The 72,089-nt window shown below is 39.9% G+C and overlaps 1 protein-coding gene across 1 annotated transcript; it reads right to left on the reverse strand.

Moving 5' to 3' along the window:
* Positions 1–4,046: 4,046 nt before the first annotated feature.
* Positions 4,047–35,508, reverse strand: ELOVL2 (ELOVL fatty acid elongase 2). The gene is made up of 8 exons (XM_021697232.1): positions 35,422–35,508; positions 25,474–25,537; positions 20,396–20,583; positions 16,365–16,442; positions 12,296–12,467; positions 7,295–7,419; positions 6,677–6,811; positions 4,047–5,121 (listed from the first exon to the last, which is right to left on the reverse strand). The coding sequence occupies exons 1-8, from the start codon at positions 35,506–35,508 to the stop codon at positions 4,996–4,998; spliced, it is 975 nt and encodes a 324-aa protein (XP_021552907.1). The 3' UTR covers positions 4,047–4,995.
* Positions 35,509–72,089: the final 36,581 nt, after the last annotated feature.

The following is a 72,089-nucleotide window of genomic DNA, read 5'->3' on the forward strand; positions in this document are numbered from 1 at the left end:
TAGTTTTCTGTTTTCTCAGTAAGCTATTTTTTAATACTTCTATTATTTTATAACTAAACATTTCTCCATCTATTTTACCAGACTCTGAACTCTAAGGGCAGATATATCACCGGGGTCACTTCTGTATCTCTAGTGTAATACACAGCACTGGGCAAGGTAGATTTGTGAACAATATTAAGTGAACATTACTATTTCCAGAGTTTATCCAAATCCCATAGGACTAAACTAGCTTTTATGAAGGCTAGGGGCACCTGGGTGACTTAGTCGGTTAAGCCCAGCATCTGCCTTTGGCTCAGGTCATGATGTGATGACAGGTTCCCTGTTTGGCGGGGAGTCTGCTTCTTCCTCTCCCTCCCCCTCCACCCTGCCCCGTTCATGTGTGCACATGCGCGTGCGCTCTCTCAAAATCTTGGGAAAAAAAAAAAGAAAGCGGCTAGTTCTACGTGGGCTAGCTCAGGTAGAGTGCTCAAATCTTTGAGAAATTTGCAACTTCTAATACTTGTTACTAAGGGATGTGAAGTTCATTTCCCTCTTAATATAGGACATGAACCCAGGCAACATTGCAAAATTTTTCCTTCTGTTCAATGCTCAGGAGTCACAGACCCAAATGCCTTCAGGGGTCAGCTAGGTGTGTTGGCTGAAGGCAGATGGGTGAGTCCTAAGTGTGGCTGGCAAATACGAGAGCACAGGTCTGCTCCCCAGGCTCCAGGCTGTGGTGTGTGCCAACGGGAAAGGCAGGCAGGTGCCAGGAGCTTGGAGCGAGCTTGGCCTCAGGCAGGCTGCCAAACGTGACCTGGCCTCAGACGCCTTCACAATGGGCTCCCGGTGAGTGGCTCCTAAGATCCATAATGACTGTACTTACAAACCGCTTGTCCTCATGCTGTTATTCCAGTGTTGCCTCCACAGAGTTTCTTAAAACGGAAAAAGGACCTACACTCTTCCGTGACTGAGAGTCATGTTCTACTGAAGGTCAAGGGATATTTTAGGTGACTGCAGTCGCAAGAGAGTGCTGATTTCTTTGTGTGCCTTGGAATAGAACTCTTCCTTACATATGTGAATGTAATTGATTTTGAAAAAAGCCCACTGTAATAAAAACACACACTGAAGTTTTCTTAATATAAAGAAACTAAGAAACGTATCTGGGTGAATGCTTACCATGTATAAGCAGCTGTTTTACTTTGCAACAAATTCTTAGGCCTTGCTCTAGAGACAAAAGGATTTCTTTTATTTTTAAGCATGAACTGAATCCACCCACTGTTTAAAATGAAATCCCAGTGGGTTAAGAGGAGGCTTTTGAAAATGTCCTCTTGTCCCTGCCCCCATTCAGGTAGCTAAATTGAAATCCCTCCTTTCTGTGCCACCTCTCCATCCCGTTTCCCCTCCTGCCCCATCCCTGTTACTATCTAGGGATTTAAGCAATTTCATAAGTGGACTTTGAGTGCATCTTTTGGACTTGGCTTGTTCCAACATCACCGTTCAGAACGCTACACGGACACAACAGAACCAATCAGTGATCCTGCTGGACGACCTTGACTTCCGTCTCTGTGGGGCTTCATCAGGGTCAAGTCTCCGCTCACCTCCCACTCCTGAGCTGGCGCAGCCTCCTCTCTGCCTGTCTGGGCGCTCCGCGCGGGGGAGAGTCTGCGGCTCCAGAGCATGGGAAGAGGTTTCTGCCTCACACTGTCCCCTCAACCAGGCCAGTGCTCCTCCTTGGGTTATTCTATAGAGCAAATCTGCTTGTTATAACCGCTATATCCTCTGTTCATCTAACTAGTCTTAAATTTTTCTTGTAATAACCATTTTCTGAAATATTTTAACTTGGTATATGAATATTATGTAAAGCGAATACTGTTACATAAAAGGCCATGCATTGCTTGTTGAAATGAAGAATTAAACGTTTAAAATTAAGTGCTAAAATATCCCTTTATTTAAAAAAATTCCTGAGTAATCATTTGGAATACCACGCAGGCACACATTTTAATGTCTTTGAACCAAATAAGAACAATCTCAACATGCTGTGCTTTAGTGTAAAAATCAATTTATTATACAACAATCATACAGAATGCTTATCGGTCTACAAAGAAAAATGGCTTCTCCTGCATCCCTGTCCACCCCAATCATGATATTATGTTCTCAAGTATTTTCAAAGGAAAACCAAAAAGTGATATCCACATTTTCTAAATACAGAAGTCCCCAGAAACATCATAAAATGATATGGAAGAATCAGCATGGTCTCTTACAAAGTGCTGTTCTGCCCATCACAGTAAGTATCACTTTGCCTTACAAATAAAAATAAGTACCTCTCTGATGGGGATAGGGAGGACCTTCTCTCTCAATATGCCTGAAGGTGTCAATATATCATTTTGATGGGTTGAAAATGTCACTTCATTTCCATTTAGCATTCTATTTTGTTTAAAAAAAACTGGAATTTTTAACATGTGCTTATAGTATTACATATTTTCATTCTTATGAGTAAAAGGAAATTTGGGAACAAAAAGTTTTCATTTTTCTAACGTATATAGGCTGGCTTTTTTTTTTTTTTTTAGTTTTAGGAAAATCACATTAAATGTAGACATTTTGCTTTTTAAAGTTCCAATACTTAATAACAGGTTAAAATATTTACCTGATTCAGCTTTTGCGGCTAAGATTTCATAGCTCTGTGTATTTGTATCAGCCCTTGAATGGTTTAAGGCTAGAAGTGTTTGATTAGAATTAAAGACCCAATGGGAAACAGCGTCCTGAAACCTCTACATTGAGCTGGAAAAGTGCAAACTACCCTGGTTTTTCCCTTTGATCTGAGAGGCTTCCACCTGCCTTGTACTTACAGCTGGTGGGCTCACTCATTCTGCTGAAGGATGGTTTCCCTCATTGCTCTGCCAATACCAAGTCCAGGAAAGCACCAAAGTTGCAGGTAAACGCCGGGGAGGGGGGGCGGGGGGGAGACTTTCTGGCCTTCCTGACATTTGAGGACCAGCTGCAAACAATGAAGGCCCAGTGAGATCCGGCTTCTCCCGGAGTCTCATTTTTTCCCGGAATGCACTTTGAGAACAGATTTTTTAGCCCTCACTTGGGACCTAAAACTGAGCTAGAGTCCAGTTGCTCTGAGGGGCTTTAGTCCAACCCATGTTTGTTACAGAGGAGTAATCAGAGGTATACTTGGGGCTAGCCCTTATTTTAAAATGAATTTCTGGGAGAGAACGATACTCATAACAATACTGTTAGGATGGGATGGAAGAAGCGGGGATGAAGCACCCTAGAAAAATCAGTTTTAGAAAACTTTTTAGAAAAATAAATCCAAGAGTAAGTGGGTGTCAAAAATGTGTGTTCAATAAAAATGGACCAAGTGCCCACCTGTGACATGTACATATACGCACAGCGCATCTACCACAACAAACAGCTAAGACCCGTCATCTTCCACACAGTGGGCCAGGTCCTGAGAGGGTAGCGGACGTGAGCGAGAAGTGAGAAAATCACAGTCCACGTTCAATGTCGTACCAGAGTCTGTGCTCTTTTTTAAACGGAGAAGAATTTTAACACTAGAAAGCAAGGGGGTAAGGAGGACAGAAAGGCATCCTGGACAGAGCGGATGGGATCCAGGCAGTGGTAAGCACGCCCTTCTGGTGCTTGTGCCTGGGACCTCAACGGGACACCCTATGAGCTATTTTAAAGAGAAGGTAGGAAAGAGTGTCAAAGGCGGCAAGTCTTGTCTTAGGGCATAAATCTTCCTCACATCTTTAAAAAATATTGTTTCCATTCTTGGTGCAAGTGAATAGTAAAGGTCCAATACGCAGGGAGAAAAAAGAATATTCACTACTGCTTTCGTCTGCTTTTGTGCTTGTTCTCAGTGAGAGCGTGTTACCTGGGCAGGGAAGGGATGTGCTGAGTTTGCCAAATTGGCACTTTTCACGGAGGCTCATTACCACCCCCTGGCTCAGCGTTGGAATCTTTCCATCATCCTCCTCTTCCCATTTTCAAAAACTTAACCTGCAAAGAGTGACAGCAGGTATTTGCGGGTAGTATTCACAAGCGGGCTCACAAGAAATAGTGGAAAAACTCAATGTCTGTTTTGCCCCAACTGCTCTGATTTAGAAATATTCCAGTGGCTTATCCTTCTAGGGAGAAGGGAAGATTCCTTGATCAGAAAGGAAACGGGCGGCCAGATTTAGATCCTGCTTTCAAAACTGAGCAAGGTGTGTGTTTACAACCTAAAGTAGGGGAATTTAACATAGGAGGTAGACATGAACATATGAATAGTCATGGAAACCAAATTAAAACTGAGGAACAACTCCTATCTGAAGCCCCTGAGCTATGAGGATTTGGCAGAAGATGTTTTTTCTTCTTAGAAAAAGTAATCGTCAAAATAAAATACAAATTTCATTACCATATCACGAAGTTGAGACTTAGTGTAGGAATTTGACAGACTGCACCTTAAAAGAAAAAAGTTGTGCTAGATTTTCCTGTCTTCCATGTATAATCCATTTTAATTATTTTCTGGGGTTGAGTCCTAATGGGACAAATGGACTAATGACTTTATTGCTTAATAAGCACTAAGCAATTATTGCTTAATATAGATTAAGACCCTGTGGTTAGAAGGTAATTACCATTTTGTTTTAAACATTTCAATCTGAATAAAACTTTTTATTTGAAGACTGGCTTCGGAAAACAAGGCTCCATGTTTCCTGGCTTTGTATGTGTATAAGGCGTTATGGAAACAGTTTCTGGTGAGGGGTTCAGTTTGTGGGGAGGAGGAGAGAGAAGCTACACCAGGTCTGAGGTCTACAGAGCTCGGTGTCTGAGGTGACACGGTGTGCTGACGGGAGCATTCAGTTAACAGATTAAGCTAATAGCAATATATTAATACATTCCGGGTACAAATGATTTATAAACTCAAAAGAAATTAGTTTATGCTAAAACATGTAACTTTCAATTCAGTCTTTGCTTTAAAACAAGCGAATCTGTTAGGCTATTATATATGCTTTGTCTGTTACTCGACGTTTATTGTGCTTTCCTGTTGATGACCCCATTAGTCACGGTGAAGTAGGCTTTGGAAAAACCGTTCTTAACTTCTTTCCCTGCAGGTGGCTCTTCCATATTTTTCTTCACTGGCTTTTTCTGGTATGTCTGTTGGATGTGTATATTTCAAAGAGGGGGGAAAAAAGGATTCTTGAATAAGACTTTCTCTCTGACATGGCATATAATCTAAAACAGTTCATGATTTTATTGCATATTGGACAAGTAAGAATTTTTGTAACAGGACAATTTTTAAGCTAATGGTTAAAAATAAAGGGGTAAAACCCAAGACAAATATGAATTCCAATGAAAGGTTATTTCTTTCACCTTATCAACATTGGTTAGGATTTACGTATTACGGGATGGGCATCCAAATTATTCTGCATGTTGCTTCCTTGTAGTTCCTAAAAATGAGATCCTTTTCCGATTCAAGTTGAAAAGGTGCTGTTATTTTAAAAGTACCAGTACCTTGGATTCTGGCTTGATTTGGGTTTTGGCATATCCTTCCTAATTCTGACAAAATATCCGATTTCATCTCATTTTTTTTTTAAAGCAATGGTACTAACAAGGGTCAAGACTGAAATTATATACTCAACTCTAAAGGAGTAAGATTCCATTTGCCAACAAGTAGGGTTGAAGTTCTGGGCGCCCAGCACCCATCCTGCTGGGCCGCATGCTCCTGTCCTCAAGGTCCGACCCCAAGCACACTTGGACTCCCTGAGCTTTCCTGGAACAGTCTGTTTCGGTTTGTTTTTGTTTGGGTGGCTTTGTTTGGTTCTATCAATGGTTATTTCTCTAGAAATTCTCAGAGGAAACTTATCTCTTATAGAAGACAAAGGCTAGCCAGTCCAATTTCAGAAACACAGGGGCTTAAAAGCTTGTCAGAGGTTCAGGTTCCCACAGCTGGGCTCTGTATGAAGCCCCTGTGGGTTAACTTTCAGCAAACACAAACTAAAAAAGAAAGCACTTGTTGTCTGAAGAAAGAAATACACACTTGATTACAATTTCAAAAGTGCTGTTTTGAATATAAATGTATGTTCTCATTGCTTTTTCATGAAGTTTAATTTCTGTCCCCCACCCACACAGGAGAGTAATTTAAAATCTATAATCACCTGAGGCTTGTGCCCTGCTACGGCTTTCATCAGTTTTTGTCTTAACAGAGTTGCTCTGAAATTGTGTTTTGAAGCTCTGTTCCATTTAAATTGTTGATTAAAAGAAAATGACACTTAGTGAAGAAAAAGCCAATGTGACCTTTCCACGATAGCTGGCCTTAAAAGATTTTTTTCCAAATAGTGAGTTTATAGTATCACAGTGCTGATATAGAAACAATTTTTTAACACTAAATTCATTTAGCTTCTGTTTTTCACCATTCAAACAGATTTCCTGCATTCATATATAAGACTTGGGTAGCATGGTGCAAATACATCAACCAAATGTGTGACCTGACTGAACTCTAATAAAATGCCCACTAGGCTCGAACAGGGGTTATCCTTCAAGGGGAGGATGCGGGGTGTGGAGTTAGGAATGCACATTTCTCTGTTTCCTTTGGGTGCCTCTATTAGGCACAAGTCTGTGCTACGTTATTTAATTGGCAAAATTAAACCTCTAGGTGAGGCAAAAGCCCAGTCTACTATGTTTTGCTGCTGAAGACTTACAGGTCACTTACCTGCACGTAAAAATTTAAGAAGAGGATGACTAACGTCAGCATGTAGTAAGACTGGAAGATGAGACAGCCCAGGGGGAAGCCACAGGGTCTCACCACTGCACTCATGGTGTGCGTGATGGTGAGCACGAACTGTACCTGGGGGAAGGGGGTGGGGAGGCAGCAGGTGAGGCAACCAGGCGAGCCAAAGAAAATCCATTTTGAAATGTTATACACTGAGAACTCAACTTCTGGTACTCCCTAAGATTCGGAAACAAATGCTGAAGCAGCCCACTATCCTATCCAGACATTTTATTTGAAATGACACTAGTAGGTATATACAATTGCCCACTAGTTTTCTCAGGGAAGAGTAGCAGTTGAAATTCTTTAGATAAAAATGAATCTGTTAAAATTAATGTCTGGGTTAAAGCATCTACATTTCAAAGCAAGGAATAAGCTAACTGTATCCACAGAGGGCATTTTAACACACCAGGTTTAATGCTTAAAAGGCAATTTTAGAGAAAAATAGGCAGCATCCTCACACAGAGAAGCCTCTGTGGAGGATGACAGATTCCTTTCCTCCATCCCTCAGAATATTTAGATGCTTCACATGGAGAACAGCGGAAAGAAGGGATAACATACCAGTTGAGCCTGTGTGAGATATTTCTTCCACCAAAGATACTTGTGCATAGATGGAAAAACAGAAAGGCCATAGTAGGAGTACATAAGAATGTGGATAAAACTGTTCAGTGTGGGTCCAAAGAAACCTGTGAAAGTACAGTATAAAAATTACTGTTCATTCTTTATCCAGTGAGACTGGTTCTTCCTGTACACCATCACTGAAGATGAATAGCAACTCCGGTGCTAGCAGATACCAGAATTTCACATGGACAGACTCCCTTTCACTTCTGTGCTCTTACTCCAGGATTCAGCAGAAGTCCCCGAGACAAGACAAAACTGGGATGGTTTTTCAGTCAGAGTGTCAACCAAACAGGTAATTCCTGATCTGCAAAGGTTTTACTGTCTCTACACCATCATTATTATCCACTAATCTGGGAAAAAATGAAATGTTTGCTTAAAACTGGTGGCAGAACTCCTTTGAAAGAGAAGTGTCTCCGCTTTTGCTAAACCTTGGATGAACCATTTTGATTGTGGAAAGAAAGCCACCAGTACGAGGCTGAACAAAGCGTTCAAAGGTTGAGGACAGTATGTTGCTCTTTATATTTATAAATTCAACCTGAAAGGGACCTAGGAAGCAGGAGATGCTGGGGGAAGGCGAGAGAAGGTCCCGCAGGAGAGAAGGCTGGGACAGAAGAGGGACCTGCCACTGAGATTTCCCAGTGGCTGGGTCATCTCATGGACTTCTAGGACAAGGAATGTCTAAAATCTAATTTGAGGACCTGTGCTGTGCCCCTCCCTGCCCCTCCCTTCCTGAAGTCCCTGTAGCTGCCATCAACGGGGGTGAATGATGTTTTGGGAAACTAAAGGCAAAAACTAAGTTCTATGTTGGCTCAACTAAGAAGCAAAAGGATTTAGCTGCAAGAGGTGAGATGTCAGAGGCAGGTTCTTTGTTGGGAACTGGGATACTCACTGTCATGAGGAGTAAATCAATACATACATGCAAAGTGCTTACAATGGTGTCTGGCAAAGTGAATACCACTTACGTGCTACCTTGGGATCCAGATGGAGCTAAGTCCTGTGGTGAAGAGGCTGTGGAGCTAGAGGACCCCTACTAGCTAGGTCCCCTTGGATACATCAGTTTTACTTGGTAAATTTTGATTTTGCCATCTGGAAAATGGGCATGATGGGATTGACTGAATACTACTATATAAACTGAAAAGTACTGGACCTATGCTGGTTAATCAATTTAAATTCTCTAGCCTGGTTTTCCAATTCTAGATCAGAGGTCTGGTTAGATAAATGCAAATCAACGAATAAGAAATGAAAACAACACTCGCATCCAGTAAGTCCTCCGCAAACACAGGCTGGAATAACTTGTTACAGGGCTTGGGTTTACACGAAAACACAGAGTTTCAGAGTACCAGCTAGCATAAGGTCAGTGGTATTTCTTTACTCACCTGAGTTTTCATTACCATGAATGAATGGAAAAGGAGTGGTTGATTATAATTTTATAATATTTTAGGTTCACTAGAAATTGTCACACACAGCACCTTATCAACAGGAATCCGATGTCTTTACACAGCGATTATGTGAGACTGTCGTTCAGATGCTTAGTGATTTGTAATGAGATAGCTGATAAGCACAAAAAATACTTAACCTTGATAATTCTTCAATATTGATTATGGGCTTTATATTGATTAAGCATAAGTCTATCATTGTCTTAATAACAAAACTCCAACTAGATTCGGTCCAGGAGAGGTATAAAAGACCCATCTCTTTCTGACTCCTGCACCCCCAGCAATTTCCTTCTTCACACTCTGGTTTCAATTTGCATCTTCATAGTCACTGATATTTCTTAAAACATCAAGAATGTTTGGGATAGATCTCTAAGGTCCCCAAATCATCTTTCTTTCTTTTTTTGGGGGGGGGTTTCCTTTTTTTAAATTTTAAGTTCAATTAATTAACAATATAGTGTATTATTAGTTTCAGAGGTAGAGTTCAGTGATTCATCAGTTGCATATAACACCCAGTGCTCATTCCATCATGTGCCCTCCTTCATGCCCACCACCTCCCCTCCGACAAGCCTCAGTTTCTTTCCTATGCTTAAGAAGTCTCTTATGGTTTGTCTCCCTCTCTGGTTTCATCTTGTTTTATTCTTCTCAGGTTTGTTTTTTTACTAACCAGAATCATGCTGTATGTATTGTTCTTTGATGTGCTTGTTGGAGATGTTCTCAGCCTAGCACACTCCTTGTATCTATTCTATATTCCACAGAAATAGTTAGATGTTTGGGTTGCTTCCTTCTGCTGTTATAATTATGCCCACTTTTGTGCACAAACTTGAGCACAGGGGCTGGGATTTGAGGGGAAGAGTGTCAATTTGAGCCCCTGGCAATCTGAGGTGAAGGCATGTTGACTTGGCATTTAGCAGGTGGCAGGCTGTGCGTGCTGACTCGGGCAGGAGGGCGGCTGGACTGTGAATTTGGGACCCACAGGCTGATGGCATCGTGTGTGACAGGGACGTGGCTGGTTTTGCTTTTAATTTTTGTTTTTCTGGGAAACTCGATCTCTCCCTCTATTCTAAATGAAAGCCTTGCTGGATAGAGTATTCTTGGCTGTAGATTTTTTCCTTTTAGCAGTTGGAATTTATCATGCCACTTTCTTCTGGCCTGCATAATTTCTGCTGAAACCCACTGATAGGCATATGGGGTTTCCCTTGTATGTACATGCTTTCCTTTCTCTTGCTGCTTTTAAAATTCTCTCTTTATCACTACTTTTGGCCATCTTATTTACTTTGTGTCTTGGTGCAGACCTCTTTGGCCTGGTTGTGTTGGAGGCGCTCTGTGCCTCCTGGATCTGGGTTTCTCTTTCCTTCCCCAGATTGAGGAAGTTTTCAGCTATTATTTCTTCAGACAAATCTTCTGCGCCCTTTTCTCGCTCTTCTCCTTCTGGGATCCCTATCACGCAACTGTTATGCAGACAGTGTTGCTGAGTTCCCTGGGTCTATTTTCATTTTGCTTTTTCCCCCCTCTCATCTGCTCAGCTTGATTGCTTTCCATGACTGTCCTCCAGGTGGCTGATCCTTTCTTCTACTTCCTCTTGCTTGCTATTTATTCCAGATGGTCTATTTTTATTTCCATTTAGTGAGTCCAATAGCTCTAATTGGTTCTTTTTTATGTCTTCTATCTCTTGGTGGAGGGTCTCATGGAGGTCCTGCAGTCCTTCCTCAATTCTAGCAAGTATCTTTATGAGCATTACTTTAAATTCACTATCAGACATATTACTTACCTCCGTTTCGTTTAGGTCTCCTACTCTGATTTTGTCCTGTTCTTTGATTTGGGACATATCCCTCTGTCTCCTCATTCTGCCTCTTGCGTGGTCTGTTTCTCTGTGTTAGGAAAGTCAGCTCCGTCTCCTGCACTTGAAAGTAGTGGCTTTGTGAAGAAGAGGTCCTGCAGTGCAACGTCTGTTCCCCAGAACCTGGTGCTCAGGGGGGTCTCCTATGTGTGTTGCTCCAGGGGTGTCCTCCCATTGTGGCTGGGATGTGTTTGCCTTCAGTCCTGTTGTCTGCAATGGCTCCCTGCCTGTTGTGGGCAGGGTCTGGTGCCCGTGGTGTTAGTGGGCTGCTCTGGGGCTGCCTTGGGCTGGAGTTGAGTCAGAGCAGGCGTTTGCCGGAGATGGAGTAGCACCAAACTGCAGGCCCTGTCCCTGTGTCATCCCCGGAGAAGCTTCTGTTGGTGGATGGGGGCCTGCAGTCCGGCCCCCTGCTGGGGTCACAGTCAGATGGGTGTGTGGTTATAGGACTCACTCTGGAGTGGTGCTGACCCTTGTCTGGGCCGCGCACACACCACCAGGCTTGTGGCACCGCTTTGACGGGATCTTGCCAAGAGCGATCGGAGGGGGTGGATCTGCTTCACTGTGGCCTCTTGTCTATGCCGGGCTGCGGAGAGTCTGTTCTGCCAGTTTTCAGGCTGCTTTCTGAGTTATTTATGCCGACGTGGGTGCTCTCTAGGCGGCCACGTGGCAAGAGGTGAGCCCAGGGACGTCCTACTCCGCCATCTTCCCAGCAGCCCTCCCCAAATCATTTTCACTGAAGTTTTACCTGTTCTGAGTTTTCACGGACCATTTTTAGATCTTGGGATATAAGACAATCAGAAAGTACTGCTGTCCCTACTGCGGGGCGTAATGGACCTGTTAGTAAACTATGAAATCCCTGTCACGAGAGTCATCATCAGCTTTTTGAAAAAGTGCAACAGAATTAACAACAACAAAACCCAAAGTGCATCCCCCAGAGCTGGGGGAAAGAGTTCCTGAAATTCTTGTTTCATACAAAGTATATACATGTAAAGAGGCTGGGATATAACGTGTACTGTAGTTCTCAGTTAAGAAAAATATTGAAAGCCACACAGAGCTGCGACCTTAATTTTTCAGAATGGGAAAAAAGTCCTAGGAGTTGAAGGGACCCCAAGCTGTAGCGTGGCCAGGTGGTGACTGTGGAAGGTGCCACATTTATTTCTGCAGGAGTCTTTCAGCCCCCGGGGTTGGAGGACAATTTCTCCAGCTGGCGTACGTGCTTCTGGCCCTCAGACCTTTGGTGCATAGAAAAAAAATGTGTTTAAAATTTAAGGTAGGGCGCCTGGGTGGCTCAGTTGGTTAAGCGACTGCCTTTGGCTCAGGTCATGATCCTGGAGTCCCGGGATCAAGTCCCACATCGGGCTCCCAGCTCAGCAGGGAGTCTGCTTCTCCCTCTGACCCTCCCCCCTCATGTGCTCTCTCTCTCTCTCTCAAATAAATAAAAAAATCTTAAAAAAAAAAAAAATTTAAGGTAATACTCAGATTTTGCCAGAATCAAAGACCAGAAATAACCAGCCACTGGCAAATAGGTGCTTCCTTGTATAACAACGCAGGCCACCCCGTGGCCTCCCTTTTCTCTCTCCTGATACATGCAATATTCAATACAAGACACTCACTAGAGGTCTTAGAAGGCCCAATTACAGAGAACTGAAAAATAACGAAATCACTTACTTTGCCCACAAGGTATCCAGTTCAAAACACACCACCAGATGTTAAACATGGAGGCATGATGGTATACGTGAAGAAAAGTAATCTGACTGGTTTTTTTCCGCAAAACAAAGAAAATTGTGTCCAGGAACTCTACGGATTTGGAGAAGTAGTACCACCATAACACCTTAGCTACCTGTAAGAATGTGGAAACAGGAAAGAGAAAAGGTGAGCAATGAAAATGCCCCTCCTGCTGCCCTCCCTACCTCTCGGCAACCTGGGGGACACTGGGTTTCACTAGTGTGCACTTCTCTCTCGGGAAATCACACAAGCACCTTCCTGGCATCTCTGCCTCCAGTTTCTCCCTATTCCCAGCAATCCACCCCACTCTAGCAAAAACAAGTTACGCCTCCAACATGCAGATCTGATCAAGGTACTCCTGTGCACCTGCAGAGCACAGGCTCTTTCCCAGCTTGCCCTGGCTGCCACTTCCTGCACCGCTCTCGGAGTGCCCCACCCCTCCTCTGTGAGCACCCCACTGTGCACTGTCCAGGTGCTCTGCATACTCTCCCTGCCACGCTTGCTGTTGTCTCTGCTCTGGGCTTCCTAGCCCCCTCCTCCCCACATGCACCCCCCTCTCCTTGCTTTTCTCAGGCCTCATCAGCGGCTGCTTCCTTTGCATTCCCCGATGACTCTGCCTCTGTGCTCAGGAAGCAGGCCAGGGTAGTGAGGGTTAGGCGGCCGAAGGCCCATCACACAGGGCAGGGACCGGCCCATCTTTGCTCCGTGCTGAGCACTCAGCAGATCACTACTGTTCCTTAACGTTAGGTTTTCACTTTTTCCCCTCTTCCTCTAACCTACATATGTTTTTGTCTCTTAACTGGTACAGGGCCCAGGAGCCGTCTGTACGTAGACTACTTCTTCCGCATCTCCTCCTCAGATTTAAAGTCAAGATGCCTCCAGGGTTGTATGAAATGCTGAATCACTACGCTGTACACCTGAAACTAATATTACACCGTATGTTAACTAATGAATTTAAATAAATGCTCTTCCTCCTCACTGAAGTGGTGGGTCAGGATTCCCCCTTCCCTCCTGAGCCCCTTACGAAGTCTCAGCTACAGGGGGAATACTTGAACTGCGCTGTGGTTTTAGTGCTAACATTGAAACATATGAGGAGAGTGTAATGTAACAGAAACTTTGAAGTTAGAACATCATGCTCTATTGTCTGCTTCCCAAGAACACAATAAGGTGTGGTGGCTTCCACCCTAATGTTTAAGGATATAATTAAACTTCACAGACCTTAAGCCAAATATAAATGTAAAACAACAACCCTTAGAGAATTGTATGGTATCCCAAAATGTGCTGGCCTGTGATAGAAATAAAATGGGTGCAAAAAAAATGGGTGCAGAGAAATCTATATACCTTATTTTGTATTATAGCTTTGAAGATGTTTTTTAAAAAGAGGATTCAAACATGTACATCTTAATATTAAAGATTTTAAAGAAAAGGTTTCTATTATCTAATAAGCAGGATTTTTGATATGGAAATTGTTAAACATCCATAAATGTAAGGAGAGTAAGTATAAATTATAGAACCTGTGTTTCTATCACTAAGCTTCAAAGTTTTCAATATGATTCAATTTGTTGAATCAATTCTATTTCTAAACATTTTTAGGGGGGTGTAGCATATTATAAGCAAATGCAAGCTATCATTTTATTTATAAAAACAGATACTTTTTTTTCTTTCAACATAACCACCATGTCATCAGCTAATAAAATTAATGGCTCCTTAATATCTACTAATAGCCTCCTCTGTGTTCAAATCTGTCTCAAAAATGTTTTTTTATAATTGATGTAAATCCAGATGCAAACAAGGTCCAGCTTGCACTGATGTGATATGGTTCTCCGGTCTCCTGATCAGTAACAGTCCCCTTTCCTTTTTCCAGGTCTTTTCCTCACAAAAACTAGATCAGCTGTTAGAATTCCTACTACTATGGATTCCTAGTGTTATTTAACTTGTTTCTCTATCCCCCACATTTTCTATAACTAGCAATTAGAGGCTTGATAGACTGAGATTTAGGGGTTTGGGCAGGAGTACTTCTCTGGTGGTTCTGTGTGCTTCCTGATGCATCATACCGGGAGGCACAGAATTTCAGGGTGTCTCACCGACATTCATGGACAGAGTTCAGACATTAACAGCCTAGTCCAATCATTATGAAGTTTCTTTCTTTCCTTCCTTTCCTTTTCTTTATGTATTTGAGAGCAGGTGCCCCACTGAGCAGGGCGCCTGATGCAGGGCTGGACCCCAGGACCTTGGGATCATGACCTAAGCCAAAGGCAGACACTTAACCGACTGAGCCACCCAGGTGCCCCCATTATGAAGTTTTTCCATTCACCTTTTTTTTACCCAACAGTTTTATCACTTATGGATGACTGCTGAACAGATCCATCATTTCACTAGGACTTGCAAGAGGGCGATTTTCTAATTCTCTTGTTATGCATTTTTCTCTAGAGAAAGAGCTCTTCTCTATTTGGAAATTCACATTTGAAAAGCAAAGATAAATGTTTCTTTCCCTTTAACTTTTCTTCCCCAGAATGAGTTGGTGTTCTAGCAACCTTCAGACGTCAACAATGTGTTTTTTGGTATCATTTTAAGCTCATGGTTTTTAAATAAATGTAATATGTTTCATCAGTAATCTTTTGAATTGTCCCATCTTGAGCACTGGGAGTCCCCTTCAAGGTGGCTCCTAGATCTTTTCGTAATGACCAGAGTAGTCCTGGACAGCTTGCTTGCTTTCTGTCACAAGATGTCCTGGATTCTGCTTATGCACTTTTCCCACCCCAAACCAGGAACTGGCCAATTCTCTAAGAACCCTAATCCCTTCTGGTGGAAAATTATATTTAGAAAGCGCAATCTGGGTATTCATTGCTCACTGCACTGGGTTGTCAGAGACTAACTAGGCCTTTTCTGGAGATAAGAGCTAAAAAACACATTTGTTTTTAGAATAATGTTAATTCTGATATTTCCTATTTGAATCTATGATTAATGTTAGAAAAGATACTAATCAAAAAGTTAAACTATGTTTAAAATACTAGTTGTAATGATATTAACATTATGTACTTACTTTATTCTACAGTGTACCTATAACAATCTCCAAAAAGCAATACTAATATTTTTATTAATAGAAACCAAAAAAATTACAGAATACTGTTAAGATATATCCCGCTAGGGAATTTCAGTCAAAACACTGTGTTTTTAAGTCCCTTGAAATAATTCTATAGGTGGTTATGTCACCAACTTAATATATGGGTGTATTTATTTATTTTAGTTTCCAAGTTTTGGGAGGAAGGCTACCTTTCTTTTTAAACTTAATTTTGTTTCAGATTATGTAAAATGCTTAATGGTTTCGGGCGCCTGGGTGGCTCAGTTGGTTAAGCGACTGCCTTCGGCTCAGGTCATGATCCTGGAGTCCCTGGATCGAGTCCCGCATCGGGCTCCCTGCTCAGCAGGGAGTCTGCTTCTCCCTCTGACCCTCCCCCCTCTCATGTGCTCTCTCTCATTCTCTCTCTCTCAAATAAATAAATAAAAAATCTTTAAAAAAAAAATGCTTAATGGTTTCAAAATCAAATATGACACAAGGTACATTCAGAGAAGCCCAGCTTCCATCCCTATCCCCCTCTGCCTAGTTCCTTCACCCAAAAGGAGACCACTTTGTTAGGTTTTGGTTTATTCTGCCACTGTTTCTTTTCAAAAACACACACACACACATTCCTATCACTTCTTGTACTATACTATAAACAGTCTGCAAGTTGGTTTTTTAGAGAATGTCCCCAAAATGGCTCTAACAGTATAGAGATCTTCCTCCTTCCATTTTGCAAAGGGATCCATTTCTGGATGTGCCATGGTTCATTCAGTCAGTCCCCCACTGTTGGACATTTGGAAAACATTTTTGTTACCAGGCATTTCTATTAGAACAGGAGGACTCCCTTTCTTATGTAATCCCAGCCCCATCCTCATATCTGGAAGGAGAAAACCTCCTCTCCTTTTCGAAGAGAAATGGTTGCAGAGGGTCAATCAGCTTCTCAGGACTCACCCGGACATCAGCTTCCCCGGCACTGGCGAGATCTTGACACTGTAAGTTGTAGCCTCCTTCCCAACTGGAGAGAATAAGCTGCCAAAGAAACAAAGGAGGAAAAGTTAACACTAAAATTTGGAAAGAATGGAATTTCCTATTCATGTTTCTGATTGGCGTCTCTTTAAGGTCTGAGTAGGAACAACCTTGCACTTGAATTTCTCAATCCTGTCCTCAAACTCATGTGATCAAAGGATTTCACTCTTGCTGTTGAAGAGATACCAATGGTTGTATTCCTGATTTGGTATAATTTACTTCTATCCTTTACAGTGGCCCAAAGGAACAGAATTTGGCTACTATTGAGTAACAAAATATTTCATGTAAGGAATCATCAAGTCCTATGTTTCTATAGGTGAAATGTAGAATTACGTGCAAACAACTGAGAAGAGCCTAAAAATTTTCTTTAAAGATTTATTTACTTATTGGAGAGAGAGAGAGAGAGTGGGGGAAGGGGCAGAGAGAGAGAATCTCAAGCAGGCTCTCTGCTGAGCACAGAGCCTGACATGGGACTTGATCTCATGACCCTGAGATTATGACCTGAGCCAAAATCAAGAGCCACCCAGTATTATTCAATAATTATTTAATATTACTTAATATTTAATTATTTAATACTTTGTACTGGCTTACCTTAATTGATCACCTCCATAATTTTATGAAGTACGTATTTATTACCATTTTACAGACATGAAAACTAGGGCTCAAAGGTTCTTAAGTCATTTTCTTCATTGTATTTATGCCCCTTGGTAATCAATCATTTGTGTGATTATAAATGATTAATATCTATAGCCCTCATCATGTTGAACAAACAAAAGGCTCTATAAAGGTTTGTGCCTTTTTTGCTCATCTTTGAATCCACGGTTCCTTGCCCAATGCCCAGCACATTGAAGGCACTCAATAAATATGAGAAAATGAACTTTTAAAATTCTTTGTGGAAAATTCTGCCAAAGAAGTTCTGTCTTTTCTTTCCTGCCATTACTGCAAAAACTTAAAATTCTAGAATATAAAGCATGTACATAAGGCATTTTCCCCCTTCACTGAATTTTATTTAGGGGAAATTTTTTCTTATGAGAAAATTTTTAACCTTTCCAACTTCAGTAACATGGAGCAGGTAGTTATTTACAATTGCTGAATGAAAAATATCTCTGGATATGAAAAGAAACCTATACATCTGACAAGTCTGACAAGGCCTTTGAATATTTGATATTTGTGTATATTGTGAAATGATCACCACGATTAGTTAACATATTACATAAACTAAGCAAACGCCTACTATTTATGGCTGCTTAACAGAGATGTGTAAAGGTATAGCTCTGTTGAAATACATACAGAGAGTAGGCAGGGATGGGGTGTTAAAACTGAACACTAGAAACAGCTGAACTACTAAAAAGAACCATTTAGATTGTTTAAAACTACCTGACAATTTAAAATCTAAATAGAATTAAGCAGCTGGAGCTCCTGGGTGGCTCAGTCAGTTAAGCGGCCAACTCTTGATTTCAGCTCAGGTCATGATCTCATCAGGGTGGTGGGATGGAGGCCTGCTGTCAGGCTCTGCGCTCAACAGGGAGTCTGCTTGAGATTCTCTCTCTCCAGCTGCCCCTCCCCACTGCAGGCTTTTTAAAAAAAAGAAGAAAGAAAGGGAGAAAGAGAGAATGAAAATCCTCTAGTGGCTTGCCATTTTATTCAGAATAAAAGGCAAATACTTTCCAAGACCCTCTATGAATCTTCCACCTCTCCACCTCATTCTGGATGATTCCCTCCTCTGTCCAGGGTGTTCTAGCTGCACTGCTTCTTTTTATGGTCTTTGAACACCCCGAGTTTGTTCCCGCCTCAAGGCCTTTATGTTTGCTGCTCCTTCTGCATAAACACACTCTCCCCAAATCTTCATATGCTTGATTTTCATCATTCAGTTTCTGCTCAAATATCACATGCTCAGAGAGGCCTTCCTGCCTCACCACCAGCCCACCACTCACTGTTGTACAAGGGAAAGGCTGTGCTGTAGAATCTAGAAGAGAATCTGACACAGTGTAGGAAATCCACACATATTTGTTGAAAGAACGTTAACAATTTTAGCGGTAACTTCCTGGCCTATGCAAACGTCTGAACTGGGCCTAAAAATTAGCAAGGGTAAATCAACCTATCACTCAACTAGTGGCTATTAAACATACCCCAAAATTGTCCAAGACCTTATGCCTGCCCTGGAGGAGGCTACAGTCTCAGGAGACTAGGAGGCAATCAATAGTAGCGATTTTGAACCACGAGGTACAGAAGCCTGAGAGGAGCAACAGTGGATAAGCAATAGATAAAATTCATAGCAGGGAATGGGCTCAGGGCAGATGTCCTCCCTAAAAAGGAGCAGAAACCATTTACTTGTTCAAACACTAACCTATTGTTCCTGTTCCTTTAATGGTGCACTTTAATATTTATACAGCATTTTCATATTTACTAACTCCTACTGTGTACTAGTCTGTGAGATTTTCAAGTCCAGAAGTCACGTGTTACTCACCTTCCTATGTCCTTGGCTTATTAGTACAATTCACAGCACTGAAGAGGTGCTCACAGAATGTTGGCCAAACAGAACGGATTAATCCTTACAGCTCCCCCATGAGTTAAGGAGGACAAGTACCTGATCTCCATTTTAAAGGTAAGTTGCCTAAGGGTCAGAGAGCCTAAGTAACTGCTCTCGAATCATAGCGAGAGCAACAGTGGCTCCCGAATTCGGGCCTTCTGACTCCAGCAGGTGCTAGAGCTTCCGGTGTAGTCAGACGTTCAGGCTGCCCCTTCTGACACAGGTGCTGCTTCTGGAAACAATCCCAAGGAAGAGAATCTTTCCCTTTGGTTCTTCCCAGAGAAACGAATCCTGTCAACTGCTAGATCTTGCGAGCTCACCTAGTGAAGGGAAACTTGCCTACTTGCAAAGCTAACTGGGGATTCCCCTTTCAGAGTGAGGAACATTAGGAGAATCGATGTGAGAGGATTGCAGATTGGCTTTCCTGACCCCAGAGTCCATTGCCAGTCCTCCAATCACAGGGCGGTAGGCATGGAAAGTAACAGTTAGGAACCAAACAAGGCACAGATTAAACTCTGGGGAGGATCCAGACGTTAGGCAAGGATTTATGTTCTTTTAGAATCCGAGGACCAGGAAGGCAACTACAGTTGTGCCATAAGACATTTATAACCGAGCACGAATGACTTTATCCTGTTCCCTCAGGTTTGCTCATGTTTTTGTCTTCCCTCCCCGAGGCTGCTCGCTGGAGCAGGTTTAATTTGGCACTTTTGGATTCTCCTTTGCAGTGGACTGCAACAGCCTTTGGTTCACAGGCAGGGCAACTGTTACTTTTTCTTCTACTTGCAGAATTACTTGGGTTTGGCACGTTGCAAAGGAATGGGCGATGCGTGATGTAATGGGGGCAGCCAGAGCTGGGCTGGAACGTCGGCCCGGCCTCCACGGTCGTCCTGAGAAACAGCCCCACCACCGCTTTCGCTGTCAGGGGCCCCAAAGATGTGGGCAGCGGTCTCGAAGGGACTATGTATTTGTATTTCAAACCAACTGCATTCAATATTAACTTAAAAATGTCAGTCATTCAATAGCGATCTATTCTCTGGCAAATCATGTCCCTTTTCCAAACCTCAGTATTGATCTTTAAAAGGAGAAAATCAGAACATTGGAGCTTTAAAGGCCCATTCAGATCGAAATTGTGATTTAAAATTACAGTGAAAGACTAAGGACTAAAGGGATGAGAAAAATTCAAGTGAGAAACAAAGATTTCCAAGACTTTCAGAAGAAGTAAGAGCAAACACTGGAACAGTTCTGGAGATCTAAAGAGCAGTACTGAGAGCGAGCGTGGACCGCTGTGGCAGACCAGCTCTGCTCGCCCGCGCGCCCCCTCCCCAGCCACCAGCTCTGCTCGCCGGCGCACCCCCTCCCCGGCCACCAGCTCTGCTCGCCCGCACACCGCCTCCCCAGCCACCAGCTCTGCGACGCAAACACTTACCTCGACCAGCATATATACGGAGAGAAGTGTGATTCCGAGATTGTACAAGGTGAGGACGCCCCTGAGGGAAAGAGCAGGTCTGTTCTTCATGTATTTGTTACCCAGCCATATGGAAAGCAGATACAGGACAGTAAGAAAAAAGGTGGGAAGGTAGGAGTCCAACATGAACCATCCTCTGACTCGAAAATCTGAAAAGAAACATATACAGTGAGAATCCTGAAAAGTAGCACTTCTGTTTAGTTATAAAATTTTATCACATATATTTAAAACTTTTTTGGATTTTTTGTTTTTTTTTAATGGGGGTATGCCTGACATACAACATATGAGTTTCAGGTGTATGGCATGATTCAGTATTTGCAAATACACTGCAAAACGATCACCACAGTAGGTCTAGTTAACATCCATCACCTTAGTCACAAAAATGTTTTTTCTTTGATGAGAACTTTTAAGGCCTACTGTCACGTATATTTTATTTGTACATACCCAATACAACAAGCAAGAGTCCGGCATTGACTAAGCTGGATTTGGGTTACAGTTCAGAAGAACCACCCCATGGGGGTGGGAGTAGTTAAGGAAGGTTTCGTGGAGCAAGCAGAGCTTAGGCTGAACACGGAGTGACAGGGACAAGTAATTAAGGTGGGAGGTAGTAGTTCTAGTATCTTCGTTGGAACAGTTAACGATATTTACTCTAACTCAATAAATAGGAAGTATTCCTATGTCATTTTGTGGGTGAAAACCAGCTCAGAAAGCCACAGTAACTTGCCAAGACCATACAATAGTGGACAGCAGAGTCGGGATCTGAATTCCCGTCTGATGCCCAGCCCATTACACCTGCTGCTGCCTCCTTTGGGGAAGTTTGGAGCAGGCATGGATATGGATATGTTATGGATAGTGTATACTACCTTCATAAAACCCACTCTGCGGAGCTCACAGACAACCACTATGCGGTAAACCAGGCTGAGCTTAGGGTTCAGCAGAGCCAGAGCCGTGGGACTGCCCAGCAAGCAGGGGAAGCTCAAGACAGCCAAGGCAAAGCGTTGGAGCTGATGATTCAGACGTGTGGGCAAAGAATACAACCGAGGACCTAAACCTGACCATGGACTAGAAGTATAAACAGCCAGGAGGAAGGACCAAGATACACCAAGCGTTCCTTAGTCTGGAGAGTGAAAATGTAAAAATCTAAATAAAATACACAGAATAGTTCTATAATATAATTAGTAACATCTGAAAAGAACCATAGGCACAAAATGATCTTAGTTCTCTATTCTGCTCTTTTTCGTTGTTTACATAAAGAAAATAATTTGGCCCACAATTATAAAAAAGAGAATGCTGTGGGATGCCTGGGTGGCTCAGTCAGTTAAGCGTCTGCCTTCAGCTCAGGTCATGATCCTGGGTCCTGGGATAGAGCCCCACAGCGGGCTCCCTGCTCTGCAGGGAGTCTGCTTCTTCCTCTCCCTCTGCCCCTCCCCCCTGCTTGTGCTCGTTCTCTCTCTGACAAATAAATTAGTTTAAAAAAATAGCATGCTGTTTTTAATCTCTGTAAATGGAGTTGGAAGGAACAGATTTCTCCAGCAGATCATGCCCTTTTCTTCCTGTCTCTGCTTTTCCCACATCTCTGCCCCTCTTTCTGCTCCACTCTACCTACCCTGCGCATCCCAGCTTCCCTTACTCCACCCCACCGGATAGACAGTACCAAGGAAAGTGCCTTCTCAAGCCCTCACTGTCCCATCTCCTGTTCTGGAAACCCCTCTGGTTGTGACAGAGATAAGAAGTAGGAAAGGGGCTCATCTCAGCATCCATGTGACTAACAGATTAACTTTCATAGAACTAGCTGGTAATCACTAGTCATAAAAGTCTGTGGTATGTGCCTGCCACTTCCTAAGTCCACCTCCATATCTAAATCCTAAGCAGCCTCTCAAGACCCGATAAACATCCTGCCTTTTGAAGGGAGCCGTTTCCTAGTGCTCTTTCATAACTACAGCTCCTCATCTGCATAACAATTCTCATTTTTTAATTTTTTTATTTTTTTTTAAAGATTTTATTTATTTGACAGAGAGGGACACAGCGAGAGAGGGAACACAAGCAGGGGGAGCAGGAGAGGGAGATGCAGGCTCTCCACGGAGCAGGGAGCCCGATGTGGGACTCGATCCCAGGACCCTGGGACCATGACCTGAGCCGAAGGCAGACGCCCAACGACTGAGCCACCCAGGCGCCCATTTTATTTTTTTTTAAAGATTTTATTTGTCAGAGAGAAAGGGGGGGTGTGGAGACAAGCAGGAGGAGTGGCAGGCTCAGGGAGAAGTAGGCTCCTCACAGAGCAAGGAGCCCGCAGGACTCGATACCAGGACCCTGGGATCATGACCTGAGCCGAAGGCAGACGCTTAACCGACTGAGCCACCCAGGTATCCCACAAGTCTCATTTTAGAATTATTATTATGGCTGTAACTGTTATTACAACTAACATTTACAGAGCACTAAGCCTTTTACATGCATTCATGTATTTAATTCTCAGAGCAATCTAATGATATAGATGATATTTCTAACAGTTTTACTGAGGTATAATTGATATACCTGCACATATTTAATGTGTACAATCTGATGTGTTTGGACTTAAGCAAACACCCACGATGCCATCACCACAGTCAAGGTAATAGAAACATCCACCATATAGGTGATATTATTATCCCCAGTTAAGGCCTGAGAAAAATTGAGGCACAGAGAATAAAAAAGTTAAATATTTGCCCTAAACTGCTACCCTACCTCCTGTTACAGTGTTATGGATTGAACTCTGTCCCCCAGAAGATATGTTCAAGTCCTAACTCCTGAGACCTGTGTGACTGTGACCTTATTTGGAAATAGGGTCTTTGCAGGTATGACCAAGTTCAGATGATGTCATACTAGATCAGGTGGGCTCTAGTCCAGTGACTGGTGCCCTATATAACAAGGGGAGATTTGGACATAGGGACACAGGGAGGAGAAGCCGTGTGAAGATGAAGGCAGAGACTGAGGAGAGGCATCTCCAAGCTAAGCAATGCCAAAGATTCCTGACACCACCAGAAGCTGGGAGAGAGGCAGGGAACAGACTGTACCCTAGAACCGCAGAGGGAACACAGCCCTTCCAACACCTTGATTTCAGACTTACAGCCTCCAGAACTGTGAGAGAATAATCACTGTTGCTTTAAGCCATGTAGCTTGTGGTACTTTTTTACTGTGGCCCTAGAAAACCAGTACACATGGTTTACTTTCTTGCTTTCCAGTTGTTTCAGATGGGGTGGTTTGACCGCCGCCGCCCCACAGTATATGCTCTGTGAGAGAGGGCCCAGGCCTTCTACTTCTACTCTCACTTATGCATCCACTTAGTTCTGAGTCATTAAATATAGATCAACTGGCACAATGAGTCAAGCACATATTATAAAACTAATACAGCACCTGAAAGTTGTTTTCTTTTGTCATGGTCCTGTAAATGTTCACCACATTTGTCAAGGAGAATAACTGTCCCAACCAAAAGATAGAAACAAATACTTGTAATAAGATTATCTTTGGGACGTAAGTGTTAGCTGTACATCTGTGTCAGATATCTGCCTCCAACAATATCCCTTGATGATAATATGGAATAAGTAAATACGGAAGAGACGAGGGGACACCCAGAAGTCTACAAGGTGGCCTGCCAGTCAACTTAAGCTTGTGCCACTTTTAGTAAAGGAAAACAGATTCTTGATGGCCCAGATGCTAGATTCCCTGTCATTGTGGAGGTCACCTGATCCGGTTGTCAACAGTCAATCTTACAGTCTCCTCGCTACAAAAGAACTTTCCATAAAACAGACCAGAGCTGAGTAAACTACTGCAAGCCTATCCTTCCGTGACCCCCACCCACATAATTCCAGATCATGGTGATCTTAGTAAACACAAAGCTCAGTGTCAACTCAGGTCAGAGAGACTGCTGTTTCACTCTCCAGTGGCAGTGTCAAATAGAAAGCCACAGACACCAAGAAACACCGCATGCCCAAGTTAGAGCACTGTGCCCTCTGTGGGAACCGTTCTCCTTCCCACCCACGAGAACTGTGAGGCAGAGATCAGTCATTAAAGCTTATCAGATACAGATATCCTGCCCTGCCTACCCCACAGGATTGTCACAAAGATAAAATGGGGGGGAAAAGGCTACGTGAAAATTTTTAAAAGCTCCATACAGGGGCACCTGGCTGGCTCAGTTAGTGGAGCGGGTGACTCTTGATCTCGGGGTTGTGAGTTCGATCCCCATGTTGGATGTAGGGATTACTTAAAATCTTTTTTTTTTAAAGCTCTATACAATCACAGTATCATTATATTAAAATTATACAAATAGTCATTCATTTAGGATAGCTTGTAAAGCCTATATACACACTGAAGTGGTCTAAATAATCTCTACATGACTCTATTTAAAGATTTTTGAAAGACCGGAAAACCTCCTTTCCCTCCACCCCCTACCCAACAGTGCTGGGGAAATAACCTGTAGAGAACCACAGATTTTCCAGTCTGTGAACCAGCAGGGCTCAAGTGAAACAAAGCATGTTGTTTGAGAAATACTCATTCATCTGCAAACTGTGTAGTGTGACTAAGATGTCCCCGGCGCCCTGAGAGGCGCTGGAGGGGACGGTGCCCCACTGCGAGATTGAGGTGACGGGGACGGTGGAGTGCGCAGGCGCGCAGGCGCTCCAGCCACAGCCTGGGCAGAGCGAGAGCGCACCGCTGAGACCGCAATCGCAGAGACTACTGCTGACTGCGCAGGTGCGGAAGGTGGGCGGTGAGGGGGCGGCGGAGCGAGGAGAGGAAGTCGCGGAGGGCAGGACAGCGGCAACTGCGTTGGTAGCCAGCGAGGCACCGAAGCAGAGCACCGCACCGCGCTCCGTCCCTGCTTGCGGCCCCAGGACTTTCATCCCAAGGAAGGTTGAGCAGGAGAACTGAGGCTTTCTGGATGTTCTGGGAGAAGGAGATCAAAGGTGAGGGAAGTTAAATCTCTAAATGTTGAGCACCATCCTGTTTAAAAACACCAGAAGTGACGAAACCCTCTTCCACGTGAAGTTCTCGAGTCGCTTACTTACCTCGAGGTCCAAACATATTGTCCAAAAAAGCACTGATTTCATCATCAAAGGCCTTTAGATGCTCCTGAAAAGATAAGGAAAAAATGACTGAAGTGGGTTTTTTTGGGAAACTCTCAAAACACACCACTAGCAACAGAACAGCGGCCAGAATCTCCCAGTCCTAGCTTCAGGGATTTCGGCTGTAAAGACTTTAGGAAAATGGATGAGTTAAATGCTGCCTCACCCTTCACGAGCTTGTGTGGATTTGGAAAGAAACAATTTCTTTTTCCTTTCCTTAGGCAACAGGAGTTCTGGAAAACAGGCTTGGTACATTTAAACACTGAAGGGGTTATTGACCTTAATTTCATTTCCCCCTAAAATGCTTAGAGGCATAAGCTTTCCCATAAGCAACGTCTATTGTTGCAATTAACAGAAGTTGTATGCAAACAACAGGGAGGGTCTATACCTACAGAATATAATGTAATTGTTAAATGAAAATTCAGCTGAGTTGTATTTTACAAAGCTGACTCTAAAGCTTTAAAGGGGACTTATTTTTCAAATAAGGAAATTAAGCACTATAGCTATTTTTTTCATAACCTTCATATTTTGTTTTCAAAACCTTTTCTATACATGAATATGTATTTAATATCACAGTAAACAGTGTCACTAGGGTATATCAGATTATTACTGCCATTTTAAGTGGATTCGGGTTGGGATAGGAGAATTTCTGCTAAGAATCTTATGGTTGCAGTGTTCCTAGGAAAGGGATCTTTGAAGAGGAGTTTGGGGCCAGTGGATTGGTGAGCTGAGTGTGACAGCCCCCAGGACGTTCATCTAGAACATTCTGTATAATCAACAGTGGGAGTGCAGTCAACAAAGCATCTCATTTTCAAAGAAAGTATAAGTGCCAAAGAGGAGAATTAAGTTACTGGCATCTGAAAAGAAGATCTGTACTTTTGGTGATTGGCACCTACCATTTAGACCTATTTTTTTTTTTTTCTTAAGATTTTATTTATTTGACAGAGACAGCAAGAGAGGGAACACAAGCAGGGGGAATGGGAGAGGGAGAAGCAGGCTTCCCACTGAGCAGGGAGCCCGATGTGGCGCACGATCCCAGGACCCCGGGATCATGACCTGAGCCGAAGGCAGACGCTTAATGACTGAGCCACTCAGGTGCCCCCATTTAGACCTATTTTCTTGTTTGTGACTTTGATCCTGAGAAAATTTCAAGGAAACTTAGATCTTTGGGGACTTTAGGAAGCTTGGGAGAGTGGATGAGGATTAGTGGCTGACATTTGTTAGCACCTACATCTGCTGGCCATGTATTAGGACCTTTATCATTTAGTTGTAGCTCTATAAAAAGTATCTGGGCTAAACCAAGCTTGGAAGTTTTTATACAGTGTTTTGGTTTCTATGAAGGACATCTTGGGGAGACCTCTAGACTTGAGAAAGGTCACCTATCTCACATGTCAGTGTGACAGAGTAAGATTTGTGTTGCCATTAGAAAAGAGCAGATCAATCCTGAGGCCTCTCATTCTTGAGCAAAGAATGTTAACCTCACTGATGAACCCACCCTCATAACAAATTACCAATGAAATCTTCCTTTCATTGCCACATCCACCCACACATGTTTAAACTTTTTCAGTCTGTTTGCTATGGTCCAAAATCCATTTTCTCACATCTCTAGGTCTAAGAAAACTCTAACTAAAGGTTACAAAGCTTGTATTAGTTCTATAATATTGCAGAAATTTAGTCACAGTGGAAGACCAGAAATAAAAGAGAGGGGAAGATATGGAGAGAGAGCAGAGTGGAAAAACTGAATAACAAAGGGCATTCCACACCATTACCCTGGTAACAAAACCAGAGGACACTATAAAAACAAAACAAAATAACACAACAACAACAAAAAACCCCGAGAGGCCAGTATCTCTGATGAACACAGACACAAAAATCCTCAACAGAATATTAGCAATCGATTCCAACGACACATTAAAAAGGATCAAGTGGGGTTTACTCCGGAGATGCACGGGTGGTTCAATATTTGCAAATCAATCTGATATATCACATTAACAAGAGGAAGAATAAAAACCATATGATCATCTCAATAGGTGCCAAAAAAGCATTTGACAAAATACAACATACATTGAAGAAAACTCTCAACAAAGTGGGTTCAGAGGGTCCATACCTTAACATAATAGGGGCTGTATCTGAAAAACCCCCTAGGAGCTAACATCATACTTGGCAGTGAAAAGCTGAAAGCTTTTCCTCTAAGATCAGGAACAAGACAAAGATGTGCACTCTCACCACATTTATTCAGTATGGTTCTATGAAGTTGTAGTTGCAGGAATCAGGCAAGAAAAAGAAGCAAAAGGCATCCAAATTGGTAAGGAAGAAGTAAAACTGTCACTGTTTGCGGATGACATGATGCTACAGATGGAAAATCCTAAAGACTCCACCAAAATCCATTAAAATGGATAAATAAATCCAGTAAAGTTGCAAGATACAAAATTAACATATAAAAATCTGTTGCATTTCTATACACTAATAACAGAAATCTAAAAAACAATCCCATTTACAGTTGCACCAAAAAGAATAAAATACCTAGAAATAAATTTAACCAAGGAGGTGAAAAGACCTATACTCCGAAAACTTTAAGACAACTGATGAAAGTTGGTAAGACACTGATAAACTGGTGACACAAACAAATGAAAAGATACATCATGCTCGTGGATTACGAGAATTAATATTGTTAAAATGTCTATACTACCCAGAGCAATCTATAGATCAATGCAATCACTATCAAAATACCTATAGTGTTTTTCACAGAAATAGAATAAATACTGAAATTTGTATGGAACCACAAAAGACCTCAAACAGCCAAAGTAATTTTAAGAACAAAGCTAGAGGGCGCCTGGGTGGCTCAGTTGGTTAGGCGACTGCCTTCGGCTCGGGTCATGGTCCTGGAGTCCCAGGATCAAGTTTCGCATCGGACTTCCTGACTTCCTGCTCGGCGGGGAGTCTGCTTCTCCCTCTGACCCTCGCCCCTCTCATTCTGTCATGCTCTCTCTCTCAAAAGTAAATAAAATTAAAAAAAAAAAAATAACAAAGCTAGAGGTATCACAGTTCCAGATTTCAAGACATACTACAAAGCTATAGTAATCAAAACAGTACAGTACTGGCATGAAAACAGACTCAGATCAATGGAACAGAATAGAGCCCAGAAATAAACCCAAACCTATATGGCCAATTAATCTATGACAAAAGAGGCAAGAATGTACAATGGGAAAAGACAGTCTTTTCAATAAATGCTGCTGGGAAAAATGGACAGCTATATGCAAAAGGGTAAAAGTGGACCACATCCTTACATCATACACAAAACTAAACTCAAAATGGATTAAAGACCTAAATGTGAGACCTGAAATCATAAAACTTCTAGAAGAAAACATAGGCAGTAATCTCTTGGGCATTGCCCTTAGCAATATATTTATGATCGGTTTCCTTAGGCAAGGGAAACAAAGCAAAACTAAACTACTGGGACTATACTAAAATAAAAAGATTCTGCACAGCAAAAGAAACCAACAAAACAAAAAGACAATCTACTGAATGGGAGAAGATATTTTCAAATGAAATATCTAGTAAGGAGTTAATATCCAAAATATATGAAGAATTCACACAACTCCCTACCCAAAAACAAATACTCCAATTTAAAAATGGGCAGAGGAATCAAAAGGAATGAGATCTTGCCATTTGCAACGACGTGGATGGAACTGGAGGGTATTATGCTGAGCGAAATAAGTCAAACAGAGAAAGACATGTATCATATGACCTCACTGATATGAGGAATTCTTAATCTCAGGAAACAAACTGAGGGTTGCTGGAGTGGGGGGGGGGGTGGGAGGGATGGGGTGACTGGGTGATAGACACTGGGGAGGGTCTGTGCTCTGGTAAGCGCTGTGAATTGTGCAAGACTGTTGAATCTCAGATCTGTACCTCTGAAACAAATAATGCAATATATGTTAAGAAAAAAAAAAGAAGAAGAAGGTAGCGGGAGGGGAAGAATGAAGCGGGAGAAATCGGAGGGGTAGACGAACCATGAGAGATGATGGACTCTGAAAAACAAACTGAGGGTTCTAGAGGGAAGGGGGGGTGGGAGGATGGGTTAGCCTGGTGGTGGGTATTGAGGAGGGCACATTCTGCATGGAGCACTGGGTGTTATGCACAAACAATGAATCATGGAACACTTCATCTAAAACTAACGATGTAATGTATGGGGATTAACATAAGAATAAAAAAAATAAAAAAATAAAAATAAAAATGGGCAGAGGATATCAATAGACATTTCCAAAGAAGATATACAGATGGCCAAAAGACACATGAAAAGATGTTCAACATCACTAACTGTCAGAAAACCAACTGAAAACATAAGGAGATACCACCTCACAATCGTCAGATGGCTAGTATCAAAAAGACAAGAAATAACAAGTGTTGGTAAGGATGTGGAGAAAAGGGAACCCTCATGCACTGTTCATGGGAAATTAAATTGGTTCAACGACTATGAAAAACAGTATGGAGGTTCCCCCCGAAGTTAAAACTGAAATACCATAGGATCCAGTAATCCCATTACTGGGCATTTACCCAAAGAAAACAAAAACACTAATTTGAAAAGATACATGCACCCCTATGTTTATTGCACTATTATTTACAATAGCCAAGTTATGGAAGCAACCCAACTGTTCATCAACACATGAGTGGATCAAGAAGATGGATTATTATGCAGCCATAAAACAGAGAGATCGTGTCATCTGCGACAACATGGATGGACCTAGAGGGTATTATGCTAAGTGAAAGAAGTCTGACAGAGAAAGACAAATACCATATAATTTCACTTGTATGTGGAATCTAAAACACAAAACAAAAAAAGAAAATGGACTTCTTAAATACAGAGAACAAACTGGTGGTTGTCAGAGGGAAGGCAGGTGGGGGGATGGGCAAAATAAACAGGATTTAAGAGGTACAAACTCCCAGTTATAAAAGAAATAAGTCACAGGGATGAAAAGTACGGCATAGGGAATACAGTCAATAATATTATAGTAACGTTGTATGGTGACAGATGGTGACTACATTTATCATGGTTAGCACTGAGTAATGTATAGAATTGAATCAATACATTGTACACTCATATAACATTGTATCTAAATTATACTTCAATAAATAAAATAGAAGGGACATTCCAGTCTTTCAGTCATTAATGTATTGATTCATTAACCAATTATCTGAACATTACTATGTGCCAGCACTATGTTAGATGCTGAAATACGAAGTCAAATGAGACATGGTACTCATCTTTACATAGGATACTGACAAGTAAATCAATAATTATAATATTAATGTCTTAAATATGAGAGAAGCTTCAGGGATGTACTATAAGAACAGAGAGGAAGAAAATATTCGGCCATAAAAAGGAAGGAAATCTTGCCATTTGTGACAACATGGGTGGACCTTGAGGGCATTATGCTAAGTGAAATAAAGAGAGCAAGACGTACTTTCTGATCTCACTTAAGTGTAGAATCTAAAAACACAAAAACCAAAATCCCAAATTCATAGGTACAACGAACAGATTGGTGGTTACCAGAAGCAGTGGTATGGGGGTGGACAAAGTGGGTACAAACTTCTATGTAAAATGAATAAAAAATTGTAACTATGTATGTTAATCAGACTTATTGTGATCATTTTATTATATATATGTATAAATAATGAATTATTATGTTGTACTCCTGAAATGAACAAAAAACATAGAGTTAGGAAATTTAATACAGGTCTCTTAAAAAGAGAAGCCTTCCAGGAAGAGATGCTGCTGCTGCTGAGTTCTGAAAGATGCTAGGACACCTTCTAGCTGGAGAAGGGAAGAAAGAGCATTTCAAAGTGAAGTCAAGCAGACAGTCCATTATCATATGGTTTCACTTATTTGTGGAACATAAGGAATAACATGGAGAACATTAGGAGAAGGAAGGGAAAAATGAAGGGGGGGAAATAGGAGTGGGAGACGAACCATGAGAGACTATGGACTCCGGGAAACAAACTGAGGGTTTTGGGGGGGGGGATGGGGGATGGGTTAGCTCAGTGATGGGTATTAAGGAGGGCACGTACTGCATGGAGCACTGGGTGTTATACGAAAACAGTGAATCGTGGATCACTACCCTCAAAAACTAATAATGTACTGTAGGGTGACTAACATAATAAAATAAAATTAAAAAAAAAAAGCATTTCAGGAATAATCAGCACGTACAAATAGATCGAGACAGGACTCACTTGGGGAATGTTTACAGCCAGGGTCTCTACTGACCCATAAGACAGATGGAAATAAAGCCAATATTGGGAAAATCAGAAACTTGAATAAAAATGAACTCTCTCTTTCTCAGTTATTTAATACAGTTAGTAAGGATGCAATCTAAAAAGACGTTGATGAGGTAATGAGAGGAAATCAGAAGAACAAATGAAAATTTACCCCAGATTAGTAAAACGTTAAGTACAGAGGTTGGGTAGCATTAGTCAACTAAGATGAACACTTGGCACAGCGTGGGAGAGAGCAGCACGGGTAATGAATTCATAGCTGCACACTCGGTTCTATGGGAAAAGCATGCTGGGTGATTTCCTAAGACGAACACCAGAACCCAAGAGCTAAGAAAAATCAACAAACTACACCACACGCAGCACACTTTGCTCACTCAGCCAACATTTTTGAACAGCCATTATGTACTAACACTTTGTCAGACATAGGACAAAAAGGACTCAGAAGCTTACAGACAAATTGCGAAAGTGACACAGAGAAAGGCAAACAGCAAACAACTGAGTAGGAAGAGATACACAGAACTGCCACAATGACAGAGGACCCTGCAGGAGGGGGGCTTAAGGTGGTTTTTAAAGATGGTTATTTGGACAGATTAGAAGAGGGCAACAGAACTGCCCTTACACCTCGGCAAGAGGAATGCTGTCCTGAACCCCATACTTCAGAGGGCCCCACGCTAGCCATCCCGTGGCTGTGCAGCTCTACACAGGAAATCCTAGGAACCAAGGAAGACGCCCATCCATGGCCATGGCTTCCCCTCCAGACTGTGATCCAAGTTCCCCAGGCCACATAATTCTCTGCCAAACAATTCTCCATCTCCACTTCTAGAACAACTTCAGGGATTTCCCCTTGCCCACATAGTAAAGTCCATGTTCCAGGACTTTATTTATTTTATTGAAGTACAAGGGACACACAATGTTACATTGGTTTCAGGCATACGACATAGTGATCTGACAACTCTGTAAGCTATGCTGTGCTCATTACAAGTGTAGCTACCATCTGTCCCCATACAGTGCTATTAAAATGTCATTGTAATGCTACATGTACACATCCATGCTATTACAGGATCACTGACAATATTCCCTGTGTGGTATCTTTCAGGCCCATGACTTCTTCATTCCATAACCAGAAGCTTGTATCTCCTACTCCCCTTCATCCATTTGGCCCTTCCCCTCCCCCACCTCCCCTTTGGCAACCATCAGTTTGTTCTCTGTGGTTCTGTTTCTGCTTTTGTTTTTTAGATTCCACATCTAAGTGAAATCATATGGTATTTGTCTTTCTCCGTCAGACTTCTTTCACTTAGCATAACACCCTCTAGGTCTATACATGTTGTCACAAATGGCAAGATCTCATTTTTTATGGCTGAATAGTATTCCACTGTAGATATATACCACATCATCTTTATCCATTCATATATTGATGGACACTTGGGTTGCTTCCATATCTTGGCTATTGTTAATAGTGGTGCAATAAGCAGAGGGGTGCATATATCTTTTTGAATCAGTGTTTTCGTTTTCTTTGGGTAACTACCCAGTGGAATATTCCATGACTTTAAGTTTAATTTATGGCTGTGTATAACAATGGCTGAAGGATAGAAAGATCAGAAGCAAGTGGAGCTTTATTTAATTGTGTATCCCTACTTGCTTACCACAGCTACTAAGAATGTAAAATGGTGCAACCACATTGAAAAACAGTTTAGCAGTTTGGTAAAAACAACATTCACCTACCATATGATCCAGCATACTACTACTTCTAGGTATATTTACCCAAGAAAAAGTAAAGCATATATGCTTGCAAAGACTTTTACACAAATATTCATGGAAGCTTTATTTTCAATGGCTAAAAAAATGGAAACCTTCCAAATGTCCAAAAGGTGAATGCATAAATTGTGGCGTATCTGTACAATGAAATACTACTCAACAAAATAAAAGAATTATTGACGCACACACAACACAGATGGATCTCAAATTATGAAGAAGCTAGACTAAGAGAACATACTATGTGTTTCCATTTACATGAAATTCTAGGAAATATAAACATATATGTGACAGAAAGCAAATCAGTGGTTGCTCGGGGACTGCAAGGTCGAACAGTATATCTTTCAAAAATGAAAGTGAAATAAGACCATTTTCATATGATGCCGAACTGAGAGAGTTTGTAGCCAGCAGAAGTGCGCTACAATGTACACTGAAGATGTTCTTTGTGCCAAGGGAAATGATTCCATACGGAAAGGATTTACAGAAAAGCATCAAGAGCACCAGAAACAGATCCTTCTAATGGACGAGCCAGAACTCAGAGCAAGCTAGCCTCCACCCACCTCGTGACATGCACTGCACCTGCCATCCTCACTCCTCACACCATGCTCATCTCTACCAGAGGGGCAGGGCTGCACAACACCCAGGTGATGTCCTGCCCCTGCTCCTTGTTCTACTGCCACTAGGAAGACCACCATTTGGAGGCAGTGATGACCCATCCGAGGCAAACCCACTGGGCTGACTCCTTACACAAAGCTGAGATGGTCTTCCTGGCTCTGTGCCATGCAGCTCGCAGTGCTGGTGGACAGGCTGGCCAGGCACTCCGGCCTCAGCTACCTTTTTCTGAGAGTACTTGGAAACAGGAGAGTGATGAAAAGCATACCTCCTTTTTTGCCAGCACAGTGCTGACTGGGACTCCCACCCTCTCCCAGCTATGTTGGCTGGAGCTCAGCTCCTTCTTCCCTTTCCTTCCTCTTCTTCCTCTCTTCCCTCCCTCATGCCTTCACTCCTTCTTCTTCATGTCCCTTCCTTTATGTTTTAGGCATTTTGGGGGTTTTAGCATTTATCAATCATGGGCAGTATATTGTATAATGCGGTGATTCAAGATCTTGGTGTTTGTCCTATTTTGTTGATATAGTTTTATAGAACATTTTAAGGGCACTTATTTGACCAGAATAGTTATTTCCCACCACCAACTCTTTCCTCACTTCTTTTTAAAATGAGCAAAATCATTACGGTCGTGAGACAGACCTTTGCCTTAAAAAAAAAAAAAAAAAAAAAGGATTTCAGAGAAAACGAAATCCAAAGCATTTGATAATGGCAGGTCAGGAAATGGGATCCAACCAGCTCAGGAATATATCCTTCTTAGACTAACCAGATACAACTCTGAAACCTTCCTGGGACCCTCAGGGTCAAGGCTGAGTTATACAGAACTGAGAGACAGGGAGATGGCATCTCCTTCCAGAGACAAGGGACACAAAGCGGAGTACTGTCACACAGCGAAACCTCTGTGTTGCTCCCAGGGCTCCGGATGGCTGCCTAACGTTGACCCTTCTTTTGGTGACCCCTGAGGGATGGTTCTTAGCCAGTCTCTCGTGTTGTCTGAAGAATCGGAATGTGTTTACATTTGTGAACGAAATTTAGAGAATGGCTAGAAGTAGACTTATGAAATTCTCTGGCTTTCATGCAGTTGACTTCCCAGAAGGTGTATTTATGCGTATTTTACATGAATTTGCAAACCCACTCACCATCCACCTCCCAGCACGGTGCTCTGGAGGGAGCGGCTGAGGACACAAAATAGGTAGGAAATTCTCAGTCATTTAGAGGAACTCTGAATTGTTATTGTCTGTCTTACAGAGTAATTCTCACAAGACTGAAACCATCTAGGTCAGGTATTGAAGCATCTGAGGGGACATATTTGGTTACCACAACTGAAGAGAAATATAAATGAACCATAACGATGAGTAATGACAACAGCACCTGTTTACCAAACACTCGTGTGCCAGGCATGGGATATATGTTATCTAGGATTTTCACAACAGTCCTGCAAGTTGTGTATTTTTCCCAGTTTACAGATGTGGAAACTGAGACCGTGAGCTCAAGACTGGCACTGCTGTGTGAAGTGTGCACGAAGTTCAGTAACAACCAGTGTCTTTTATCCTTTCCGAGTGAAAGGTTTCAGAGCTGGGGTGGCAGAGGTAAGGCTCTTTGTAGATTCCCACTTAGGTTTCCTATGCTGGAGCACATCTCAGAACAGTAAGCGGACCAAAAAAAGAGGGGTTGATTGTAGCTGCGTCCTGGGGAACCCTGAGGCTGCAGGGCAGCTTCCCTCAATTAAGGAGATGAAAGGTTTATTTAGAACAGAATAGATCACTGCAGTTTTGTTTGCTCCGTTCTGTTTTCCCCCACGTGGCTCTTTATCTCATTTCACTCAGTGTCTTGTCAAAGGGAAACTCCTCCTCCAGCGCTTCCTGGCTCCATCTCTCATGGGCTTAATTACAAAGGGAGGAGGAAAGCGTCTGCCTTGTGGTGTCCTGATCTGTGATGCAGAATCTCTATCTCCTTACCTGCTCTGTTTTTCCTGGATAGCACTTACTATACAAACTTTCACTGGCTAGTTTATTGTCTGGCCCTTCCAATAGGTCTCCAATAGGCCACTATATCCCCAGTTCTAAGAACAATGCCTGGTACATAGCTATTGCGTAATAATTAGTGAGTGAATTAATAAACTCTCATTGTTCTCAATCTTTACAGGATTCATTTGATACTTACATTTCATATTACTTTGCATTCCTACCTAGATTTTCTTATGTGTGATGTGGTTTCCAGTACATTGCGTAAGATCCTTAACCCTCTTAACACCGGATATGTCATCAGGGTGTACTGGACCCAATTTTTTATTTTGAGTTTCTTTTTCAGACGATTCTTTCTTCCAAAAAACAAAGAAAAAAACTGTATATTTTTAAAATAGAATAAAACTCACTCTATTTTGCATTTAACATGAGTCCTGTGGACTCTTTTATAAATCTAAGATACGTTGTGGGATCTTAGTGATTTTATATTTTCTATATTTTTTAAAACATCTTGTTATTTAATCATCGCAGAAATTATCTCATTACTACTCAGGCATTTAAATTTGTGCTAAAAAAAGAAAAAAAAAACTATGAAAATGTAAAAATGATGGAACTGCCTAGAAGGACAATGAAATAATCACAAGTCATCACTACTGCACCGTCCTTCATTTTTCTTATTATTCTATCCAAGGAATGGCATCGTGCTTTAAGATAATATAAAAGAAATTTAGTGACCTCTTTATAGCTTTTTAAAGCTCTCACTGAACACACTGGAAGGTTCAGAATTTTTCATGCTCTTTATTGATTATCATACAAATTGCCTGAGGATCTTGCTAAAGTACAAGTTTTCATTAACTTGGCCTGGCTTGGGGCCCAAACGTCTGCATTTCTACCAAACTCCTGGGTGAGGTCGATGCTACTGGTCCACAGACCACACTTTGACTAGCAAGGATTTAGACCATGGTCTCTTGAAACTTATGTGGAATATAATCAAGGAATTACCTATTTATGCACTTTTATTATAAAAATACCAAGTTCTTGCTTACTTTCTACAAATCTACCAAGTATTTTATTACATATACTACCCTATGAAATTCAAACTTATTTTATACTAATTATATCACCACTCACTTCACAGGAATTTAGTAATTAACTCTACAAACTCAGACAGTATCCACAGTATTCCAGACAGAAATGAAATCACTGCTTCAGTTGTATTTTTCATTATATTTGCTGTATTGGAATATGGTATTCTGAAAGTGCCTACTCAGGGAAGAGTGCAGAAGGACGGGTGGCCTCTTCTGATGAGATTATGTTTCTATTAAGGTATCATGAGATTGCATTCACACACTGCATCAGTCAGTACTGATTATCAGGTGATTTTCATGTTAATTGCTGTCAAATTCAAACCTTATCCATCCTATACTTATACAACTCATTTTTTTTTTTTTTACTTAAATGGGATTTTAAGCTTTTGTTCTTTTTGAATTTATCTTTTTCATTTCAGCCCCAACTTTGTGCTCTGTTAAGATTATCCAAATTCTGGTCTTCCCGGGAAAACGGTGGAGTACAAGAACCCTAAGCTCACCTCATCCCATGGATACAAGTAGATAAACAACCACATCCACGTAAATAACCCAGAAAATGACCCAAAGACTGGCAGAACAGACTCTCCACAGCTACATGTAGAGAAGAGGCCACATTAGGAAGGGCGGAAACACAGTCGGGAACAAAACTGACCCATGAGCCCGTCCTTGAAAGGGAGGGGCACCACTGGTATGGGGAAGGGAGAGGAGCAGCTCCCACACCAGGCAGCCCAGACACAGGGGCCCCACACTGGGAAGACAAATCTCCATAACACTTGGCTTTGAAAACCAGAGAGACTTAACTTCATGAGTTCTTACAAGCAGTGGGGCTTAACAGCTGGAACTTCTAAGTCAGCAGGCTGGCTCTGGGAGAGCCAGAGAGTGAGAAGAAACTGAGTTTTTAACCTTAAAAAGACGGCACAACAAACAGCCCGCAGAGATACAGTGTAGAAGCAGCAGTTTGAAGACCCCTGGGCTGTATGGGAGGGAGATTTGTATTCTCCTCTCAGAGTGTGTGCTGGACAGGCAGGGATCTTTAGGAGACTTCTCCAAGCACAAACGAGCTGGCAGGTGCCATTTCCCTCCCCCACCCACTCATTCTCCTGTGGACCTGCCCCCTCCAATATGCCCGGGGCCAGAACCCATCCAAAGTGGGACCACAAACCTGGCAGTGTGAAGCAGCCACACCAGGGCCCAGCGGCACTCCAAAGTGACGCCTACACTGGGGTAAGGGAAGATAACCACACACACTGTCCTACTGCAGCCCCAGCCATGGGGTAAGGGAAGATAACCACACACACTGTCCTACTGCAGCCCCAGCCATGGGCTGGGGGCAGACATCTGGTCTGACTGCAGGCCCTGGCCACATACAAAAACTTCTCAGGGAGAGCACCCTGCAGTTTGGTGCTACTGCATCCCGGGCCTGGGCCTGGTCTGACTCAACTCAAGCCCAGTGTGGCCCCAGACTGGCTCACTAACAACACAGGGACTAAACCCTGCCCACGGCAGGCGAAGAGAGCCATTTAAATAACTAGACTGAAGGCAAATGAGGCTCAGCCACAACAGCAGGGTGCACACAACACACCTGAGACATCCCCGCAGGGCCAGGTTCTGATAAATGGGACACGGCACTGCAGGGCACCACAGGACCTCTTCTTCATAAGGCCACTACTTTCCAGAGCAGAAGACATAGCTGACTTTCCTAACACGTAGAAACAGACACAAGGAATTAGACAAAATGAGGAGACAGAGGAATATGTCCCCTATGAAAGAACAGGACAAAATCACAGCAAAGGAGCTAATAAACAAAACAGAGATTAAGTAATATGCTTAATAAAGCATTTAAAGTATTGGTCATAAAGTACTCCCTAGGCTTGAGAAAAGAGTGGAGGATTTCAGTGAGACCCTCAACAAAGAAAACATAAAAAGAACCAGAGATAACTCAATAAATGAAATTAAAAATACACTAGATAGAATAAATAGAGGAAGCAAAACAATGGATCAGCAACCGGAAGGAGAGAGTAATGGAAAGCAATCAAGTTGAACAAGGGAATAAAAAGAATAACAAATGAGAACACATGAAGGGAACTCAGCAACACCATCAAGTGTAACAACATTCACATTATAGGGACCCAAGAAGGAGAAGAGAGACGAAAAGCGGCAGAAAATCTATTTGAAGAAATAGTAGCTGAAAACTTCCCAAATATGTGGAAGGAAACAAACATCCAGGTCCAGGAGGCACAGAGAGTCCCCCCACTAAAAAAATCAACCCAAGGACGTCCACACCAAGACACAGTAGTAATTAAAATGGCAAAAAGTAGTGATAGAGAATTTTACTTCTTATTTTTTAATGGGAAGTTAAATTTTTTGCAAGGGTAAAATAATATAGCTTTATATTTGGGGCTAAAGAACACGTTAAAAGATCTATATTTTTTATTTTAAGGTTTGTTTTTAAGTTTTTTTTTTTTTTTTAAAGCACCTGCTGCTTATCATAAGTGCACTCCTTAAACCCCATCACCTATTTCACCCATCCCCCCACTCACCTCCTCTCTGGTGACCATTAGTTTGTGCTTTATAGTAAGAGTCCATTTCTTGGTTTGTCTCTTTTTTTTTCCTTTTGCTTCTTTGTTTCTTAAATTTCACATATGAGTGAAATCATACTGTATTTGTCTTTCTCTGGCTTATTTCCCTTAGCATTATACACTCCAACTCCATCCATGTTGTTGCAAGTGGCAAGATTGCATTCTTTTTATGGCTGAATCATATTCCATTGTCTGTATATCACAACTTCTTTATGCATTCATCTATGGAGGGACACTTCGGATGTTTCCATAATTTGGCTATTATAAATAATACTGCTATACGCTTAGGGGTGTATGTATCCCTTTAAGTTAGTGTTTTTGTATTCTTTGGGCAGATACCCAGTAGTGCAATTGCTGGATCATAGGGTAGTTGTTTTTAGTTTTTTTTTTTTTTTTTCTAGAGAGAGTACACATGTGTTGGGGGGGTGAGGAGGGGTGGGCAGAGGAAGAGGGAGAGAGAATCCTAAGCAGGCTCCATGCTCAGTGCAGACTCTGACATTGGGCTTGATCTCACTACCCTGAGATCATGACCTGGGCCAAAATCAAGAGTTGGATGCTTAACCGACTGAGCCACCTAGGCGCTCCTCATAGGGTAGTTCCATTTTAACTTTCTGAGGCACCCCATTCTGTTTTCCACAGTGGCTGCACCAGTTTGAATTTCCATCAATAGTGCAAGAGGGTGACAGACAATTTTAAATTTTTTTTAAAGATTTACTTATTTATTTGAGAGAGAGAGAGAGAGAGAGCATGAGCAGGGGGGAAGGAACAGAGGGAGAGGGAGAAGCAGATTACCCACTGAGCAGGGAGCCCGATGCAGGGCTCGATCCCATGACCCTGAGATCATGACCTGGGTTGCGGGCAGACACTTAACCAACTGAGCAACCGAGGTGCCCCAGGAGAGAATTTTAAAAGCAGTAAGAAAAAACAGTTACATACAAGGGAAACCACAATAGTCCAAAATATTTGGGATGAAGCAAAAACTGTTCTAAGAGCGAAGTTTAGAGCAATACAGGCTCACCTTAAAAGGCAATAAAAATGTCAAATAAGAACCTAAATTTACACTTAAAAAAGCTATAAAAAGAACAAAACTCCAAACCAGTAAAAGGAAAGAAATAATAAAGATTAGAGCAGAAATAAAATAGAAACTAAAAAGAAAAAAAAGCAATAGAACAGATCAAAGTCAGGAGCTGGTTCTCTGAAGAGATCAACAAAATTGATAACCTTTTAGCCAGACTCATCAAAAAAAAAAAAAAAAAGGTGGGGGGATGGAGGACTCAAATAAAATCAGAAATAAGGCAAAATAATAACTGACACCACAGAAATACAAGGATTATTAGAGAATATTATGAAAATTTATATGCCAACAAATTGGACAACCTAGAAGAAATAAATTCCTAGAAACAGATCACCTCCCAAAACTGAATCAAGAAGAAGTAGAAAATCTGAACAAATTACTACTTCAATTTCACTGCTGGTATTCAGGAAAAAAAAAAAAAAAATCCCTACAAACAAAAGTCCAAGACCAGATGACTTCATAGGTGAATTTTGCCAGACATTTAAAGAATAGATAACACCTATTCTTCCCAAACTATTCCAAAAACAGAAGAAGGAGGAAAGCCTCAAAGTTCATTCTATAAGGCCAGCATTACCCTTATACCAAAACCAGATAAAAACACTACAAAAAAAAAGAGAATTACAGGCCAATATCTCTGAGGAACACAGATGCCAAAATCCTCAACAAAATATTAGCAAACCGATTCCAAAAACACATTAAAAAAACCATTTACCACAATCAAGTGGGATTTGTTCCTGGGTTGCAATGGTTCAATATTCATAAATCAAATATGATACATCACATCAACAAGAGAAAGGATAAATTCATATCTTTCAATAATCACTCTCAATGTGAATGGCCTACGTGCTCCCATGAAACGGCACAGGGTTGCAGATTGGATAAAAAAATAGGACCCATCCATATGCTGTCTACAAGAGACTCATTTTGAACCTAAAGATACATCCAGACTGAAAGTGAAGGGATGGAGATCCATCTTCCATGCCAGCGGACCTCAAAAGAAAGCTGGGGTAGCAATTCTTATATCAGACAAATTAGATTTTAAACTAAAGTCTGTAGTTAGAGACACAGAAGGACACTGTATCATTCTTAAAGGGTCCATCCAACAAGAAGATCTAACAATTGTAAATATCTATGCCCCCAACATGGGAGCAGCCATCTACATAAGCCAACTGTTAACCAAAATAGAGAGTCCTATTGATAACAATACGTTAATTGTAGGAGACCTCAATACTCCACTCTCAGCAATGGACAGATCATCTAAGCAGAAAATCAACAAGGAAACAAGAGCTTTGAATGATACATTGGACCAGATGGACCTCATAGATATTTACAGAACATTCCACCCTAAAACAACAGAATACTCATTCTTCTCGAGCGCACATGGAACTTTCTCCAGAATAGACCACACAGTGGGTCACAAATCAGGTCTCAACCGATACCAAAAGATTGAGATTATTCCCTGCATATTCTCAGACCACAATGCTTTAAAACTGGAACTCAATCACAAGAAAAAAATTGGCAGAAATTCAAACACTTGGAAGCTAAAGACCACTCTGCTCAAGAATGTTTGGGTCAACCAGGAAATCAAAGAAGAACTTAAACAATTCACGGAAACAAATGACAATGAAAATACATTGTCCAAAACCTATGGATACTGCAAAGGCGGTCCTAAGGGGGAAATACATAGCCATCCAAGCCTCACTCAAAGAAATAGAAAAATTGTGAATTCGCCAACTAACTTTACACCTTAAAGAACTGGAGAAAAAACAACAAACAATGCCTAAGCCACGCATTAGAAGAGAAATAATTAAAATTAAAGCAGAGATCAATGAATTAGAAACCAGAAACACAGTAGATCAGATTAACAAAACTAGAAGTTGGTTCTTTGAAAGAATTAATAAGATCGATAAACCACTGGCCAGACTTATCCAAAAGAAAAGAGAAAGGACCCAAATTAATAAAATTATGAATGAAAGGGGAGAGATCACGACTAACACCAAGGAAATAGAAACAATTATTAGAAATTATTATCAACAACTATATGCCAATAAACTGAGCAATCTGGATGAAATGGAGGCCTTCCTGGAAACCTATAAGCTGCCAAGACTGAAACAGGAAGAAACTGTCAACCTGAATAGACCAATAACCAGTAACGACATTGAAGCAGTGATCAAAAACCTCCCAAAAAACAAGATTCCAGGGCCTGATGGATTCCCCAGGGAATTCTACCAAACATTCAAAGAAGAAATAATACCTATTCTACTGAAGCTGTTTCAAAAAACAGAAACAGAAGGAAAACTTCCAAACTCATTCTATGAGGCCAACATTACCTTAATCCCCAAACCAGGCAAAGACCCCATCAAAAAGGAGAATTTCAGGCCGATATCCCTGATGAATATGGATTCCAAAATCCTCAACAAAATCCTAGCTAATAGGATCCAACAATACATTAAAAGGATCATCCACCACGACCAAGTGGGATTTATCACCGGGATGCAAGAGTGGTTCAACATTCGCAAATCAATCAATGTGATAGAACACATTAACAAGAGAGAGAAGAACCATATGGTGCTCTCAACTGATGCAGAAAAACATTTGACAAAATACAGCATCCTTTCCTGATTAAAACTCTTCAGAGTATAGGGATAGAGGGAACATTCCTCAAGTTCATAAAATCCATCTATGAAAAACCCACAGCAAATATCCTCAATGGGGAAAAGCTGAGAGCCTTTCCCTTAAGATCAGGAACACGACAAGGATGCCCACTCTTGCCACTATTGTTCAACATAGTACTAGAAGTCCTAGCAACAGCAATCAGACAACAAAAAGAAATAAAAGGTATTCAAATTGGCAAAGAAGAAGTCAAACTCTCTCTTTTCGCAGATGACATGATACTTTATGTGGAAAACCCAAAAGACTCCACCCCCAAATTACTAGAACTCATCCAGCAATTCAGTAAGGTGGCAGGATACAAATCAATGCACAGAAATCAGTTGCTTTCTTATACACTAACAACACAACTGTAGAAAGAGAAATTAGAGAAATGATTCCATTTACAATAGCACCAAAAACCATAAGATACCTCAGAATAAACCTAACCAAAGAGGTAAAGGATCTATACTCTAGGAACTACAAAACACTCATGAAAGAAATTGAAGAAGACACAAAAAGATGGAAAAATATTCCATGCTCATGGATTGGAAGAATAAACATTGTTAAAATGTCTATGCTACCCAGAGCAATCTATAACTTCAATGCCATCCCAATCAAAATTCCAATGACATTTTTCAAAGTGCTGGAACAAACAATCCTAAAATTTGTATGGAATCAGAAAAGACTCCGAATCTCCAAGGAAATGTTGAAAAAGAAAAACAAAGCTGGGGGCATCACGTTGCCCGATTTCAAGCTATATTACAAAGCTGTGATCACCAAGACAGCATGGTACTGGCACAAAAACAGACATATAGACCAATGGAACAGAATGGAGAACCCAGATATGGACCCTCAACTCTATGGTCAAATAATCTTCGACAAAGCAGGAAAAAATATACAATGGAAAAAAGACAGTCTCTTCAATAAATGGTGCTGGGAAAATTGGACAGCCACATGCAGAAGAATGAAACTCGACCATTCTCTAACACCATTCACAAAGATAAACTCAAAGTGGATGAAAGACCTCAATGTGAGACAGGAATCCATCAAAATCCTAAAGGAGAACATAGGCAGTAACCTCTTTGACATCGGCCACAGCAACTTCTTTCAAGATACATCTCCAAAAGCTAGTGAAACAAAAGCAAAAATGAACTTTTGGGACTTCATCAAGATAAAAAGCTTCTGCACAGCAAAGGAAACAGTCAACAAAACAAAGAGGCAACCCACAGAATGGGAGAAGATATTTGCAAATGACACTACAGATAAAGGGCTGGTATCCAAGATCTATAAAGAACTTCTCAAACTCAACACCCAAAAAACAAATAATCAAGTCAAAAAGTGGGCAGAAGATATGAAAAGACACTTCTCTGAAGAAGACATACAAATGGCTAACAGACACATGAAAAAATGTTCATCATCATTAGCCATCAGGGAAATCCAAATCAAAACCTTACACCAGTTAGAATGGCAAAAATGGACAGGGCAAGAAACAACAAATGTTGGGGAGGTTGTGGAGAAAGGGGAACCCTCTTACACTGTTGGTGGGAATGCAAGTTGGTACAGCCACTTTGGAAAACAGTGTGGAGGTGCCTCAAAAATTTAAAAATAGAGCTACCCTATGACGCAGCAATTGCACTCCTGGGTATTTACCCCAAAGACACAGATGTAGTGAAAAGAAGGGCCCTATGCACCCCAATGTTCATAGCAGCAATGTCCACAATAGCCAAACTGTGGAAAGAGCCGAGATGCCCTTCAACAGATGAATGGATAAAGAAGATGTGGTCCCTATATACAATGGAATATTACTCAGCCATCAGAAAGGATGAATACCCAAGTTTTACACCAACATGAATGGGACTGGAGGAGATTATGCTAAGTGAAATAAGTCAAGCAGAGAAAGTCAATTATCATATGGTTTCACTTATTTGTGGAACATAAGGAATAGCATGGAGGACATTAGGAGAAGGAAGGGAAAAATGAAGGGGACGGAAATCAGAGGGAGAGATGAACCATGAGAGACTATGGACTCTGAGAAACAAACAGGGTTGGGGGGGGGATTGGTTAGCCCGGTGATGGGTATTAAGGAGAGTACGTACTGCATGGAGCACTGGGTGTTACATGAAAACAATGGATTGTGGATCACCACATCAAAAACTAATGATGTATTGTATGGTGACTAACATAACATAATAAAATAAAATAAAATAAAAATAAACCCTCCAAAGAGAAGAAAAAAAAAAAGAAGAGGTAAAATGCTCACTATTTGCAGATGTCATGATACTAGATACAGAAAACTCTAAAGACCCCACCAAACAACTATTAGAACTGATAAGTGAATTCAGTAAAGATGCAGGATACAAAATCAATATACGGAAGAAATCTGTTGCATTTCTATACACTAATAGCAAATTAGCAGAGAGAGAAATTAAGAAAACAATCTCATTTATAATTTCACTAAAAATAATAAAATACGTAGAAATAAACGTAACCAAGGAGATGAAAGACGTGTACTCTGAAAACTAGAGAACAATGATAAGAGAAACTGAAGATGAAACAAATTAATGGAAAGCTATTCCATGCTCATGGACTGGAAGAACAAATTCTGTTAAAATGTCCGTACTATCCAGAGTAACCTACAGATTTAAAGAAACTCTATCAAAATACCAATAGTATTTTTCATAGAACTAGAACAAATAATCCTAAATTTTGCATGGAAACACAGAAGACCCCAAAGAACCAAAGCAATCTTGAAAAAGTATGGTCCTAACATAGAAAGAGACATATAGATCAATGGAACAGAATAGAGAGTCCAGAAATAAACCTATGATTATATGGTCAGTTAATTTATGACAAAAGAGGCAAGAATATGCAAAGGGAAAAAGACAGTCTCTTCAACAAATTGTGGTGGGAAAACTGGACAGCTACATGCAAAAGAATGAAAGTAGACCACTTTCTTATACCATAAACAAGAATAAACTAAAACTGGATTAAAAACCTAAATGTGAGACTGAAATCATAAAAGAGCACTGGCAGTAATTTCTCTGACATCAGCCATAGGAATATTTTTCTAGATAGGTCTCCTAAGGCAAGGGAAACAAAGGCAAAAATAAACTACTGGGAATACACAAAAATAAAAAGTTTTTGCATAGCAAAGGACAATAAACAAAACAAAAAGAATCTACTGAATGGCAGAAGATATTTGCAAATGATGTATTTGACAAGGGGTTAATATCTAAAATACACGAATAACTTCTACAACTCCACACCAAAAAAAAAAAAAAAAAATCCAATTGAAAAATGAGCAGAAGACATGAACAGATATTTTCCAAAGAGGACATATAGATTACTAACAGACACAGGAAAAAATGCTCAAAATCAGTCATCATCAGGGAAATACAAATCAAAACCACAATGAGATATCACCTCACACCTGTCAGAATGGCTAAAATCAAAAGCACTAGAAACAACAAGAGTTAGTGAGGATGTGGAGAAAAAGGAACCCTTGGGCACTGTTGGTGAGAATACAAACTGGTGCAGCCACTGTGGAGAACAGTATGGAGGTTCCTCAAAAAAATTAAAAATAGAATTATCATATGATTCAGTAACTCTGGTACTGGGTATTTACCCAAAGCAAACAAAAGACTAACTCAAAAAGATATATGCACCCCTATGTTTATTGCAGCATTATTGATATTAGCCAAATTATGGAAGCAGCCCAAATGTCCATCAATAGATGAATGGATAAAGAAGATGTAGTATATATATACAATGAAATATTATTCACCCATAAAAAGGAATGAAATCTTGCAATTTGCAAGAACATGGATGGATTTAGAGAGTATAATGTTAAGTGAAATAAGGCAGTCAGAGAAAAGACAAATACCACATTTCACTCACATGTGGAATTTAAGAAAGGAAACAATAAAAAAAGAAAAGAGAAACCAAAAAACAGGTTCTTACCTATAGAGAACAAACTGAGTGATTACCAGAGGGGGGGTGGGTGGGGGTTGGGTGGAATAGGTGATGGGAATTAAAGAGTACATTTATCATGATTAGCACTGGGTGATGTATGAAATTGCTGAATCATTATATTGTACACCTGAAAATAATATAACACTGTACATTAATTATATTGGAATTTCAAAAAGCGGTTTCCCAAATTCCTAAATGTATGTATTTTTTCTTTTTAGGTTTAGTGTATCTTAAAAGTTTTGGCACCTTTATTCAAATTACTAATGAAACAAAGTTAAAGTTGCACAAGTGTGAGTGTTATGGATTGAATGTTTACATCCCCCCAAATTCATATATGGATCATATTTGGAAAGGAGGGTTTTGGGAAGTTTATGTCCCCCTTAAATTCATATGCCCAGAGTGATCGTATTTGGAAGAGGGTTTTGGGAAGTAGATTTAGATGAGGTCTTGAGGATGGAGCCCTATGAGGGATTCGTGCCCTTATGTGAAGAGGCACCAGACAGTTTGCTTTCTCTCCCAGCCATATTAGGGCACAATGAGAATGTGGCTGTCTCCAAGCCAGGAAGAACACCTTCATCAGAACCTGACCAATGCTGGCACCTGAGCTCTGACTTCAGGCTCCAGAACTGAGAAAATAAATTTCTATTGTTTAGCTGCCCAGTCTATGCTCTTTTGTTATGACTGAACTGGCTAAAAGAGAAAAAACTAGCCCTGAAGAATGCCTTACAGAATAACTGTGTAAGAAAAGAAATCATGACTTGAACTCATCTAATGTAAAGTACAATACACACTTTACATTATCAGATGTGGTTTAAAAAAACAGTTTAACAAACCTCAATCTATTTGCCTATGCATGTATATGTACAAATATATATATATGGAAAATTTTGGAAGGACACACATTAAATTGTTAATAGCAATTATCTCTGGGGGGAAGGAGAATGACATGGGGCAGGGAATGGGTGAAAGGAAAGAGAAACTCTTTACTCTGTGTATGTCTAATGTCTTAGTTTTTAATAAGAAATTGTTAACAATATATTAATTGTATAATTAAAATATTACAGCTAAAAAGAGAAATATTGTTAATGGAATGACTATCAAAGAAAGTCGCAGAATTTCCTTAAAAAAAAAAATCATAGTTTTGAATAGGTTTGTCTCTTCCTATTCATATGAAATAAAAAATGAGATCAAATAGATGATATCATGATGTAAAACAATGAAAAAATATAACCCTATGTGAAATTCTTGACCAAGTACATGACAGGTAACTTAAATTTTCAAATATGTATTTTATTATTTTGTATTGATACAGAAAGACTAGTGATTACAGTAATCAGCAGCCCAAAGCTGTTTTTTCCAAAATATAAACAAAATGGACAAACCTTTAGCTAGACTAACTCAGAAAAAAAAAGGGAGAACTCAAAATCATAACTGAAAGAGGAGACATCACAACTGATATGACAGACACACAATCATGAGAGACTACTATGAACAATTATATACCAACAAACTGGATAACCTAGAAGAAATGGATGAATTCCTAGAAACACAACCTACCAAGACTAAGCCATGAAGAAATGGATATCTGAACAAACTAACAGGAGTAAGGAGACTGAAACAGTGATCAAAACCCCTCAGACACAGAAAAGCCTAAGACCAGATGGTATCACTGATGAATTCTACCAGACATTTAAAGAATAATTAATGCCAATTTCTCAAACTTTTCCAAAAAATGAAGACAGGGCACTCCCAAACTCATTTTACAAGGCCAGCATTATACTGATACCAAAGCCAGATAAAGAACTACAAGAAAAGATTACAGATCAATATCCCTGAGGAATATAGATGAAAATTTCTCAAAACAAAATATTAGCAAACTGAATTCACATTGAAAGCACATGAAAAGAATCATACACGATCAAGTGGGATTTATCCCCAGGTGGAAAGGATGGTTCAATACACACAAATCAGTAAAGGTGATACACCACATCAACAGAGGATAAAAATCATATCTCAATAGATGCAGAGAAAACCTTTGATAAAATACAACATCCTTTTATGAAAAAAATGCTCAACAAATTGGATATAGAAGAAACACATCTCAACACAATAAAGGCCATTTATGACAAGCCCATGGCCAGCATTATATTCAATGGTGAAAGGCTGAAAGGTTTTGCTCTAAAATCAGAAACGACAAGGTTGCCCACTCTCACCACTCTTATTGCACATAGTACTGGATCCTGCCAAAGCAATCAGGCAAGAAAAAGAAAAGGCATCCAAAGAAGAAAGGAAGAAATCTTTGTTTGCAGAGGATATGATTTTATATATAGAAAATCCTAAAGATCCCATCAAAAACCTGTTAGAGCTAATCAATAGATTCAGTAAAGTTGCAGGATACAAAAATTAACGGAGTTGCATTTCTACATGCTAAAAACTAAACAGCTGAAAAAGAAATAAAGAAAATAATCTCATTCACAATGGCATCAAAATTAATAATAAGCAAAAATTTAACCAAGAAAGTGAATTATCTGTACACTGAAAACTACAAGATTTTAATGAAAGAGACTGAAGATGCAAATAGATACCCCATGTTCATGGATCAGAAGAATTAATATTGTTAAAATGTCCATACTCTCCAAAGTCATCTATAGATTCAATGCAACCCCTATCAAAATTCCTATGGCATTTTTCACAGAAATAGGAAGAAAACCCTAAAATGTGTATGGAACCACAAAGATCCCAAATAGCCAAATCAATCCTGAGAAAGAAGACCAAAGCTGGAGGCATCAAACATTTTGAACCATACTACAAACTATACTACACAGCCATAGTAATCAAAACAGTATGATACCAGAGTAGAAACAGACAGTCCAATGGAACAGAAACAAGAGCCTAAAAATAAACCCTCACATATACAGTCAATGAACATTTGACAAGGGAATAAGAATACTCACTAGAGGGACGCCTGGGTGGCTCAGTTGGTTGAGCGACTGCCTTCGGCTCAGGTCATGATCCTGGAGTCCTGGGATTGAGTCCTGCATCGGGCTCCCTGCTCGGCGAGGAGCCTGCTTCTCCCTCTAACCCTCCCCCCTCTCATGTACTCTCTATCTCTCTCATTCTCGCTCTCTCAAATAAATAAATAAATCTTTAAAAAAAAAAAAAGAATACTCACTAGTGAAAGATGGTCTCTTCAATAAATGGTGTTGTAAAAACTGAGTAACTACATGAAGAGGAATGAAATTGGACCTCTCTCTTGTAATACAAAAATTAACTCAAAATGGGCTAAAGATTTAAACCTAAGCCCTGAAACCATAAAACTCCTAAAAGAAAACACAAGCAAAAAGCTCCTTGACATTGCTCTTGGTAACATTTTTTTGGATGACACCAAAAGCACAAGCAATAAAAGCAAAAACAAGTAGGGGTACTATATCAAACTGAAAAACTTCTGCAAAACAGAAGAAACAGTAACAAAATGAAAAGGCAAAGCACAGAAAGGGAGAAAACATTTGCAAATCATAGATCTGGTAAAGGGTTAATACCCTAAAATATATAAACAACTCATACAACTCAGCACAAAAACCACTGGATTAAAAAAAATGGAGAGAGGAACTGAATAGATATTTTTTCACAGAAGACCAACAGATAGCCAAAATGCACATGAAAATGTGCTCAACATGACTAGTCATCAGAGAACTGCAAAACTCTATGAGACATAACCACACACCTGTTAGAATGGCTATCCTCAAAAAGAGCTACCAAATGTTAACAAGGATGTGGAGAAAGGAAACCCTTGTGTGCTGTTGGTGGAAATGGAAACTGATGCAGCCACTATGAAAAACAGTACAGAGGTCCCTCAAAAACTTAAAAATAGAACTACCAGGATCCAGCAATCTCACTTCTGGATATATATCCAATGAAATGAAAACAAGATATCGGAAATATCTGTGTCCCTATGTTCGCTGCAGCACTATTTGTAATAGTCAATATATAGAAGCAATCTAAGTGTCTGTCAACAGATGAACAGATAAAGTATATATATTCAATGGAATAATATTCAGCTATGAGAAAGACAGAAATCCTGCCCTTACAACTCAGACGAACCTCGAGGGCATTAAGCTAAGTGAAATAAATCAGAGAAAGACATGGAACCTATGTGGAATCTTAAAAAAGCTAAACCATTGGGGCGCCTGGGTGGCTCAGTCGTTAAGCGTCTGCCTTCGGCTCAGGTCATAATCCCAGGGTCCTGGGATCGAGCCCCGCATCGGGCTCCCTGCTCTGCGGGAAGCCTGTTTCTCCCTCTCCCTCTCCCCCTGCTTGTGATCCTGCTCTCACTGTGTCTCTCTCTGTCAAATAAATAAATAAAATCTTTAAAAAAAAAAAAAAAAGGCAAACCATAGAAATAGAGGGGGAGGCACCAGGGGGGGGGGGGGGGTGGTATGGAAAATGGGCAGATATTGGTCAAAGGGTACAAACTAACAAGTTCTGGGCTTCTAATACACAGCACTGTGAATATAGTTAATAATACTGTATCAAATACTTGGAAGTTGTTAAGAGTAGATCTTAAATGCTTTCATCACAGAAAAGATTGAGACAGGATAAAGGTGTTAGCTAATGCTATGATGGTAATCATTTTGCAATATAGAAGAGCATCAAATCATTACATTGTACACCTTAAACTTACATAATGTCATATGTCAATTACATCTCAAAGCTGGAGAAAAAAGTCATCAGCCCAACTCTACAGTAATTGGCTGTGTTTGGTTAAATCTTGAATCATATAAAATATGCTAAGCTACCAAAATTCAACTATCTTCAAAAGATCAGCAACACCAGGAGCTGTCTACTCTAATATTTCTCTATAGGTCTTTAGAGATGCCTGGAGAAGGGTAACAAGAGGACCCTTCAGGGGCGCCTGGGTGGCTCAGTCATTAAGCGTCTGCCTTCGGCTCAGGTCATGATCCCAGGGCCCTGGGATGGAGCCCTGGGTCAGGCTCCCTGCTCACTTACATGATGGAGCCACCCAGGCGCCCCTGAAGAATTTTTAAAACATCAAATAATTGTTAAGTTCTTTGGCTGGCTGGGCCAACATTCACAAGCTCGACCCACTTCGCTAAGCTTCCTCTCCTTCTGGAAGCCTAGAGCGTAGCACCCTGTGCTCTAGGCCTATCTAATTACCTGAAGTTCCCCCAAAGCAACCTTCTCTGTCTGTGCCATTGCAGCTGTTCTTCCTTTTGCCTGGATGACTCTAGATAGTCTTTTGGTTTTCCTTAACCACTCTCCTCCCAAAGTGGCCAAGATCTTCTGTGCCTGGCACACACCAGGCTCTCAAAAAGCATCTGTGGAATGCATGTAGTAGTAAGGGAAGGAGTCTGTCAAAATCATACCAGGAATGGGGCTAAGCAGACAACTTTTGACCTCTTTTTCCTTTCACAACACTCTTCTTGTACAGGTTTGGAGAGTTATCAGGATTATGTATATATGAATATACACATGGCAAGTAAAGAGTCCTGGGAAGTAGGAAGAGAGAATAGACACACTGACAGAGATCTGATAAAGTATCACCGTATTTTCAAGCAGTCGGATACTGAGGCAGCAGTAATTCCAGAATTGTAAACAGACCCATGACTCAGTGCAAAACAACTAGCAGAACTCTAAAATATGTTTGTTAGATTTTTAAGAGATAAATATCAATGTTTAAAAATTACAAATTTCAATAACATATTTTAAAAAGTTTTCCAGAAGGCACCTGTGTGGCTCAGTCGGTTAAGCGTCTGCCTTCAGCTCAGGTCATGATCTCAGGGTCCTGGGATGGAGCCCCACATCAGGCTCTTCGCTCAGCGGGGAGTTTGCTTCTCCCTCTCCCTCTGTTCTCTCTCAAATAAATAAAATCTTTAAAAAAGAAAAAAGCTTTCCAGAATGCTATCAGGCGTGTATATGCATTCAGTCACCTGCTGCTCTATCTCTACATTGTGGGTGGTCCTGCTGGCTCACCTCTTGGCTCCAGAATTCTCTGCAAAACTGGTGGGGCAGCCCACTTTGCACAAGAGCCTGAGCAACATTTTGGGAGGAAACTCATCCTATGGAGGCTCCCTGGTGGAGGGGTCAGATACTGACAAGGTTGTCTTGGTAACAACTTTGGACATGAGAGCACTGATATTAAGTAAAAGCTGTTACTTGGGACTCTTGATGGTTCAGTCCTGTGAGTCCCCAGGAAGAATGTGGTGATCAAAAAATAGGATGTACTTAAATCTACATAAGATATTGGGGTTGTAGGAGAGGAGTGCTTTGCCGTCTCTCCCGTACAGAACAGAAAACAAGAGACCGGTTATTCTCAACTTTTCCGCAGAATAGCACCTGGAATCTGGTACCTGTGGGGCTCCTTGGCATCGGCAGTGGTGCCCAGCAGAGTCTGGGATACCGGACGTGAGCACCACTGAGCTCCACCAGCCAGCACCACTGGCCGTCAGCATTTTCTCGACGTAGCGGCAGATGTTTGGTGGGTATGGTGGTACTGGCCTTACCCCCCAAAAGGAGATCTAAGCAAGACAAGAGGGCTATGCCCAAGGATGTCCTGAAATAATGGACCAGAATTATTCATGGACGTGAATTATAGAGAACTCTTGAAAAACCTGTCTGGGTATGGGTGCATGTCAAAGGTAGAGGATACTACAGGAAATTCGTGAGGTGCTGGTGAAAAAACTGGTGAGACGTAAAAAGTATATAAAATTACTGTGAGCTAGTGCTCAGATGTGTATCTCTGGAGCACAGAACAGTCCCTGGTTAAAAAAGATAGGAGATAAGTATATCTGATTTGTTAAGTCTCAAAAATAGATTTGAAACACTTTAAAAATATATTAACAATGCTTAAATGATTTGTGAATTAATTCGCCAGTCCCATAGATCTTAACCAAGTTTAAGGAAACTGAAATTTTACTGAACAGACTTATATTCTTAATAGTGATATAATAATATTAGTTTATTTCCAGTTACTTTGCAAGTTATGGCCTTCTCTCTAAAAGTATGGAAATAAAGTCCAAAACCATATTTCTTTCATAACATTCTGGGCCCATTAAAAGATACTAAATAACTGCCAATTTTGAGGGAAAAAATGAAATCTGCTGTACAGGAAAACAAAGAGTGTCAATTTCACAACTACAAAATAACGTCATTCAGAGATTCAATACTGAATATGTAAGGAACAACAACAACAAAAAAGCTAATAATGAAGCTAAGGTTACAATCCGAGATCCTCATAATGATTATTACAACTTCTACTTCCACAGGAAGTAGTGAGGGAATACAAAACTCCTTGGAGATTTACTCCAAAGCCAGACAGTTGGATTCAGGACACGTTGGAACTGTACCAGTTTCTGAATTTGGGGACATGGGCAAGAATAAAGCTCTTTCACAATTAACAACAGCAATGAAAGGAGATTCTGTTTGTATGTGCCCTGGTTATCAAGTACTGACCAGAGGGGAAGCAGGTTGGCTATTCTGCATGTATAAGTGGTTTCCTTTTGAATGAAAACAAAGGAAAGTTTTAATGATTTCTTGGGGAAAAAATGAGCCAGATTTTATTTCTAATTTTTTAAGCAATAATCACACCTATCTATTTCTCTGTATTCTATGTCTATATATTCTAAAAATATCTACAGTTTACAGTAGATTTATGGTAAAGTCAAAAGATGTGTTCTTTTATTGCTAATATTGAGCAAGAGACAATATGTGAGTCCTATGGACTGTTCTGTATCTTCCTTCTTTCAAGCTATAAACCCAGCCAATAAGGGGACTTAATGAGCAATCTAGATTCTTTCCCTGATGAATGAAATCCTTATCACACACTTTGCTGTTTAGCAGTATATTATCATAAAGTGACAATTAATCCACACTTCATTGAGTGAAGTCTTTTAGAGGTGAAGGTAAAGCATACCCTTCCCTTAGCATTTTAATCCAGATAATGGAAAATCAAATTGAGCATCATTGGCAGCCTCTAAGAAGAAAATAAGTCATGGAAAGGCAAGATGCAGCCTTTGTTGATGGCCACTTAACTTTTATTGATGGTTAGAAAGTTTTACAAACTAATTTTATACATATGAATCTCATGTTATTTTGAGCATCTTCTGGGATATCACCTTAATTCATCATTAAGTAATCCATCAACATTTAATCATCAACCCACTTGTCCTCCCAAAACACTGAGCTAAGGGATGAAGACAGATAATTCTATAGGGAGGTTGGTGGGGGGGTGGATCAAGAGGTGACAAGTATTATCTATTTTACAGATAAGAGGCAGAAGACAAAATGATCACAATTATATACCTCACGTGGCTCAGCCCATTGTCTTTGCCAAGGTATTGTGTCAAAATAAAGAAAATTATGGAAATATAAGTGTCTGACTCCCATTTCTTTCTATTAGCTTTGCACCACGCAATCTTCTCTCTGGGTTCTTCTTGAGCTATTGTTTGAACCCTGCTAAATGAGCACTTTTATAACATTACTATCCTTTTTCTTACTGACAAATCATTTCTATTCAATGGAGAATAGAAAGAATTTTGTAATGTTTTCTCATTTTCTTTGAAGTGCAAAATAGAAACTTCAAGCATCCCCCAGTCCCCGTCCTCCATTCAACCAGATGGCCATCCCATTCTTGGCCCATATAAAAATTCTGAAGCCACTATTGGAAATATAAACACATAATGAAATAAATGATCATTTATTTTAGCTTTATGTATGTCTGAAGTATGTAGAACTGATGCATAATTTGGAAGTAAACTGGGCAGGTAGGACTGAAATCTGGGAAGCTGAAATCTGTAGCCTTCTAAATTAACAGGGTAATTTCTGCTCGGTAAATTAGGTTACCTCAGTGAGTTCACTCGTTCCACAGTTTTTTAGTTCAATTACATGCAAGCAAGCAAGGTCTTCCTTCGAATGCTTATCTTCTGTGTAACTTTTAATAAGGTAGAAGAAACAGTTTAAAATAAATGCCTATTTGAAATGGTTATAGATGTATCATAAAAATTAGAATAGAGTTAGAGAAGCACAACTATTTTAAGTCATATAAATAAGAGACTATTACCAGGTTTTCTTTAAAAAGTAAGTGCGTCAATCTATTCCTTTGACTTCCATAAAATAAACACACACAAAATAGACTGTTAACTTCATGACCTTAGGCTTTAAAAAGATTTTCTTGGCAGAAGTCTTCACCTAGTTTTAGCTTTTCAGCACTCCAAGCTTGTTTTTCCTGTTAAATTGTCAGAACTGTATCAGTCTAGAAACGTTAGGTACCAGAGCTATAGGGTTTTCCCTCCCCAGCCCTAAAAGGAAAGGAGAAAGTCAGTACACTACTGGACGGGACTCTGCGCAGGGGAAGGCGTGGCTGAAAAATAGTCCTGAGTGTCCTTCGAGAAGACGCTGGAGGCAGCAGACACGCGATCTGGAAGATACAGTGGAAGCAGCAACCGAACAGTAGTTCTGAGAGCCTGGCTTCCACGGCCACGTCCCCTAGTGGCCTCACCGATTACGGCTTCCAGTGCTTTCTCAAATAACAGCCAAAATTAGTCGCCGGAGAAGTAATGACTTAAGGAAAGTTTGCTAGCCTGATTGTGCGAAAACAAATATGTTGCATTTAGACATATTAGAAAAGTTAAAGATGTTAAGCTATGAAGTTTTTGTTTCTTATTTAAAAGGACAAAGTCCAGCCAACTCATTTGCATAGCTTTAAAGTCGCCCTAGGACTGAGAACGCAAGTGACTCCAGCAGCCAGTGGCAAGCGAGGCGTAAGGGTCAGATAATGCTGCGCTGGGCCGCCAGCATAGCGGAGCAGCGCGTGGTAGGAAACCCTCTGTGGTCCTTCTTGGCTGTAACAGAAGCGGATCTCTGGGACAGCCAAGAGCCTGATTCTTAAATGGAGAGCCTCCTTTGTTTCACTAGACAAACTAGGAACTGTGGGGAAATGAAAGCTGTTTATCAGTATTTTCTTCATATCCACCGTCTCATTAATGTAGCACTCTTAAGTCCAACAGACTTATGAAGGTAGCAGCTGGTAACAATTAGAAGGAAAAAAAAAACATACAAAAAAACCGAAAACCTTACAGTGTTCCCTTCCAACTGCAAGGAAAACCTTACCACACTGATTTGCCACCTCCTCTAGCTCTTTCCTCTGAAGGACTGGAGTGAGTAGTCTGATTTTCACCTAACTGCTCATTCTAGCTTACTATTCCTTCCGGCTCTAGAATTCTCTAACGTAGGAATCACTTCAAGGTATTCACAGAGAAACCTATTTAACTCCATGACAGCAATGGTTACTTTAGCTTAAATCTTTCAGAATAAAACATATTCCTGCCAAACCTGTAAGGATAGCTTGCATGCACTTAGCAGAATGTCAGAATGCAGGATAAAATCAATGTTATATACACTAATTAAAAATCCTATTTAACAAAAATGAGCTTTCCCAATTCCATAGGATCTCTTAAACGGAACTGCCCATACATTTAGCCACTTAGTAAACATAACTGCTTCAGTATAAAGTCAGTAATTATCATAATGAGGCAGAAAGCACTGGAATATGAATTAAGAAACCCAGGTTCTTGTCTTGACTCTGGCACAGCTAAGTTTTGTCATCTGGAACCTCATTTATATAATACAGGAAAAAAACCACCTCCCTTCTTCTGATGACTGAATTACCTGCTGTTGAGGACCATTTACCTAGAAACAAAGATTTTATGACAAGTATTCATGGAACATTGATACATCTCAAGTGTCCTACCACATTTTAGAATCAGTAAAATAAGTATAACTTTGTCCTGTTACTCATGTGTAATTCCAACACAATCAGTAGATTAACAGTATGAAATCTGACCTTTGGCCACACTCTTAACTCCTGCAAAAGAGCCTCTAGCTTTGTGTGTATCCAACATATAAAAATTGAGGAAATATCAGGATTTACTGCCAGTTTATAAATCGTAGCCTGGTTTCGTCACATGGCCTTTAACAAGGCTATACGGAGTATTAATATTATATCCAACAGAGTAACTATCCTTCTAAAGAGTAACTGTCCTTCCTTACATGGAGATCTAATATCTTTAGGTAAAATTAAAATATTTGAAAATTTTTATGTGATTACTCCTCCATTTCTTAAACTTACACACAACACAAAACTTGTTTTGTGAAAAATAACTTTGGAAATACAATAATATTACAATTCCTTTCCCATCACAGAGCACCATAAAGCCGTAAGAATCAGCCCTGCATAGTCCAGACTTTTTCTGATGAATAGAAACAAAGAAAGGAAAAATACTGAATGATGTTTTAAACCTCAAATGAATCAATGAGCAGTTATTGGCTCTCACAAGATCAAAGAATCATAGACATCTAACTCAACTTTCCACCCAAAGTCAGAAATAATCGCTTTCTACAATAATTCTGGTAGAAATTCACCCACCTTACTGGAAAATACTCCAGAAAAAGACTTCTCACTACTTTGCAAGGTAGCACATTGTTTTTAAAATGTTTTTTGTTTTCGGAAAACCCTTATTTTGAGCTAAAAATCCTTCTCTATTCAATTGTTACCCATCAATCCTACTTCTTTCCTCTGAAATCATACACAGCTGGTGTTTTTCCTGTCACTTGAGAGCCCTTCAGACATTGAGAGCAGGCATTTCACACCATGCCTCCCCTTTCCTAGCTAACCAGTCTCAGTGAGCCCAACTTCTCCCATCCTCCTTTCCTTGCCTGCCTCTCTTCCGTACTGTGTCATCTGATCTTTCCTTCCTTCCTCCTCCCACAAGCATTGGTTGAATATATTAGGTATTAGACACATGTCCATATATATGACATAAGCTCTAAACCCTCACACTCTTCGGCATTCTCCTTTGGATTTATTCTAGTTTGTCAGCATCTTTTTTTAAAATAAGCCCTCAGAAGTGAACATTTTCAGAATGTGGCAGAACTATTACCTCTCATACTCTGAAAGCCATATTTCTATCAATATAACCATTTCCTTTTGGCTTGTACCTAGAAAAAAACTTTCCCTCTGATACCATTCCTCCAAATGGACCTAATTTGGACTTTTTTTGGAGGGGTGGGGAGAATCTACAGACACATGAATTTCTCCTCTTCCATCCACCAAATGATGACCATAAAGTTTCTTTATAACAACACATAAATTGCTTTAATTATAGGATGTCTTTTCCCTCTTTGAGGATTTGGTTTTGCTTTAGATTTGGATGTAGTATTTTAACTCCATGATATATTAAAATAGGGCCTGTCATGACTGTCCTGATAAGCTACTGCTTGATTGAACTATTTATTGACTCTTCAGTCTGGCCACTTTTGGTAAAGAGATTTTATCATCAGCTAGAAGCAGGTGTAAACAAATGGGCTGATCGGTGATTGGATAACTTCAGTCCAAAGTATCTCCCTCAAAGTGTAAATTGCCTCCAATAGTAATAAGGGTCATAGGTTTTTTTCTTTTCCTTTCTTTTCTTATTAACTGGTTTATGAAGAAAAGAATTAATTGACACTGCCAACTCACAGGGCCGCTGTGGAGATGAGTGACAACAGGAAAGGTTCTCAGAACCTGGGACACAGTAAGAATTCAACTTAGATGCTCCTGTTGTCAGTATATGGCTCTTCAGTCTCTTTCTGCACATGGGAAAATATCCTTATTCCTTTAATTGACGCTGAGAATGACAAACATGCCCTGGTACAGTAAGTCCTTTTGTTCTCTAAAATTGCATGGATGCTAGAGTCTGGCCTTCTAAGGCCCTAGGTCGATTTGGTCAGCCAAGAGGAAAGGACTAGGGTTTAAGAAAACAAAGGAAGGCCCTCCTGCCTTGTGGCTCATCTGTCCTACATGTGCTATACTTAACAGATCTGACCTGAGAATATAATGCAGATGCCAAATCCAAACCGATTTTTAACTTGGGAAAAAATGTAAAGGCAAAAAAATGTAGAGCATAACAAAATAAATATATCACGTACGCTGAAATTGTGTCATATTTGTTTCAAATCTTTTCAAATTAATTCAATAAATATTTATCGAATGTACCTACTAGGTACTGGGAATTAAGGAATAAAGTATAACTGATGAAGTCATCATTCCCTTTGCAAATCTCCCTAATCTTTTGTCCCTCATTCCTTCCTCAGATATAACTATTGTAATAAATTTGATTTCAGGCCTTATCTGTATTTCTATACAATTATATACAGATATTCACAAACAAAAACAGCACTACTTAACACATTTTAAAGATATATATAAATTATATCATACTTAGCTTAATCTACTCGTGATGATACATGCAGACCTAGTTGATTCATTGTAACTGCTGTGTAATATTCCATCATGTGAATATTCTATATTGTTATTTATCCATTTCCTCATGATGGAATCATAGATTGTTTTCAGTTATTCTATTACAAACAATGCTGCTTTATACAAATCTTGTTTTCATAACAGACTTTCTCTGAAAATAAGTCTAGTTGTGGAATTGCTATGTTGTTTGGGGAATACATGTTTAATTTTAGTAAAAACTACCATATTGCTCTTATGAACTTATGGGACTTGCTACTGTCCATCTTTTAAATTTTTGCTAAGTTCAGGGTTGTGACACGGTTTTAATTTGCATTTCCTTACTATTACTGCAGTGGGATGTGTCTTTAAAAGCTTCCTGACTGGTGGCGCCTGGGTGGCTCAGTCGTTAAGCGTCTGCCTTCAGCTCAGGTCATGATCCCAGGGTCCTGGGATCAAGCCCCGCATCGGGCTCCCTGCTCTGCGGGAAGCCTGCTTCTCCCTCTCCCACTCCCCCTGCTTGTGTTCTCTCGCGCGCTGTGTCTCTCTCTGTCAAATAAATAAACAAAATCTTAAAAAAAAAAAAAAAAAAGCTTCCTGACTGTACAGGTTTCCTCTTCAGGGAGCTGCCATTTAATAACTCTTATGTATGCTTCTAATGAATTGCTTGTCTTCTGTTTATTGATTTATAAAAATCATTTGTATATATAACAGTCTATATTGTTAATACAGATCGCAAATGCCTTCTCCTAGTCTGTTGCTTGATTTTTTTTAAAGATTTTACTTATTTCTTTTTTTAGAGCAAGCACAAGTAGGCGGAAGGGCAGAGGGAGAGAGAGAATCTCAAGCAGACTCCGTGCTGAGCACGGAACCCCATGCATGGCTGGATCTCACAACCCTGAGATCATGACTTGAGCTGACATCAAGAGTCGGACACTTAACTGACTGAGCCACCCAGGTGCCCCTGTTGCTTGATTTTTTAAAATGTCTACCTATGGTGTCTTTTATCATCTCAATTTTAAATTCTGATATGGTCAAACCTGTCACTTTTTATGGTTTGTGTTTTTGCAAGACATGTTGAAAATACCATGAGTATGAGGAAGGCCAACTGGTATAATAAAATAAGCAACAGGGTAGAAGACAAGAGACACGGGTATAAAAAGGGTTTGAGTCCCCAATCCACCACTTACTAGTTGTAGGACTCCGGCTAAGACAATCTGAGTCTCAGTTTCCTCAAACAAGGGAGAACTACTCTACACAGCCGTCCATTTATCCAACAAGTATCCTTCGAGTGTCTATTACGTGCAGGCACAATCCTGGAGCTGAAACTACAGTGGTAAACAAGATACCCGAAGTCTGTGCCCTTATAGAGCTTATACTGAAGGATGGGGGGGCAGCAAATAATAAGTAAACGAAGATAATACAAAAGCAACTAACTAAATGACATCAACTGAGAGGATGCTGTGAAAATGTTCTGCAAATTGAAAAGTGTTCTACAAGCGCAGGACATTTTGATTATCACCACTGGGGACGCTGCCTGAAGTTCCTCTGAAGTGGCCCACAAATTGAAGCTACAATTATCCTATTTCATTCGAAAACGAACTGATAGGGAGTCAAGCCACACAAGACAAAAAAAAAAGTCTACCAGATAGGAAAGAATTTTATGCCGGAGGGCATCATGGACTTTGAACCAGAAACCCAGAAACTTCATTCCATTTGGTCCAAAGCAGTCCTCCGGCCTTGCTGGGACCAGTCGTTGATGCAACAGCTTCACACCGGCCAGGCTGGTGTCTTCACTGCCCTCAACACATCTGATGGGTCTCCCAGTTTTCCCACCTAATCTTAGTCTCTTCTAATATTGTCTCCTCCTAGGTCATGCCAAGTAAGTCCTAGCTTGTCCATTTATTTCATTTTTATCCATACGCTTAAGTTTGTAATCAATTTTCACTACTTCCAAACTGACAGGGAAAAAGTAGGAAAACAAACTACATATATATATGCGTTCTCTTTCCTCATTATTTCAAATACAATATACAAATCCAATAATCTGCTCTACTTAGGGTTTTAGTAATGAAATAATGATGATCCAGTGAGAAAGGCAGAGAGTGGAAGATATGTTTTCTTGTAGGGTAAATTTTTAAGGGTTAAGGCATTAGATTAAGCATTATTAAGAAGCTCAAGACATAGGCAATTTGATGTAGGCAGTTGGGCAAACAGCTAAGGTTTAATCTGATTATGGGGAGCACTCAGGATTTTCTAAAATTGTGATTCAAATCCTTGAAACAATTTTCAAAATACATTCAGTTTCCTAACATGAGTGCATTTATAGGTGCGAATTATTCAGCAGGAAAAACAGTTTTGAAACTAGCACGTAGCTTGGTCTTTCATTTTTTGCTAATTAACAGAACTCGTGCTGTCTGAAAAAAAAAAGGAACTAAATATCAGAGAATGAAATCTTTATTACTTTTTCAGTCTCTCCAGGAAAAGTCCTGAATGTTAAACTAAATCTATAGTCACAGGAACATGAAGATTTTAAAAATGTAAGTAAATGTAGCTTAATCAAGTTAGTCTAACAAAAAAATTCTCTCTTCCAGACAGAGAAAAAAGTTAGGTTTGTAAAGATGAACAGGATTAAGTTTCTGCGGGTAATAGCCACCAGTTTTGAATTTTCACTATCAGCTAGCTTGTATATTATGAGGAACTTATATATAGATTATCTTATGTGACCCAATCTTCACCATTTGTTACTATACACATCTTATAGAGGAGATAAATGGAGTAGAGAATTGAACCCAGGAAGCGTGGTTCAAGAAATCACTTTTTCAAATGTTGACAACACGAAAATAAGGGAGTACTGACCTATTTTATAACCTCCTTACCCAGGCTCTCTCAGCCCAGGTATTATGGAAACCAGGTTAATCTTCCTAAATGACACTTTCATCACTTGACTCTCCATTTCAAAAACTTGGTTTACAAAATCAAGAAGGAACTTCTTGGCCTCAGATTCAAGACTCTTCAAAAATCTGCCTTGACCCATTCCATACTCCTGTTGGTCCACAACCTTCACAATTCAAAAAACATTTACTGAGCACCTACATGTAAGCTAGGCTCTGCAAGAATAGGTGGCCTTGTCCATAAGGTGCTCACAGAACTGTGTTTCTCAAATATCTGTTATTGCTTTCTGGGTCCTTCCTTACCCAGTTATTTCCCCTAAATGGAATCTTCTGTTTGATTCTACATTCCTCCTTTTTCCTATATATCAAAATCCAACCTAGTCAAGATCTAGTGTCAATCCCAACTCCTTCATGAAGCATACACTAAATATTTTTGTTAGTTCATTCCTCTGAACCCCTAGAATACTGTATTTCAGATTTCTGTGGACTTGATTCCTGGCATGCAAATTCCAAAGCCCCTCACAGAGAGATTCTGAATCAGTGGGTCCGGCTTCATCTAGTCTGGGCATGTGCATTTAAACATGTCTATCCAGTTCCCAAGTTCCTGCTCCTTCTACTCATGCTACCTCTCAGACAACTGGTTTGATTTTTTCTCCTCTCGTTGAATTGACTCATCTTCTGAGTACTCTGGTGTCACAGACACAAACTTGATCTCAGCCTTATCAATCCTGATGATTTTGGCTCCTCAATTACCAACCACCGCCTGGTCCTGACCACATTCTTGGCTCAATAAAGAAATAAAAGTTACCCATGCTGTAGATTTGGATTTTTTTTTTTTTAAACTAGTATGGTTGCTTTGCATTAGTGAGTCTGAAACAGACTTCAGGCAGTTAAATCTCAAAGTTAGTCGTGATGCGTGCCATTTCTTTTTAGGAGTCTGAGTACAGAAAAGACCACAGGAAAGGGGTAATCCTTACTGTGAAGAATACAAAGGAGTAACAATTCCCTAACCTATGGAGGGAGGGATATGAAATAGCCTCTAAGGGCAATCTTGATTAGGTTGTCCTAGAAGAAAATGGAACTGAGTATTGTTCTGATAACCCAAAGCACCCTCCTTAAGCAGAACTGCACCACTGACATTAAAACACTCCCAAAATATGCATTTCCAAAAATCAAGGAAGCTGCTGGCCCAAGAGAATGAACCTTCCCTGTAACAATTTAAGGAAAGCCTCTGCAAAGAAAGCAGACAAGGTCAAAGTATAGGCTCCCTCTTTCGTCCCACTGAGTCAGAGAACACTGCACAGACCTCCCAAAGGCAAAGAAAATAAGGTGATCAGAACTAATTTTTCTGGAAAATTAAAAATGGTCTAATTTTATTTTTGCATTATGGACACCTTTTGTTTTCTACTTTAAAGGCTTGAGTTAATTTTTAATCTGACTCTAACTAACTAACTCTTACTAATCTAACTTCAGTGTTAACAGTTGATAAACTTTTGACCCTGCCAAAACACTAAGGGTCCCCAACTAGTCATAATATCTGTTAAACTCAAAGATTCTATTAACCAAATTCTGCTTAGCAATATGGAAAAATCAGTAATTTAAATCTTTAAGTATTACAATTAAACTCAAATGATAAACTGTCATTATGAAACAAAAGTTTATGTGCAAAGCTATCATTGGTCTCTTTCATCAATGTCTATTTTATTAAAGATTTACTCATTCATTCATTTGAGAGGGGGAGGGGCAAAAGGAGAGGGAGAGAATCTCAGACTCCTCACTGAGCACAGAGCCCTACACAAGGCTCAGTCTCACGACTCTGAGGTCATGACCTGAGCCAAAACCAAGAATCAGGTGCTTAATGAAGGTGCCCCTCTGATTAGTGTCTTAATACTACAGTTATTCAATCAAAAAACAGTGACCGCTTTACTTAATTGCATATTATTTAAGTGTCTACTAGATGGGTGTGGGGCCGGCTTTAGATTCTCTCTCCCTTCTCTCTCTCTAAAAAAAAGAAACACAGAAACCCCCCCACTTTTCCTTGCTTGCTCCATTTTCCATATATTTGAAATGGATTTTTAGGTTATGTGTATTGGTTTATATATGTAAATACATACATATGATCTATATAATATGTAAATACAGATATTATATATATAAATACAAATATATCTATCCATCCATCTATTCTTATAATTCACAGGAAAGAGACTACATGGGGAAGTCATTCTGATTTGTCCATTCTCATCTATGATAATGTAGAAGAGTACTATGGCTTTCATCACATTTATATGAGAAGAGTACATTTACACTGATTCATGGATAAACCTATATGGAATAAAACAGGTAATGTTTTTGCATCAGAAGGTTTATACCTGGTTTTGCTACCTCTAGTATGTGACCTTAGATAAATCATTTATTCTTTGAAACTCAATTTTCTCACCTGTAAAGTAGGTATATTGATACAGGACTTGCCTCTCTCAAGTTTCTTGTAAGGCTTCAAAAAAGATAAATGTTTTCCAATGCACTTTTACACATATTAACTAATTAATATAAAATAACTGATAACCCAAAGCACCCTCCTTAAGCAGAACTGCACCACTGACGTTACTACACTTGCCGTGTATTTAAGTGATAACTAAAACCCAAAAAAGACAACATATATGTAAGAATCAAAATAATTACTCAGTAAATTCACAAATCCTGGCTTTGTTTATATTACTATTAAGATGTTCATTTTTAATTTCAGCAAAAATTTAATGTTTTTACTTATAGATTTCATTATGTAAAAATAAGAACATAATCTGGCCCCATCTACAAATTATATTATGAAAAGCAAATATAATTATAGAAAAGTATACACATTCATTTTAATTTCAGTAACTTATAATAAAGTTATAGGTTTCATTACTCAGAAATGACATAACCTGAGCCCTTCCACAAATATGACTGTGAAATAAAAATATAGTTGTAGGAATACATATACATCATCATTTATGGAAAGGTTACACAAGCATATGTGCGTGGATGAAACACCTACATTACTGAAACACGCCTAAACTCAACTGTGATAAATAATTATAAGAGTCTTTAAAAGAACTGTACCATGGATATGTTTGCAAAGCAGATGTGTGTTTCCAAATTAATCCTTTATGGATGGTAAATGGGACTGATGAGAAAACAACACTGCACTGGGAACCAGCAACACTGGCCTTCACTTTATCAGCAAGTAACAGTTTAGCATTTACTATAGGTTAGGCATTAGCCTAGATGCTTGAGATACTTTACTGAGCAAGGCAAACAAAAATCTGTCCTTGAAGCTTGCAAACAAAAGGGGACATTAAAGGACACATCATCAGGAACAAACAAAAATCACTTCACATAATAATTAAAAGGTACCAAGTGTTATATAAATGAGTAAATCAAAGTGCTATGAAAAAATATAGCAGTGTAAGGGGATCAGGCATATGTGAATATGGCAGGGCAGGTTTTAGTTCTAAATAGAGTAGTTAGGGTAGGTCTAATTAAGATGGTACTAAGCAATAACTGAAATGAGAAATACACTAGAGGGAATCAACAATAGATTAGAGGATGCAGAAGAACAGATCAGCAATCTGGAAGACAGCATAATGGAAAACACCCAAGCCAAACAGCAAAAAGCAAAAATAATAATAAAAGAAAGGAGGATAGTTTAGGGATCTCTTGGACAACATCAAGGGAAGGAACATCTGTATTACATGGGTCCCAGAAGGAGAAGAGAGAAAGGGGCAGAAATTATATTTGAAGAAATAATAGCTGAACACTTCCCTAACCTAGAAAAGAAAACAGACTTCTAGGTTCAAGAAACACAGAGAGCGGGGCGCCTGGGTGGCTCAGTCGTTAAGCGTCTGCCTTCGGCTCAGGTCATGATCCCAGGGTCCTGGGATCGAGCCCCGCATGGGGCTCCTTGCTCAGCGGGAAGCCTGCTTCTCCTTCTCCCACTCCCCCTGCTTGTGTTCCCTCTCTCGCTGTGTCTCTGTCAAATAAATAAATAAAAAATCTTTAAAAAAAAAAAAAAAAAACACAGAGAGCTCCAAACAAGACGAACCAAGGACGTCCACATCATGATACATAATAACTAAAATGTTAAAGATTACAGATAAGCAGAGAATTTTAAAAGCAGCTAGAGAGGAGCAACTAATTACAAATGAAAAAGGGAAATCCCAAGTGGCTGTCAGCTAATTCTTTAGCAGAAGCTTTGCAGGCCAGAAGGGAGTGGCATGATATATTTAAAGTCCCGAAAGAGAAAAACAACAACAACGTTATACCCAACAGCAAGACTACCATTCAGAATAGAAGGAGAGAGAGAGAATTTTCCAGACAAAAGTTAAAGGAGTTCATCACTGCTAAACTGGCCTTATAGGAAATGTTAAAGGGACTTCATTAAGTGAAAAAGAGAAAGTCAGGGATGCCTGGGTGGCTCAGTCGGTTAAGCATCTGCCTTCGGCTCAGGTCGTGATCCCAGGGTCCTAGGATGTCAGGCTCCCTGCTCAGCAGGGAGCCGGCTTCTCCCTCTGCCTGCCTCTCCCCCTGCTTGTGAATGCAGGCGCATGCTCTCTTGTTCTCTCTCTGACAAATAAATAAAATCTTTCAAAAAAAGAAAAAGAGAAAGTCATAATTAGAAGGAAAACTATGAAATTTTCAAAATTAGAAAATTATGAAAGGACAAAATTTCATGAGTAAAAGCAAACATACAGTAAAGATAGCAGAACAATCACAGAGCTACTGTGCATGTTACAAAAGTAGCAAAATCAATTACATCATAAAGATTAGTTAAGGGAACTCACAAAATAAAAATATGTGAAATATGACAATACACAAAATGTGATGGAAGAGTAAAAATAGTTTTTTTTTAGAAAGTGTGTGAACTTAAGTGACCATCAACTTAATATGGACTGCTATATATTTAAGATATTATATATGAACCTCATGGAAACAACAAAAACCTGTAAAAAATACATTAAAAAAATAAAGAGAAAAAAAGCCAAACATAACACTAAAGAAAGTTATCAACCACAAGGAAAAAGAGCAAAAAAAAAAAAAAAAAGAAAGGAACAGAGAACTACAAAGGAAGGAAAAAAACAAACAAACCCAGAAAACAATTAACAAAATGGCAGTGAGTATATACTTATCAATAATTACTTTAAATGTAAATGGTCTAAATGCTCAATCAAAAGATAGGAGATGACCGAATTAAAAATAAAAGAGTCACATATGCATATATACTGCCTACAAGAGACTGACTTCAGATTTAAAGACACATACAGATTAAAAGTGAAGGGATGGAAAAAAATATTCCATGCAAAGGGAGGCAAAAAAGAAGAAGCCAAACTAGCAATACTTCTATCAGACAAAACAGACTTTAAAACAAAGACTGTGGGGCACTTGAGTGGCTCAGTTGGTTAAGCATCTGCCTTAGGCTCAGGTCATGATCTCAGCGTCCTGGGATTGAGCCCTGCATCTGGCTCTCTGCTCAGTGAGGAGTCTGCTTCTCCCTCTCACTCTCCCTGTGTGTGTGTGTGTGTGTGTGCACGCACTCACCCTCTCTATCAATAAAATCTTTTAAAAAATAAAAATAAAACAAAGACTGTAACAAAAAATGGCATTACATAATGATAAAGGGATCGACACAACAAGAGGATATAATAATTGTGAATATCTACACACCCAACAATGGCGCACTTGAATAAAGTAAATACTGAAAAATATAAAGGGAGAAATTGACAGTAATATAATAACAGCAGGGGACTTTAGCACCCACTTACAACAATGGATAGATCATCCAGGCAGAAAAATCAACAGAAAGAAGGAAATAATAAAGATTGGAGCAGAAATATATGAAACAGAGATTTTAAAAAAAAAATCAATGAAACCAAGAACTGGTTTTTTGAAAAGATAAACAAAATTCATAAAACTTTAGCCAAACTCATCAAGAAAAAAAGAGAGGATCCAAATAAATAACATCAGAAATGAAGTAACAATGAACACCACAAAAATACAAAAGAATACTAAGAAAAATTATATGCCAACAAACTGGACAACCTAGAAGAAATGGATAAATTCTTAGAAATGTACAATCTTTGGGGGGTGGGAGGGATGGAGTGGCTGGGTGCTGGACACTGGGGAGGGTATGTGTTGTGGTGAGTGCTGTGTATTGTGTGAGACTGATGAATCACAGACCTGTACTCCTGAAACAAATGTTAATTAAAAAAAAAAAAAGAAATGTACAATCTTCCAAAAGTCAGTCAAGAAGAAATAGAAAATCTGACCAGACCAAACTAATAACAAAATTCAATCAGTAATCAAAAAACTCCCAGCAAACAAAAGCCCAGGACCAGATGGATTCACAGGTGAATTCTACCACACATTTAAAGAAGAGTTAACACCAATTCTCAAACTATTCCAAAAAACAGAAGAGGAAGGAAGCTTCCAAATACATTCTATGAGGTCAACATTACGCTGACACTAAAACGAGACACTACAAAAAAAGAAAACTATAGGCCAATATACCTAATGAAAGCAGATGCAAAAATCCTCAACAAAATATTAGCAAACCAAATCCAACAACACATTAAAAGGATCACCACGATCAAGTGGGATTTATGCTGGGGAGCAAGGATGGTCAATATCTGCAAATCAATGTGATATACCACATTAACAAAACAAAGGATAATAATATGATCATGTCAATAGATGCAAAAAAGCATCTGACAAAATTTAACAACCATTCGTGATAAAAAATGCTCAACAAAGTGTGCTTAGAGGGAACATACCTCAACATAATAAAGGCCATACATGACAAACCAGAGCTAACATCATACTCAATGGTGAAAAACTGAAAGCTTTTCCTCTAAGGTCGGGAACAAGACAAGGATGTCCACTCTTACCACTTTGATTTAACATGGTACTGTAAATCGCAGCCATAGCAATCACACAATGAAAAGAAATAAATGGTATCCAAATGGGTAGGGAAAAAGGAAAACTCACTATTTGCAGATGACAGGATACTATATATAGATAACCCTAAAGACTTTACCAAAACAGAATAAATGCATTCAGTATGGTTGCAAGATAAAAAATTTATATACAGAAATCTGTTAAATTTCTATATACTAATAACAAAGCAGAAAAAGAAATTAAGAAAACAATTCCACTTGTAACTGCACCAAAAAGAATAAAATACCTAGGAATAAACCTTACCAAGGAAGTGAAAGACCTATACCCTGAAAACCATAAAACACTGATAAAAGAAACTGAAGACACCATAAACAAATGAAAAGATACATCATGCCCATGGACCGGAGGAATAATATTGTTAAAATGTCCATACTACCCAAAGCAATATATAGATTCAATGCAATTACCATCAACATACAACAGGATTTTTCACACATCTCAGAATAAACAATCCTAATATTGATATGGAATCACAGAAGATCCTGCATAGCCAAAGCAATCTTGAGAAAGAAGAACAAAGCTAGAGGCATCACGCTCTGATTTCAAAATATACCACAAAGCTACAGGAATTGAAAGAGTATGGTACTGGCACAAAAACAGACACGTGGATGAATGGAACAGGATAGAGAGCCCAGAAATGAATTAATGCTTATACAGGTTAATTCATCTATGACAAAGGAGGCAAGAATATGCAATGGGGGAAAGACAGTCTTTACAATAAATGGTGCTGGGAAAACTGGACAGCTACATGCAAAAGAATGAAACTGGCCAACTTTCTCACACCATACACAAAAAGAAACTCAAAATGGATTAAAGACCTAAGTGTGAGACTCGAAACCATAAAAATCCTAGAAGAAAACACAGACAGTAATTTCTTGGACATCAACCTTAGTAATATTTTTCTAAATCTGTCTTGTCAGGCAAGGGAAACAAAGGCAAAAATACACTACTGGGACTACATCAAAATAAAAAGCTTCTGCACAATGAAGGAAACAACAAAACAAAAAGGCAACCTACTGAATGGAAGAAGATATTTGCAAATGATACATCTGATGAAAGGTTAATTTCCAAAATATATAAATAACTTATACAATTCAACACCAAAAAATCCCAAATAATCCAATCCAAAAAATGGGCAGAGGACCTGAATAGAATTTTTTCCAAACAAGACATACAGATGGCCAACAGACACATGAAAATATGCTCAACATCACTAGTCATCAGGGAAATACAAATCAAAACCACACTGAGCCATCACCTTACAGCTGCCAGAATGGCTAGTATCAAAAAGAAAAAAATAAATAACAACAGGTGTTGGCGAGGATGTGGAGAAAATGGAACCCTCGTGCACTGTCTGTGGGAATGCAAATTGGTGCAGCCACTGTGGAAAAGAATATGGAGGCTCCTTAAAAAATGAAAA

Source organism: Neomonachus schauinslandi, chromosome 8 (assembly GCF_002201575.2).
Source record: "Neomonachus schauinslandi chromosome 8, ASM220157v2, whole genome shotgun sequence".
Classification (NCBI taxonomy): domain Eukaryota; kingdom Metazoa; phylum Chordata; class Mammalia; order Carnivora; family Phocidae; genus Neomonachus; species Neomonachus schauinslandi.

Bases quoted from the DNA above. Each gene is read 5' to 3' on its own strand.
- ELOVL2 (XM_021697232.1), bottom strand. From the start codon at position 35,508: ATGGTTCATTTATATTTCTCTTCAGTTGTGGTAACCAAATATGTCCCC. The intron at 25,538-35,421 runs GTGAGAATTACT...TTATCTTTTCAG, and splicing joins ACCTAGATGGTTTCAGTCTT to GAGCATCTAAAGGCCTTTGA. The intron at 20,584-25,473 runs GTAAGTAAGCGA...GTTTCTTTTCAG, and splicing joins CAATATGTTTGGACCTCGAG to ATTTTCGAGTCAGAGGATGG.